Raw genomic sequence first — 72,089 nt, 5'->3', positions numbered from 1 at the left:
TTAATTTTTCTCATTTGAGAAATTACAACTTTTGCCACATTCTGTCCTTTAGACAAATGTAAAAAAAAAAGGTGTGAAGAGCTGTCTTTGCTGAAGTATTTTCACCCTGACTGAAATGCAGGAGACTGGTGTCTGCATAAATGAGTTTATTTGAATTGTTTCATGCTTCCTGAGGCTGAATCAGACTTTATGGTTTTGATAAAATATACATCATTAGGTTGACTGAAGATATTTTCTGGCTAAATTACCTACCTGACATTATTGTTGGGCTTCACATCTCCAGGAAAAATGTTCTTTGAGAGTTGAAGATGATGCTCTAGTATGCCTAAGACAATATAAATTGTTATAAGGACAAATGATTTTTTTTAATTTTACATAAGCAGTGAGGAATTGGAGGTGAGGGAACTGCGTGGCTTTAAGTACTTTATGTTTACAATTAAACAATAAATCAATCAGTGGTGTTTTTGAGCCCTTACTGTGTACAGAACATATTGTTCAAAAAAGATAATGTCAAAGGTTATGAGCTATTAGCAAGAGGATAGTGATGATGCTGTCTCCAGTGATGGGAAAGTCTGCAGGACAACAACATTTGGATGGCAAGATGAGGAGTTCATTTTTGAACAAGTTTGAGATATCAACAGAACATCCAAGTTGGAGTTATTGATGGAAAACCCATTTGCCCAGTGTTCTATCATACTCTCCCAAGCACTTAGTACAGTGTTTTGAACACAGTAAGCACTCATTAAATATGATTGAATGAATGAATGAATCCAAGTAGAGATGTCCTGAAAGCAGGAGGACATGCAATGCTGCAGAAAAAGAGAGAGGTTGAGGCAGGAGAGGCAGATTTGGGAATCATCTTGAGATGATAGCTCCAGATATCATCTAGAGATGATAGCTGAAGCTATGGGAATGAATTCATTCTCCAAGAGAGTGGTTGTAGGTGGAGAGTAGAAGGGGACCCAGAACTGAGCCTTGACATACCCTCTTCAGCTCGCTGGGGGCAAGGAACATGTATTACTGCCACTACCACTAATAATAATAATAATCATGGTATTTGCTAAGCACTTACTATGTGCAGAGCACTGTTCTAAGTGCTGGGGAGGTTACAAGGTGATCAGGTTGTCCCACGGGGGGCTCACAGTTTTAATCCCCATTTTATAGATGAGGTAACTGAGGCCCAGAGAAGTTAAGTGAAGTGACTTGCCCAAAGTCACACAGCTGACAGTTGGCGGAGCCGGGATTTGAACCTATGACCTCTGACTCCACAGCCCGTGATCTTTACACTGAGCCACGCTGCTTCTCCATACTACTACTACTATTACTACTACTACTACTACTACTACTACTACTAATAATAATAATAATAATAATAATAAAGATCTTAATGATAATAATATTCACTTCTTAACTTGAAGAAGTAAACTAAGATACGATGAAGTCAGCATGCATCACACTGACACTGAAATCTCTGATTGAATATTGGATAAAGCACAAACCTGGGAGTCAGAAGGTCATGGGTTCTAATTATGGCTCCACAAGTTGTGTTGTGTTGTGTTTTGCAGTGACTTTAGGCAAGTCACTGCACTTCTCTGGGCCTCAGTTACCTCATCTGGCCTCAGTTACCTCATCTGAAAAATGAGGATTGAGACTGTGAGCCCCATGTGGGACAGGGGCTGTGTCCAACCTGATTTGCTTGTATCCACCCCAGTACTTTGTACAGTGACTGGCATATAGTAAGCACTTAACAAATACCATAATAATTGTTATTATTACATTAATTATAGTGTTTGTGTTCATGCATTTTCATTCTTTTAATGAATTACTCACCACAAACATAAGACTCATACAGAGCTAAGCAGATTCCTATCTGATTATTTCTCAGTAAACTGAGAAGGCTGTCATCACATTTCATATTCTAGCCAATCCAATCAATCAATCATATTTATAGAGCACTTAGTGTGTGCAGAACCCTGTAGTAAGCACTGGGAGAGTATAATTAATGTATCAGACCTGGTAGACAAGTTCCCTACCCACAGTATTTTCACATTTCTAATGCTAATAGGTTTAGGTTTTTCTCTGAAAGTGCTGCATAGTCACAGGCAGGGGTAGACTCAGAGGAAGTACATTCTTGAAACTGAAAATTATTAGGGATAAAGAGAGCCAATGCTAGGAGGATAGAAAGAGACGAAAGAGAGGCCAGGACTGACAGAAAAAATAATCATCATTATCACACCCTGCACTTAAATCTGGCCCATTTTTGCATTTAATATTCACCCCACCCTTATCTCCACAGCACATATCTACATATTTATGAATCACTTATTTACATTAATGTCCGTCTCTCCCTCTAGATTGTGAAATTGTTGTGGGCAGGGAACATGTGTACTAACTCTGTTGTACTGTCACAAGTGCTTAGGATAGTACTCTGCACACAGTAAGCACTCAGTGCAATTTTGTATGGCATTTGTTAAGCAATTACCATATTCCAGGCACTGTACTAAGTGCTGGGGTAGCTATGAGCCTAACAAGTTGGACACAGTCCATGTCCCTTCTGGGGCTCACCATCAAACTCACTTTACAGGTGAGGTAACTGAGGCACATAGAATTCATGTATATATGTTTGTACAGATTTATTGCTCTATTTATTTTACTTGTACATATTTACTATTCTATTTATTTTATTAATGATGTGTATACAGCTATAATTCTATTTATTCTGATGATATTGACACTTGTCTACTTGTTTTGTTGTTTGTCTCCCCCTTCTAGACTGTGAGCCCATTGTTGGGTAGGGACTGTCTCTATATGTTGCCAATTTGTACTTCTCAAGCGCTTAGTACGGTGCTCTGCACACAGTAAGCGCTCAATAAATATGATTGAATGAATGAATGAATGAATGAATGAATGAATGAATGAATGAATGTAAGTTGCCCAAGGTTACACAGCAGAGAAGTGGCAGAGTCAGGATTAAAACCCAGGTCCTTCTGACTCCCAAGGCCATGCTCTTTCCACTAGGCCTTGATGCTTTTCCTTACTGCATATAAAGTGAGGAATTTGCAGAGCCTAAATAAATAGTATTGATGAACTGATTCACTGATTTAATTGAGTACCTACCATGTGTAGAGCACAGTACTGGGTAACTAATGCATGCAGAGCTCTGTACTAACACGCTGGAAACCCCAGTAAGAAGAGAAGATATGATCCTGCCTTGTGAGGAGTTTAATTAAATTGATTTTTTAAGGTATTTGTTAAGCAATTACTATATGTCAAGTACTGTTCTAAGCACTGGGGTACCTATAAGTTTAACAGGTGGGACACAGTACCTGTCCCACATGGAGATCACAGTCTAAGTAGTAATAATAAGGTCATCAGGTTGTCCCATGTGGGGCTCACAGTCTTCATCCCCCATTTTGCAGATGAGGGAACTGAGGCCCAGAGAAGTGAAGTATAAAAATATATAAATAAGTATATAAATCCCAGTATATATCCACCTGTATATATGTTTGTACGTATTTATTACTCTATTTATTTTACTTGTACATATCTATTCTATTTATTTTCTTTTGTTAGTATGTTTGGTTTTGTTCTCTGTCTCCCCCTTCTAGACTGTGAGCCCACTGTTGGGTAGGGACTGTCTCTATATGTTTCCAACTTGTACTTCCCAAGCGCATAGTACAGTGCTCTGCACACAGTAAGTGCTCAATAAATACGATTGATTGATTGATTAATAATAATAATGGCATTTGTTAAGCACTTAGTATGGGGGGGGTACACGGTGATCAGGTTGTCCCACGTGGGGCTCACAGTCTTAATCCCTATTTTACAGATGAGGTAACTGAGGTTCAGAGAAGTTAAGTAACTTGCCCAAGGTCACACAGCAGACGTGACGGAGCTGGGATTAGAACCCGTGACCTCTGACTTCTAAGCCCATGCTCTTTCCACTGAGCTACACTGCTTCTCCTAGTAGAGAGTAGGATTTGTTCTCCATTTGACAGATGAGTGAGTTGTCCAAGGTTACACAGCAAAAAATTAGCAGGGACGGGATTGGAATCCAGGCCTGTGCTCTTTCCATTAGGCCATGCTGCTTCTCCTTACTGCATGTAAAATAAGGAGTGTGTCTCAAAGCCATTGGTTTCAGGGGCAGCAATGAAGTAGAGAAATTCAACAACTTTAAGAAACAAATAAGGACAATCAGAACAGGTTCAGTAACTTTCCAGCTCTACAGAGATGTGAGCTCTGAGATTTACTCCTACAGGGAATTAGGGTTAAATATCCAGTTTTACTTTCATTTCAGGGAAAATTGGTGTGTTTTGATCTGGTGCTGAATCTGAGGTTTTCTAAATTAAAATCTATCGAGACTTTATTTCATGAGAGAGTATTTATTGTTCCTTGCGTTATCATTGAGCTGTTTTTGAGGATAAGGTATGAAAGAATTCGATGCTATCTTATCACATGACACTTTGATTACAAGTTGTAAAGCATTAGATGGATGAGGGCGCCACCTTCTAATTTTCTATTTCAAACATTTAATGTGTCTGCTAACATCAGAGGTCTGATATTGCTGCATCTCATCAGCTTTCTTCTTCTTTGCAGTAAAATATTGAAGTTTTTTCCCCAAAGAAGCCACATTTTGCTATAACTAATATATAGATACTTTACAAATACATCAGTCAGTTTTCTATCAGGTAAATTCAACAGATTCCTTATTATTTATCTTTATTTCATCATTTAAGGTATTATCATTCTGCAGCAGTAACTGAAAGCACAGGTCTGGGAGTAAGATGATGTGGGTTTTAATCCAGTTCTACTGCTGGCCTGCTCTGGACACTGGGCAAATCTGTTTCTTTCACTTTGCAACAATTTCCTCACCTCTAAAATGGGGATAGTTAGACTGGCCTCTTCGAACCTCTTAGGCATTTTGTGACATATACAAAATTAAGTATGAACTCAATAAACATGAAAGTGCTTTGGAAAACAAAAGTTCAATGTATTATTAATTTTTACTGGCTTAACAATCAATCAATCAATCAATCACATTGAGCATGTGATTGAGTAAGTTGAGCATTTACTGCATGCAGGGCACTGCACTAAGTGCTTGAGAGAGTACAAGCATGGCTCAGTGTAAAGAGCCTGGGCTTTGGAGTCAGAGGTGATGGGTTCTAATCCTGGCTCTGCTACTTGTCAGCCGTGTGACTTTGGGCAAGTCACTTAACTTCTCTGTGCCTCAGTTACCTCATCTGTAAAATGGGGGTTAATTTTCCCCAGCACTTAGAACAGTGATTTGCACATAGTAAGCGCTTAATAAATGCCATTATTATTTTCATTACAACACAAAAATGTAACAGACACATTTCCTGCCCACAATGAGCTTACATTCTAGAGGAGGAGACCAACAGTAATATAAATAAATAAATTATATATAAATACTTAAGTGTTGTGGGACTGGGGGTGGAGGTGGTGAATAAAGGGAGCAAGTCAGGGTAATGCAGAAGGGTGTGGCAAAAGAGGAAATGAGGGCTTAGTAAGGGAAGGCCTCTTGGAGGAAATGTGCTTCAATAAGGCTTTGAGGGAGGGGAGAGTAATTGTCTGTCAGATATGAAAAGCGAGAGTGTTTGAGGCCAGAGTCAGGATGTGGGCGAGTGATCAGTGGTGAGATAGAAGAGACTGTGGTACCGTGAGTAGGTTGACATTAGAGGAATGAAGTATGCAGGATGGGTTGTAGTAGGAGAGAAGCAAGGTGAATAGGAGGGGATAAGATGATTAAGTGCTTCCAAGCTGATGGAAATTAGTTTCTGTTTGATGTGTTGGTGACTGGAAAAACACTGGAGGCTCTTGATGAGTGGGAAACATGGACTTGAACATTTCTGTAGAAAAATGATGGACTGTATGGTATGGACTGGAATGGAGAGAGAGGAGGGAGAGAGGTCAGCATGGAGGCTGCTATAGTAATCAAGGAGGGATAGGATAGGGGCTTGGATTAACATGATAGTAGTTTGGACGGAGAGGAAAGGGCAGATTTTAGCCCTGCTGCGAAAGTTGAACTGACAAGATTTAGTGATGTATTGAATATGTGGGTTGAATGAAAGAAAGGAGTCCAGGATAACACCAAGGTTATGGGCTTGTGAGACAGGAAGGATGGTGTTGCCGTCTACAATGATGGGAAAGTCTGGGGGAGGTCAGGATTTGGGTAGGAAGATAAGAAGCTCTGTTTTAGATATATCAAGTTTAAGGGGATGGGAGGACATCCGAGTAGAGATATCTTGAAGGCAGGAGTAAATGTGAGACTGCAGAGAAGGAGATAGATAAGGGCTGGAGATGTATATTTGGGAATCAGCTGCTTAGAGGAAGTTGAATCTATGGCAAGCAATGAATTCGCCAAGGGAATGGGTGTAGATAGAGAATAGAAGGGGACCCAGAACTGAACTCTGAGGGACACCCACAGCTGGTGAGAGGCAGAGGAGGAGCCTGTGAAAGGGACAGAGAATATGAGGTCAAGAGATGGGAGGAGAACTAGGAGAGGACAGTGTCAGTGAAACCGACATTGGATAATGTTTCCAGGAGAAGGCGGTAGTCAACAGTGTCAGAGGCAGCTGGAGAGGTTGAAGAGGATTAGGATGGATTAGAGATTATTGTATTTGGCATGAAGTAGATAATTTGTGACCTTTGATTGGGTGGTTTCTGTGGAGTGAATGCACCCTCTTCAGGAACCCACAATGTACCCTCAATGTACACTTCAAAGAAACCTTACTTTCACCATGTAGCAATTTGAGTGGATCCCTGGAATTCTTAAGTCTGACTTTCAAATTTTTATATAGAAAAATAAAATGTTGTGATATGCCCTGCACTTGCTTAGAATTCTTTGACTTGCATATTGTTTTACATTTGTGTATTGTTGCTACAAGAACTGATAAAGGCAAATAACAGAATAATTTCAACTAGCACATATATGTACCGTCTTTTAAACGTTTCAAGTCTAGGTGTGGTTTTGGTATCCACACTGTTTTGTATTTTTCCTTCATCTTATCCCCTTGGACTGCTGGAAAATGAAAAGGTGTAATGCTTGTGTCTTCAGAACTGCAATTCTCTTTTACAAAGGTGTTGTATTATATTCAATATAGTGAATTTTCCTATAACTATACTTTCACATAGTATATCATACAAATGGGGAATTAAGGGATGTTCTTCTGACAACATGCATCTGTCTGGATAGACCACAATGCAGTGTTGGAAGAAATTATTGTGTGCATCTGATAGGCATCAGTCACACAGTGAAAATTCAAACGGTGTCTTCCTATCACAGAGTTATTCAAGAATGTCACCACTGCATTGGAGGATAACTGATTGTATGCCCCAACTGGTTTTGCTGAATTCACTGATCACAAACATTTGAATAACTGGGACAGTCTTTCAGTTCCCCATTGGCACCAGGACAAATCTGAACACAAAACACACAGATCGGTGGTTTGGAGAAGGAATATATTTGTGAAGGAGGGCAGTGTGGCCTATGAGAAGCAGCATGGTATAGTGGAAAGAGCACACAATGTTGGTATTTCTTAAGCGCTTATTATGTGTCAAGCACTGTTTTAAGCGCTGGGGTAGATAGAAGGTAATCAGGTTGTCCGACGTGGGGCTCAATCCCTATTTTACAGATGAGGGAACTGAGGCACCGTGAAGTTAAGTGACTTGCTCAAGGTCACACAGCAGAGAAGTTGCGGAGCCAGGATTAGAACCCACGACCTCTGACTCCCAACCCCGGGCTCTTTTCATTGAGCCACGCTGCTTCACAAGCCTACAAGTCAAAGGACCTGGGTTCTAAACCCAGCTCTGCCAACGTTGCCTGCTTTGTGACCACGGGCAAGTCACATAACTTCTCTGTGCCCCCATTTCCTCATCTGTAAAATTGGGATTAAATATGAGTTGTGCTTTCTATTTCGACTATGAACGCTTTATGGGACGGGGGCTGTGTAAAAGTGATTATACTGTATGTACTCCAATGCTTAGTACAGTGCTTGACACCTAGAAAGTGCTTAACTAATACCAGAGTTAAATTTGGGCTGCCTACGGCACACCAGTTTATTTTCCACCAATCTGTTCTCCCTTCCTCTTCAACTGTGAGCCCCATGTGGAACAAATACAGTTTCAATCTGATTGCGTTGTAACATGCCCCATACAAAATAAGCACTTCAATAAAAGCCAAAATTAATGATTCCAAATCTTTACTCCATATCCATCCATCTCTCTCTTCATGCCTGAGTAAACAAAATCAGCGATGCAATCCCTGTTTCAGATGAGAGAGGGAAATGGGAAAGGGAGCAGAAGGGTGGTTGAGAAGGGAGATTTTAGAGAGAGTTTAGGATATTTTAGTTTTCTGGTCTGAAGACACAAGCTTTTATTAAGGCAGATCTTTTTTTTTCTTTCCTAAAATTATGCCGTGTATTTGACTTGCATCCTGTTTCAAAGCAAAAGTATCATTTCACTTCTTTCACGGGAACAATCTGTATTTTCCATGTAAAGATGCACAATTTTACTGAATGTACAGTAAATGGAAACTGCTACACTATTAAAATTAGATCACTGGGCCAGGAGGAAATTAGAAAAAAGGCCCAGAAAAACCATTATTAACAAGTTTAAAAGATAAAGAATTAAGAAATAGTATTGAATCAGAAAATATTTCAAGTCAGTATAATGGGTTTGGTAGACATTCTCAGGAAACAGAAACTAATAAAGGCAATTGGTCCATGAAAACATTGTAGTGGAAATTGGATATGGAGGATAAGAAAATTGTGGATTTATTAAACAATTATTCTGCTTTTCTACAAGGCAAAGAGAATTAACTTAAGTCACACAATTTAAGTCAATTCTCTTAGCACAAGCATGCATAAAGCCTATAGAGACATCATGGCAGAGAGGAATTTTAGAATTTAAACCGGAAAAAATAGTTTCAATGTGATTTGTGTTACCTAGGCCAATTGAAATCATAAATCTGGCATTACTCATCTTTAAAATGAACAGGAATTAGGGGAATAATTGGCCTTTGATTATGCAGATTCTGTAGGATAAAGTAGATTAGAAATTTGAAGATTAGTTTTTACCTCATTATTCCTGTGGGTTAACAAGGAGACAATTGATTTAGTTTGAAATCTGTACTCACCTGTAATTTGTTCCATATGTGGGATTTTGAATTGTTTTAATTATTTATATAATTTCTGCTTTTGAAAGCATCAGATTCTCATAATGCACCTAAGCAGGCAAAAATTATATCTTGCAAGGTTTTCTGTGGACGATGAACACTTTCAGATAACCTTGTTTCTTTTAACATTCATTCATTTAACAGTATTTATTTAGCAATATGCTAGATGCATAGAGAGTCAAAAAGAGAAGAAAATATATAGTCTGCCTTTTTAACATGCAGGACCATTTATGGCTAGAATGACCTAGACAGTGCTAATATTCTGCTTAGGGCAGTAAGCTAACAGGGAGTAGCCTGGGTTGCTGCTGTGGTTTTTGCTCCAGTTAACTACTTTTCAGGGTCCCTGATGTCCTGCCCAACTCACAGAAGATTTTAGTGATTTTTGTTTGGTTTTATTTTTTGATATGGTATTTGTTAAGTGCTTACTATATGCTGGGCACTCAGGGTTGGACACAGTCCATGTCTCTCACAGAGCTCACTCTCTTAATTCCCATTTTACAGATGAGGCAATTTAGGCACAGAGAAGTTAAGTGACTTGCCCATGGTCACACAGCAGAAAAGTGGCAGAGCCAGGACTAGAAACCAGGTCCTTCTGATTCCCAGGCCTGTGCTCTATCCAGTAAGGCTCCTAAGAACCTCCTCTGGTTCTTCTGTCAGAAACCTTCACTATAATGACAAAATACCTAAAGCAGAACTAGGACTAGAACCCAAGTCTCCTGATTTCCAGCATAGCACTCTTTCACCAATCAATCAATCAATCAATCGTATTTATTGAGCGCTTACTGTGTGCAGAGCACTGTACTAAGTGCTTGGGAAGTACAAGTTGGCAACATATAGAGACAGTCCCTACCCAACAGTGGGCTCAGGTCAACTGCAGCATGGATATGGGGATCTTTCGGGTAGACTAAATTAAAGCCTTTGGCCAGACAAAGTATTCGCACTTTACTTTCTATCAGTTTGCTATGCTCAGCCTTAAGTTATTCATTCATTCATTCATTCATTCAATCGTATTTATTGAGTGCTTACTGTGTGCAGAGCACTGTACTAAGCAATTGGGAAGTACAAATCGGCAATATATACAGACGGTCACTACCCAACAACGGGCTCACAGTCTAGAAGGGGGATACAGACAAAAACAAAAAAAACAAAAAAACCCACAAATAGGCAGGTATCAATACCATCAGAATAAATAGAATTATAGCTATGTACACATCATTAATAAAATAGAGTAATAAATATGTACCAATATACATAAGTGTTGTCTGGAGGGAAAAGGGGAAAGGCAGATGGAGGGAGGGGGGTGTGGGGAGGGGAGGAGGAGGGGGGGTTCAGTCTGGGAAGGCCTTCTGGAGGAGATGAGCTCTCAGTAGGGCTTTGAAGGGAAGAAGAGAGCGGGTTTGGTGAATGTGTGGAGGGAGGGCATTCCAGGCCAGGGGTAGGACGTGGTCCAGGGGTCGACGGCGAGACAGGTGAGAACGAGGCACAGTGTGGACGTTAGTGGCAGAGGGGCAGAGTGTGCAGACTGGACTGTAGAAGGAGACAAAGTAGGTGAGGTAGGAGTGGGTGAGGTGATGGAGAGCTTTGAAGCCAAAAATGAGGAGTTTTTGCTTGATTCGAAGGTTGATAGGCAATCACTGGAGATTTTTGAGGAGGGGAGTGACATGCCCAGGGTGTTTCTGTACAAAGATAATCTGGGCAGCAGAGTGAAGTATAGACTGACGTGGGGAGAGGTAAGAGGATGGGAGATCAGAAAGGAGGCTGATGCAGTAATCCAGTTGGGATAGGATGAGAGATTTAACGAGCAAGGTAGAGGTTTGGATGGAAAGGAAAGAGCGGATCTTGGTGATATTTTGGAGGTGAGACCGGCAGGTTTTGGTGACGGATTGGATGTGTGGGCTGAATGACAGAGCAGTCAAGAATGACATCAAGGTTAACCTTTAATATTTGCTGAAGTTCATTTGCTAGATTGCAAGTTCTGATAGGGCAGGGTTTCTTTATGTTAATTTTACTGTATTCTCTCAAGCAGTTAGTACTGTGCTCTTGGTAAATGCTATTTACTGGGTAGACTAGGACAGAGTAGCAGTACCAATATCCCATTCTTCCTCCAACATAGCCCTTTGGCACCTCTGTGGTTGGATGGAGAGGAGCTGCAGCACCATAGGTTGATATCAGCCTGATCCCTGATTCCAGAGGGGACAGTCAAATGTTTCAGTCCTGGATCAATCATTGATGATATTTACTGAGCACTTACTATGTGCACAGCACTTGGGAGAGTACAATACATTGTTCCCTGCCCATACACTACATAAGGCAATTTTCAGCAAGTCAGTAAGTCAATGGTTCCCTTAGAGCCACTTCTGAAAAGAGGAAAAAAGAAAAAAAAAAGAAGAAATTCTGGAAAATGCTTTCAGAACTGTGAAATGTGGGTGGCAGAGTGTGGCTGATGGGATGGTTTCATACAGGACTGTTGATATCACCCATAAATCTGGGTAAAATCTGAAGTTTTTTCTGCTATAATGTTCTACTTAAGTAGCTTTAGCACAAAGAAGGTGAATAAAAGCACTGATTATTGTGGGTTTTTTTAAAAAGAATGATGTAGGGAAGTAGTGTGGCCTGATAGAATGAGGATGGGGCCAGAAATTCAGAAGAATGGGGTTCAAATTCCTGTCTTCTACTGGTCTACTGTTAGAGCAATGAGCCAATTGCCCTCTTTGGGACTCAGCGGCCTCATCTGTAAGGTGGTCATAATCATACCTGCCTCTTATTACCTCACAGAGATGATTGGTGGGGAAATCAGTTCGGAAAAATGAGAGGGCTCCTGAAAGTAAGACATTACTGAAATTTTCCAGGATTAAGAGTAGAGGAAACACTAAACTAGAATGTTCAAGAAGCCTGTTCCCTTCCCATAATGTGTTCTCATCCTGAGAAGAATGATACTTGAGGTTAAATCAATAAAGTAGATAAATGTAGCTTGGTTAATTTTATAAGGGAATAAATGCACTTCCTTATGAATTCAATTATTTTTTATATTTATTATGGAAGTATTGTGTTATTTCATTTTACATTTGATTTACTTTGGTAACTACTGAAGCTTAGCCAGAAAGGAACAATATGTAAGATTGGGAAACTAAATGAAATTTTTGAATTAAGTATGATTTTGATGAATAAGAAGCTACTGAAGAAAATTAAATTCATTGTATATGAAACAGAATATATAATGATATATATCCGGGAAATTAAGTCAAATGTAGATTTATTATTGATTTTATTTTTGATGTCACCCTACACATCTGGTGAAATGCTCATTCTGCCTTTGATGGTCTTTGTCTTTAAACTTATATTATATATTATAAATTACTTATTTACTCATATTTATGTCTGTCTCCCCATCTAGACTGCAAGCTCTTTGTGGGCAGGGGATCTGTCTAATTAATTTTGTTGTATTGTGCTCTCCCAAGCGCTTAGGGCAGTGTTCAGCACCTAGTAAGCATTCAATAAATACAATTGATTGATGGATTTGTCTTGCTTTTAGCCCCCAGATAATCTGATCTGAACTAAGCTCCCTGTTCAGAATTCTGGATCCTTATTCTGAGTTTATGATGGAGCCGTCTGGGCATTTTAAAATGTCCCATATCATTCATTCATTCATTCAATCGTATTCATTGAGCGCTTACTGTGTGCAGAGCACTGTACTAACTGCTTAGGAAGTACAAGTTGGCGACATATAGAGACGGTCCCTACCCAACAATGGGCTCACAGTCTAGAAGGGAGAGACAGACAACAAAACAAAACATGTGCACAGGTGTCAAGTCATCAGAATAAATTGAATTAAAGCTAAATGCACATCATTAACAAAATAAATAGAATAGTAAATATGTACAAGTAAAATAAATAGAGTAATAAATCTGTACAAACTTATATACAGGTGCTGTGGGGAGGGGAAGGAGGTAGGGCGGCGGGGGATGGGGAGGAGGAGAGGAAAAAGGGGGCTTAGTCTGGGCCAGAATAACAGAATTGCCTGCAAACTAATTTAAACAATGGCCATGCTGGGAAATATCATTCTGCCAGGAATATGTTCAATAGATTGCTAAAATGAATTTTCCCTCAGTCACTGGCATTAAAGATTATGTACATCCAGATGGCAATGGATCCAAAGTTACAAATAGTCAGGTATTTCACAGAAAAGAACATTCCTCACGAGGACACCTTACACTATTAAATCACAGCACCCCTACTCCTGTCTTCAGAGAACTTCATCTTTGGCTGGAAATTACACAATGATACATTTGTCTCTCTCCCAAAGCAAGGGTTTAAAGTCTCACCTAATGAGGCCATTAGTGGGAAGAAGAAAGTACTCCATTTTACATTCTAAATCATCCTAAAATGCAAGGAATAAACTCCTCCCATAACATTGTTTTCAGTAATTCAGAGATCTGATTGATACTGAGAATTTCCCAGAAATTAATCTGGTATATGCCCTGTGGCCTCTCAGAAACTATGTCAAGATCCTTAGACTTCTTCACAATGATAGAATTGGCTGCATCCAAACCATAGGGCCTCTTTTGATCATTTCACTCTCACTATTGGAATAAAGCACAATAGTGTACTAGGTCAAACCTGGCTCTAGTTAATCAATTCATTAAGTCTGTGGTGGCTGCCAAAAATTTGGAAGACAGTATCTGAATAAAATTACAGTTCTCTGGAAAGCACTACCAACTCAACAAGTTATCCACCTAGACCTTGAGCCCTCCTAGACACTTCTAGACTGTGAGCCCCTTGTTGGGTAGGGATTGCCTCTGTTGTTGCTGAATTGTACTTTCCAAGTGCTTAGTACAATGCACACAGTAAGTGCTCAATAAATACGATTGAATGAATATATAAAGAAGATCCTATTTTCGGAAGTGTACTCCAGTAATACAAATCTATAAAGGCATGTAATGATGATAATAATAATAATTGTGGTATTTGTTAAGCACCTACTTGGTGTCAACCACTATTTTAAGCACTGGGGATGATGCAAGGTAAGCAGTTCAAATGATTATGAACTCCTATCCAACATCAGAAAAGTCCTGTGGACTGATCATAAGCCTGAATTCTGAAGCTATATACCAACCCATAAACTTGACCAGATCAACAGAAGTCAAGGTCGGAAGCTAGCTTGTCTTGCTAGGCCCCACAATATGATGGGAGACAAAGATGCTGTATGAAGAGCAACATAGCAACACCATCACATAGGTTCATGCTTCTACAGCCTTCTCCCTTTCCTTATTTCTATTCCTAAACCCTTTCCTCTCTTCCTCCTATTCTCTGCCTTTCACTTCATCTTACTCCCAAACTTCAACTCTTGGCAAAAAGGAAGGCTTTGGCATATGCTCATATGAGCTGGGAAAGAGAAGGCATCCTGTCAATTATCTATCACTAGGGTTCCTTGATATTCCACTTTCAAACCTGAATCTGAGTAGGGGTTGAGTAGGGATAGTCTCTATCTGTTGAAGGATTGTAGTTTCCCAGTGCTTAGTACAGTGCTCTGCCAACAGGAAGTGCTCAATAAATATGACTGACTGAATGAATGGAACTGGAAAGGTGAATACAAGTTGTTGGCTTCAGTTTTCATGGTCCAGTGGAAAGAGTGCATGACTAGGAGTCAGGAGACAAGACTTCTAATCCTGGGTCTTTCAATTGTCTTCTGTGTGACTTTGAGAAAGGTATTTAACTTATCTGTGCCTCATTTGCCTCACACATAAAATGAGAATTTAATTTCTGCTCTCCATCCCTCATAGAGTGTGAGCCCCACACGGGACAGGGACTGTGCCTGGTCTGATTATCCTATACCTTCCGCAGATCTCAGCACAGTGTTTGGCATATAGTAGACACTTAACAAATGCCACAATTATTATTATGAGGAACTGGGAACAGTACAGTACAGTACTCTGCACATAGTAAGTGCTCAATAAATACGATTGATTGATTGATTGATTGATTGGGAAGGAGAAGCTTTGTCAGAGCTAATGGTCGGGTAGTAGCACTAAACAATGTAAGAGGAAGCAGCGGTGGTAAGGGTTTAAAGTGTCACCACACTACTCCAGCACTCAGGTTTCACAATGCCAGGGCAGCAAAACTCCACATGGCACCACTAGGAACATAGCGTGGCTAGGGTCTGAGGGAGGGGCCACTGGTACAAGTCGGGAGATGGCCACTTTCCCCAAGCCCATCCAGCCAGGGGTTCTGGTGCCAGCTTCTGCAGAAGCAGTGGCCCTGTGGCTGCTACTGTTGCGGAACCTGTTCCCATTCCCCACCCATCTAAAAGCCTTCCCTCCTCCCGGACAGATTTTTTAATAGGCCTGGAGTTTGGCGGGTTGGGGGAAACATAGGGGAATCCCACAGTGTGCTGGATCCTAAGCATACAGAACTAGAAAATGAATAAGTTCTTGTTCTCACCTGTCCTTGTTCTCGCCTGTCCCACCTTCGACCCCCGGCCCACGTCCTCCCCCTGGCCTGGAATGCCCTCCCTCCGCACATCTGCCAAGCTAGCTCTCTTCCTCCCTTCAAAGCCCTACTGAGAGCTTACCTCCTCCAGGAGGCCTTCCCAGACTGAGCCCCCTTTTTCCTCTCCCTCCCGCCCTACCTCCTTCCCCTCCCCACAGCATCTGTATATAGGTTGATACAGACTTTTAGACTGTGAGCCCACTGTTGGGTAGGGACTGTCTCTATGTGTTGCCAATTTGTACTTCCCAAGCGCTTAGTACAGTGCTCTGCACATAGTAAGCGCTCAATAAATACGATTGATTGATTGATTGATTACTCTATTTATTTTACTTGTACAAATTTACTATTCTACTTATTTTGTGAATGATGTGCATCTACCTTTATTTATATTTATTCTTATGACTTGACACCTGTCCACATGTTTTGTTTTGTTGTCTGTTTCCCCCTTCTAGACTGTGAGCCTGTTGTTGGGTAGGGACCGTCTCTGTATGTTGCCAACTTGTACTTCCCAAGCACTTAGTACAGTGCTCTGCACACAGTAAGCACTCAATAAATATGACTGAATGAATGAATAAGTAGTATAAGAGCTATAGAACCTTGTGCAACTTGTGTCCCTTCCAACCTGGCTGCCACTTAGGACATAGCCCATCTTATGATGGCTGTCACTCATGCACTGTGCTCTCAGGTTGTCTATTCCCTTGCCTGCTCTGAGCTGGGATGAGTCACTTAAAGGCTGTGTCCCCTTTCAATCAAACAGTCACTCATATTTATTGAGTGCTTACTGTGTGAAGAGCACTGCATTAATGGCTTGGGAGAGCAGTAATAATAAGAATGATGGTATTTGTTAAGTGCTGACTACACTTAGGACAGTGCTCTGCACACAGTAAGCGCTCAATAAATATGATTGAATGAATGAATGAATGTGTCAGGTTTGGAACTCACATCCTCTGACTTCCAAGCCCGTGCTCTTGCCACTAAACCACACTGAGAGTACAATATAACATCGTAACAGAGTTAGTTGGTAGACACACTCACTGTCCACAGTGAGCTTAGAGTCAAGAGGGGGAGAAACACATTAATATAAATAAATATATTATGGATATGTCATTTATATTAATGTATATTATAAGTGATAAAAAGTATAAGTGCTGTGGATCTGAGAGAGAGGTGAATAAAGGGATCAAATCTGTGTGGCCCAAAAGGGAGTGGGAGAAGAGGAAATGAGGGCTTAGTCAAGGGAAGACTTCTTAGAGGAGATGTGATTTCATTAAGGCTCTGAAGGTGGGGAGAGTGATCGTCTGTCAGATATGAAGAAGGAGGCATTCCGGGCCAGAGGCAGGACATAAATAATAATAATAATGATGTCATTTATTAATCGCTTACTATGTGTGAAGCACTGTTCTAAGTGCTGGGGGGGATAGAAGGTGATCAGGTTGTCCCACATGGGGCTCACAGTCTCAATCCCCATTTTACAGATGAGGTCATTGAGGCTCAGAGAAGTTAAGTGATTTGGTCAAGGTCACATAGCAGACATGTGGCAGATCCTGGATCTGCCCATCCCATGACCAATGACTCCCAAGCCCATGCTCCTTCTACTGAGTCATGCTGCTTCTCATAATTATGGTATTTGTTAAGCACTTACTATGTGTCAAGCACTGTTATAAGTGCTGGGGTAGATACAGGATAATCAAGTTGTCCCACATAGGGCTCACACTTTTAATCCCCATTCTACAGATGAGGTAACTGAGGCACTATGAAGTTAAGTGACTTGCTCAAGGTCACACAGCAGATAAGTGGCGGAGGCAGAATTAGAACCCACGTCCTATGACTCCCAAGCCTGTGCTCTTTCCACTAAGCCATGTAAGAGGTCAGCAGTGAGAGAGATGAGATCAAAGTCCAGTGGAATGGGTTGGAATTGGAGGAGTGACCCATGCTGGTCCTCAGGCAGATAGTGGGCAAGTGCGGGATGCCTCTTCCTTGGAGCTCTGATCACCTGGTTGGACATGGAGGGGTGGCTACAGAGCACTGACATTTGTGCATTCATTCAGTCAACTGTATTTATTGAGCACTTACTGTGTGCGGAGCACTGTACTAAGTGTTTGGGACAGAACAATACAGCAATAAACAGACACATTCCCTGTCCACAGTCAGCTTACAGTCTAGAGGGGGAGGCAGGCATTAATAAAAATAAATCACAGGTATGTACATAAGTGCTGTGGGACTGGGAAATGGAATGAATAAAAGGTGCAAGTCAGGGCTATGCAGAAGGGAGTGGGAGAAGAGGAAAGAAGGACTAAATCAGGGAAGGCCTCTTGGAGGAGATATTTGAAGCGGGGGAGAGCAATTGTCTGTTGGATTTGAGGAGGAAGGGCATTCCAGGCCAGAGACAGAATGTGGGCAAGGGGCTGGTGGCGAGATAGACAAGATGGAGGCACAGTGAAAAAGTTTGCACTAGAGAAGCAAAGTGTGTGGGCTGGGTTGTAGTAGGAGAGTAGTGAGGTGAGGTAGCACCTGGAGGGCCAGAGCTGAGCTCCAAGGAATTAATTCCACAAATACTCTCAACTTGGAAAGGGATTCTGCAGATGCACAACACCAGAGGGCTGGGAAAGAGAACCCATTATCCCTACCACCTAACCCTCCCACTCCCTCCAATGATCTGGCTACAGTGGCCATCATAAAATGTTCTATTTCAGGTGCTATCTTGAAAATTTACCAAGAAGCAACCAAGGATTGGTTTGCTTGTGAGTGAAGATATGCAGTTCTATAGGTAAGTGAAATCACATGACCTGTCACGAGTCATTCATTCAATTGTATTTATTGAGCACTTACTGTACTAAACACTTGGGAGAATACAGTAATCCCAGATACTCTGCTCCAGGAGGCTTGGCCTGATTTGGGGGGATTTTCTTAGTCTTCCAAACAGAGGTAATCCATCCTCTGTATGATACATCTATTTCTGGTTAAAGAGAATTCCAGGTAATTTCATAGGAACTAATTAAAAAGCATAAAGCTATACAAGTCTCTCCCTTAGTTTTTTAAAAATTCATAAGTAGAAATTGATTCGCTGGTGAAATTTACAAAAGAGGGCCAGTAAAATAGAGATGGAAGTAAAAGCAAAAGGAAAGCCTAAATACGGAGATTTCTGAAAGAATTAGATTTTGGTGGCCTGCTTAGAGGGTGCAGTTTCCTTTTTCCTTCTAACTCCAAATTACTTAGTGTCTCTCTCTCCCACAAGACTGTAAGTCATCCAGGCCAGGAATTGGGTCTATTAATTCTATAGTCCATAGTACTTAGAACTATGCTCTGAAAACAGTAGGCACTCAATAAATGCTATTGATCACCTAGCTGATCGAACAGAAATTACTTTCTCAAATTCAGTGTAAGCATGCCTCTAAACCTAAAAAAAATTAAAAAACCACAAAAATGCATTTCCTCAATCACAAATTTGAAAACAAGAACTCAACCCAAAAAGCAAAATGAGAAAAGTCTGATTTCTGCATGGTCCACTGCCCATCTGAGCTCTATATAATTGCCTAAACCACCCAACTGGCCCCGGGTCGCCCATGATAGTCAAAAGACTATCATGGCCCAAGGGAACCAAGCATTTCCAACAAAACGATAAGTACAAGTTTCCCACTGGAGGAGAATGAAGAGAGCAAAACTTTGTACTTAAAACTTGAGTAAATTCAAGTGAACATCTTCAAGAAATACTGTCTCCCTCACTTACCATTTGAAGCCCTGAACCCTAAGTGCCCTCCTGGCACATCCCATTATATCCCCATTCAGAGGCAAGCAGTCCCTCGAGGTGCATCACCCAAGCAGAACAACATAGTCTGGCAGAATTTACTCCTTCTTTTCCTACATATACAGAAAGACAACTGGAAAATGATTCTTAATCCAAAGGAACTTTAGACTAAAATATGATAAAAGCTAATTGATCTGCATCCCAACTCACCTATAATTTGTGATAGGTTGTGCTTTCTCATTTTACTTCCCTTTTCCACTGCTAAAAGAAGGCAGGGCTTGTCCCACATAGATCCTTATATATTATACAAGGCTTCAAAGATGCAAGAGGATATGCAGAGGCAGCAAGGACATGGTGCGAGAAAAAATAAAGTCTGTCTCTCAGACAGTTATGAAAACAGAGTCGGATGAAGAGGCGAGAGCAGTAGAGATATCAAGAAGGTAGCAGCCATACACATACACATCCTTACAGACACACACACATGCACACACAAACATATACACATAAATACAACACTTGTTACACGGAGACGCCATCCACAATTAAAACTACTTCTACAATTTGTAGTTTTTCCAATTCAGACTGGGCTTTTTATTTTTAGGGTTTACCAGTACATTTTATTTCCTTTAAATATAAAGGACCACATAAATACAGATGGGCCAAATTCAATTGCACTTTACTACTTTTATTTCACTAAACACTGATGTAAACTATTAGTATGCCAGTCATCCTTTGGCAAAAAAAAAAAAGAAAATATTCTGGAATAAAATGATAGAATAGGAAAACATTTGTGTGGTTCAGGTGTATCCTTTCCAAGAGACTGTGAGACTATTGGATTCTGGATCAATGCATATGGATCATGTGACTTACCAGAAAGAGCAATTTACCTGCCTGTGTGACCTTGGACAAGTCACTTAACTTCTTTGGGTTTCAGTTTTCTCATTTTTAAAATGGAGATAAAATTATTGTTTTCTTTTGGTTTTTTCCTCTCCCTTTTTTTGTGAACTTTGAGTATCTTCCCCAGTGCTTGGCTTATAGTTAAATGCTATAATTTTATGTGTATTTACATGTTCAACATCATTATAATAATTAATTCATTCATTCAATCGTATTTATTGAGTGCTAACTGTGTGCAGAGCACTGTACTAAGTGCTTGGGAAGTACAAGTCAGCAACATATAGAGACGGTCCCTACCCAACAACGGGCTCACAGTCAAGAAGGGGGAGACAGACAACAAAACAAAACATGTAGATAGGTGTCAAAATCGTCAGGACAAATAGAATTAAAGCTATATGCACAACATTAACAAAATAAATAGACTAGTAAATATGTACAAGTAAAATAGAGTAATAAATCTGTACAAATATATATATATATAGATAGATAGATAGATAGATAGATAGATATACAAGTGCTGTGGGGTGGGGAAGGAGGTAGGGTGAGGAGATGGAGAGGAGGAGAGTAAAAAGGGGGTTCAGTCTGGGAAGGCCTTCTGGAGGAGGTGAGCTCTCAGTAGGGCCTTGAAGGGAGGAAGAGAGCTGGCTTGGCAGATGTGCAGAGTGAGGGCATTCCAGGCCAGGGGAAGGATGCGGGCTGGGCGTCGACGGCGGAACAGGTGAGAAGGAGGTACATTTAGGAGGTTAGCAGAGGAGCGGAGGGTGTGGGCTGGGCGGGAGAAGGAGAGGAGGGAAGTGAGGTAGGAGGGGGCGAGGGGATGGAGAGCCTTGAAGCCCAGGGTGAGGAGTTTTTGCTTGATTTGTAGGTTGACAGGCAGCCATTGGAGATTTTTGAGGAGGGGAGTGACATGCCCAGAGCATTTCTGCATAGTGATAATCAGGACAACAGAGTGAAGTATAGACTGAAGCAGGGAGAGACAAGAGGATGGGAGATCAGAGAGGAAGCTGATACAGTAATCAAGTAGGGATAAAATGAGAGATTGAACCAGCAAGGTAGCGGTTTGGATGGAGAGGAAAGGGCAAATCTTGGCGAAATTGTGGAGATGAGACCGGCAGGTTTTGGAGACAGATTAGATGTGTGGGGTGAACGAGAGGGCGGATTCAAGGAAGACACCAAGTCTGTGGGCTTTAGAGACAGGAAGGATTGTAGTGCCATCTACAGTGACGGGAAAGTCAGGGATTGGGCAAGGTTTGGGAGGGAAGATAAGTAGTTCAGTCTTGGACATACTGAGTTTTAGATGGTGGGCAGACATCCAGATGGAGATGTCCTGAAGGCAAGAGGAGACACGAGCATGGAGGGAGGGAGAGAGAGCTGGGGCAGAGATGTAGGTTTGGGTGTCATCAGCGTAGAGATGATAGTTGAAGCTGTGGGAGCGAATGAGTTCAACAAGGGAGTGAGTGTAGCTAGAGAACAGAAGGGGACCAATAACTGTAGTATTTGATAACCATTTACTATGTGCCAAGCACCGTGGTAGATGTGAGTTAATTAAATGGCACACAATCTCTGTCTCATATGGGGTTCATGGTCTAATGGGAAGGAGAACAGTTATTTAATCCCCATTTTACAGATGAATAAATTGTGAAACACAGTTGTTCTGTGGTTTGCCTAAGCAGGCAAATGGTGGGGCTGGGATTAGAAATTAGGTCTCCTGATTCCCAGTCCTGTGCTCCTTCAACTAGTCCTCCCTGTTTTCCAGCCTTTTACCACTTCTCTCATTCCTGGATTGATTTGGACAATGCTTTAATTTTTATAAATAAAATAGACTTGAAATACTTTTTATAATTAGATTAACTACCCAGAGTATAGTTTTCTGCCCCAACATGCATAATATTCATTACTGCATCTTTGCAGGCAGTTCTTGGCACTATATGAGAACAGGTTCCAGGAAACTTTGTAAATTGAAACTTATTTTCTCAAAGAAGCGATGTTAACAAATGTGGTTCTGGCTCCTGAGCCAAGGTTTCTGAGATGCAAGAGGTATTTTTAGGAAAATTACCTATAATTCTATACTTGATCAGGTATAGATGAAGAATACAGGTACATTAACGTATTTTGTACTGAGTCATTAGAAGTCAGTATCCCCAGATGTATTTACTGAGCTCCTACTAAGTGTGAAGCTCTGTTTTAAATGTGTGGGAGAGTTCAGCAGAAGTCAGATACCTGACACGACTCTCTGGGAGTTGCAATCTAATGTGGGGGATGGAGAGACAAAATGCATTGACAAACAGTGGGAGGAGGACAGAGAATAAAGATATGATAGCTCCACAAAAATATGAGTTTGAAACAGCTGAATAAACAATTGATTATGCAAATTAAATTACAGCTAGTCAGTGCTGAAGATGGGAATAAATGATGAAAATAGCATTGGGTAGACACTTTTGGGTGGTGTGAAGAAATCAGGGCTCTCCTTCTTCCTCCCACCCAGACTGCCCTGGGTAAAAATTGTTTAACTTTTTTTCTGGATCACCCAGAAAAATGAATTCCCACCACCAGTTGAGCCAGTGACTGGGACAGGACATCCAGAGAAGGACGTTTACAGAATCAGCATTCCTTAGTGGATAGTTCTTAGGGCTAGGAATCTAAAGGACCTGCTTTCTAATACTGGCTCCACCACTTTTCATTCATTCATTCAATTGTATTTATTGAGTGCTTACTGGGCACAAAGCACTGTATTAAGCACTTGTCTGCTGTGTGACCTTGGGTAAGTCACGCAACTTCTCTGTGCCTCAGTTGTCTCATCTGTAAAATGGGGATTAAGACTGTGAGCTCTCATGTGGAACATGGACTGTGTCCAACCTGATTAGTTTCTATCTACCCCAGAGCTTATTTCAGTACCTGGCATTGAGTAAGTGCTTCACGAACACCATTTAAAGAAAAAATCCAGGGTAGGAGAGAAAAGGAAAGTGAGGTGTGAAGTAAGAGGAAGTAGTAGGGAAGAAGGAAGTAGCTTAGTATCAGTGCAATGCAATATCACCATAAATAATTAGACATTTGCGAAGATAGCTACCTTGGCAACTATCCACATTAGCCCACTCTTTTCAGGATTCCTTCTGTGTCTGACTACTAGTTGAGATGATGGTCCTTCAATTAGTAACCTTCGTCATTAATGACATAATCCCAGGAGGAATTTCCCTAGTTCTTACTGTTACATCTCCTCACAGCATGGTGAGATGTGGGTAGGACTTTAACGGTGCATTTGTCCACAAGCTCAAAATCACCATGAGAAGCTGCCTTGATAGCACGCAGCTAATGACTGCTTGAATTGTTGTCACATTTTTTTTCATTAAAATTCAGTTCTGTTTGCAAAGCTTCAGGAAATGTCCTTTCTCCCCACCCCATCCCCAATCCCTATTGTTAGAAAAAAATAACAGAGAAGGGCAAAAATATGAAAAACATTTTTCACATAAGCTGTTTATCTGCAATCCATACTAATATAAATAATTCAAAGAAAACTGAATTTGAAAACACAGCCCTTTTTTAATGTTTAAGGCATTACTGAAAGATAAATCATTTCTTAGCAATCACAAAGCCAAAGGGAAAAAATACACAATGTTCCTTCTTAATTGAGACAGAGGAGGAGATTGATGACACTATGGCCCACAGCTCTTTGTTTATGAGTGCATCCTTTCAGTGATTTATGGCTTCTATGGTGAACGTAGGTGTCACTGCTAATATACTAATACATTACAGGTGTCAGATGAACTGAAATACAGTCTAGCTGAAGGAAAATAACAGGACATCATTAATGAGAAAGGTTAAGTAGTGAGCAATGCATAGTTTTCATGTCTCTCTCTCAGAAAACCATCTCTAAGTGATTGTGTTATTTAGTGGGGAGTTATATCTGTAAGAGCATCTGCTCGCCATAGTGTACTTTCAACAATGTAGGTTGTTTCCTCCTCTATAAAATATCCTGAGTAAAGAAACAAGCATTTAAAAACACATAGAGTCAATTCTCCACTGATTAGAGGAAGATTAACTTTGTTTAAGGGTCAGAGTGCTTACGGGGTGGTATACTGTATTCCCAAAATTTGACTCTGCTGGAGTAAACTCATTGCAGTCAGGAATCATGCAATGCTATTATTTTGCCAAATGTTCACTACAGTGCATTCAGTGGGAATGCCATAAAGCTCATTACCATTACTACTACTACCATTATTACTACTACTACCCTACTACTATTATAGCTACTACTTCTAGTACTACTTTTACTAAGACACTGACTACAAATATGCCTGTGTGTTTGGGGTCTCGAAAGCACAGATGAGAGGAGATATATAGCTGAGACAATGAGGTAGAAAATATGTAGATGTCACATTTTCCAGGCTATGATGTGCTCTTGTCCGCAAAAGTGTACTTTTGTACACTTACAGAATGTGTGGAAAAAGAACCTGCCAGCAGAAATAATATGGGGCTGGGAATGAGGAGACTGAGTTCCAGTCTCAGCTGTGTTTTTGTCCTTCCACAAGTCATTTAATTCTCAGTTGGTTTATTTTGTTTGTTTGGGGGTTGTTTTTTGGCATTTGTTAAGCACTTACTACGTGCCATGCCCTGTACTAAGTGCTGGGGTAGACACAATTTAATCAGGTTGGACAAAGTCCAGGTCCCACATAGGATCCCAATCTTCAACCCCATTTTACAGATGAGGTAACTGAGGCACAGAAGCTAAGTGACTTGCCCAAGGTCACACAGCAGACAGGTTCTAGGGTCAGGATTAGAACCCAGGTCCTTCTGACTTGCATGCCCGTGCTCTACGTACTAGGGCATGCTACTACACTTAAAATGGGGAAGCAATTCCTCTTCTGCTTATTTTCTAACTAGTGATCTCTGTGTGGAAGGGGGATTGTCTGATCTGATTATCTTTAATTTGCCTCAGTGCTTAGCACAGTTCTTTGGCACCTAGTATTTCAGTTAATGCACTTATTTTTAATAATACTTTTATTATTTATTTAACCACTCACCTAATCTAAAATCCTTCTTGCCTCCAGGACATCTCCAGTTAGCCGTTTCAGTGGCACATCAGGCATCACATGTCCATAACATGTCCTCCAATTTAATAAAGTCATCATAGCCCATATGGTCTCCATAAACAACCTACATTTTCTTGACACACAAATTCACTCCCTCAAATCTACCATCTTAGCTGAACTCCCTCAATTCCCTCCCATCTCTGTCCTGCAGATCTTGAACCACCAACCCTCAGAAGGTGCTACTAGTTGGCACCGGGGCGACAGCCAGCAAACCCAACTCCGCCAATTGTCAGCTGTGTGACTTTGGGCAAGTCACTTAACTTCTCTGTGCCTCAGTTACCTTATCTGTAAAATAGGGATGAAGACTGTGAGCCCCCCGTGGGACAACCTGATCACCTTGTAATTTCCCCAGTGCTTAGAACAGTGCTTTGCACACAGTAAGCACTTAACAAATGCCATCATTATTATTATTATTAAAATGGGGATTAAGACTGTGAGCCCCCTGTGGGACAACCTGATGACCATGTAACCTCCCCAGCGCTTAGAATAGTGCTTTGCACATAGTAAGCGCTTAACAAACGCCATCATTATTATTATTGTTAAAATAGGGATGAAGACTGTGAGCCCCCCGGGGGACAACCTGATGACACTGTAACCTCCCCAGTGCTTAGAACAGTGCCTTGCACATAGTAAGTGCTTAACAAATGCCATCATTATTATTATTATTAAAATGGGGATTAAGACTGTGTGCCCCCTGTGGGACAACCTGATGACCTGTATATATGTATATATGTTTGTACGTATTTATTACTCTATTTTATTTGTACATATTTATTCTATTTATTTTATTTTGTTAACATGTTTTGTTTTGTTGTCTGTCTCCCCTTCTAGACTGTGAGCCCGCTGTTGGGTAGGGACCGTCTCTATATGTTGCCAACTTGTACTTCCCAAGCGCTTAGTACAGTGCTCTGCACACAGTAAGTGCTCAATAAAATACGATTGAATGAATGATTGAGTGAATGAATGAATGAAGGACAGACGCAATACACATTGTCTGCTTTGCTCCCTTGGTGAGAAGGAAATTAACAATCCCTTCCAAATCACGGGCATTCAGTGATTGCACTTAGAAAAACAAAAATGGCACCAGCACGGTGCATAACTGGTGAGCAGAAAACACCCCATCAAATTGTCATAAATATGGACTTCAGTTTTCCATTGGTTTCATAGGATATTGGCTATGTAGGAGTATAATTCATGTGGTAGATCCATCCATTTTCAATCAAGCATTCCACTTCTGATGTGATTTGACAAATGCCATCATCATCATCATTCATATGCACCGTATGTATTTTACATCCAGGTTTCCCTTCCTGGTATGCCTAAGGTTCCCTGTTTTCCTTCCCTAAAGGTGTCCCTCTGTCTGGTCCCCCTTCTGCTTCAAATAGCATGATGGCATCTATTGCAGAGACAGCCTAATTAGCGCTTGTGATGTTTTCCTGGTGCTTCCTACTTCCCTCCTTTTCTCTCTCCCAGACACCCATGATTTCAGTTTAAATTCATGTCTGAAACTACCATTCCCATATTACTTCATTTCCTATCTCTCTCAGCAGTCCATCAAATGATTAAAACAACTTCAAGAGCTGAGGTTAGAATCAAGTATGCCCAGAAGCCACAGACATGCTTTTATTGCAAAATGCAGTGGTGGGAATATTCAATTCCAGTTTCTTCTTTATACCATTATGAAGAAGTTCCTTTGAACATGTCTTTACTGGGATTAAACAGTCAGGTTTCCTCTGCACGTTAAACTAAATCACGTTTTTTTTTTGTTTGTTTGCAAATGGTAATTATTAAGCACTTACTATGTGGCAATCACTGTAGTAGGTAAAGGTCGGCGTAGATACAAGAAAATCAGGTTTGACACATCTCTGGCCCACATAGGACTCACAATCTAAGAAGGAGAGAGTAGGATTTAATCCCTATTCTACAGATGAAGCACAGAGAAATTAAGTTATTCATCCAAAGTCACTCAGCAGACAGTTGACAGAACCAGGAGTAGAACCCAATTCCTTTGACAGGCAAAATGAACTCCACTTTCAGTAACCACAATTCTATCCACCACTCTTTTGCTCAAAAATATGGAATATTATTTACATATATATGCATTTTAAGCAGCCTTACCTAAGAATAGGAATAGAAATTTTCAGTAATAAAATAATTATTGTTTTCTTAGATGGCCGATCAATCAATCAATACTATTTATTGATTGCATACTGTGTGCAGAGCATTGGACTAAGTGCTTGGGATAATACAACACATTTGAAAGACAAAATGCCTGCCCATAAGGAGACAAAAATTTAGTGGAGTGGGAAGACAGTTGTTGAAATAAATTTTAGATAGGAAACGGCAGAGTTTAAGCATATCAATCAATCAATCGTATTTATTGAGCGCTTACTATGTGCAGAGCACTGTACTAAGCGCTTGGGAAGTACAAATTGGCATCACATAGAGACAGTCCCTACCCGATAGTGGGCTCACAGTCTAAAAGGGGGAGACAGAGAACAGAACCAAACATACCAACAAAATAAAATAAGTAGGATAGAAATGTACAAGTAAAATAAATAAATAAATAAATAAACAGAGTAATAAATATGTACAACCATATATACATATATACAGGTGCTGTGGGGAGGGGAAGGCGGTAAGGCGGGGGGATGGAGAGGGGGACGAGGGGGAGAGGAAAGAAGGGGCTCAATCTGGGAAGGCCTCCTGGAGGAGGTGAGCTCTCAGCAGGGCCTTGAAGGGAGGAAGAGAGCTAGCTTGGCGGATGGGCAGAGGGAGGGCATTCCAGGCCCGGGGGATGACGTGGGCCGGGGGTCGATGGCGGGACAGGCGAGAGCGAGGTACAGTGAGGAGATTAGTGGTGGAGGAGCGGAGGGTGCGGGCTGGGCAGTAGAAGGAGAGAAGGGAGGTGAGGTAGGAGGGGGCGAGGTGATGGAGAGCCTTGAAGCCCAGGGTGAGGAGTTTCTGCCTGATGCGCAGATTGATCGGTAGCCATTGGAGGTTTTTGAGGAGGGGAGTGATATGTCCAGAGCGTTTCTGGACAAAGATAATCCGGGCAGCAGCATGAAGTATGGATTGAAGTGGAGAGAGACACGAGGATGGGAGATCAGAGAGAAGGCTAGTGCAGTAGTCCAGACGGGATAGGATGAGAGCTTGAATTAGCAGGGTAGCGGTTTGGATGGAGAGGAAAGGGCGGATCTTGGCAATGTTGCGGAGCTGAGACCGGCAGGTTTTGGTGACGGCTTGGATGTGAGGCGTGAATGAGAGAGCGGAGTCGAGGATGACACCAAGGTTGCGGGCTTGTGAGACGGGAAGGATGGTAGTGCCGTCAACAGAGATGGGAAAGTCAGGGAGAGGACAAGGTTTGGGAGGGAAGACAAGGAGCTCAGTCTTCGACATGTTGAGCTTTAGGTGGCGGGCGGACATCCAGATGGAGATGTCCTGAAGGCAGGAGGAGATGCGAGCCTGGAGGGAGGGGGAGAGAGCAGGGGCAGAGATGTAGATCTGGGTGTCATCAGCGTAGAGGTGATAGTTGAAGCCGTGGGAGCGAATGAGGTCACCAAGGGAGTGAGTGTAGATGGAGAACAGAAGGGGACCAAGCACTGAACCTTGGGGAACTCCCACAGTAAGAGGATGGGAGGGGGAGGAGGAGCCTGCAAAAGAGACTGAGAAAGAACGACCGGAGAGATAAGAGGAGAACCAGGAGAGGACGGAGTCTGTGAAGCCAAGGTCAGATAACGTGTTGAGGAGAAGGGGGTGGTCCACAGTGTCAAAGGCAGCTGAGAGGTCGAGGAGGATTAGGACAGAGTATGAGCCGTTGGATTTGGCAAGCAGGAGGTCATTGGTGACCTTTGAGAGCGCAGTTTCCGTGGAATGAAGGGGACGGAAGCCAGACTGGAGGGGGTCGAGGAGAGAGTTGTGTCTAAATGAGTGCTGGAGGTAGTAAGTGGGATGATATCAAAGTGCCCTTGGGGTACAGATATAAGTGTATATATAACTAACTACTTCTCTAGACTGTAAGCTCCTGGTGAGCAGGGAACTTGTCTGACAACTCTGTTGTATCATAGTCTCCTAGGTGCTTAGTACAGTGCTCTGCACATAATAAGCACTCAGTAAATACCATTAGTGGAATAATTGATGGAGCAGAAGGGAGAATAGGCTCCAACAATAATAAAATCTAGACTCTTCTCAATACTACAATATTGAGGTTTTTGTAAACAGAATACAAACTGTTGACTTCCTTTTCAATCAGATGTATTCCAAATTCGACAATACTTTCTAGCTCAATTTGGCAAAAATGAAACACATATATTACAATTTAATATTTTCTCCCTCTAGATCGTTCTTCTTAAACAATCTTCTGCTCACAATTTCCCACTCCTCACAAATCTCAAATAGTTACTTGTTCCTCTCCACATCAAGCCAAAATTCCTGACATTTGAGTTTGACACTCGATCAGCTCTTTCCCCTACACTCTCTTTTCCCACTACACCCCAGTTTGAATTCTTCTTTCCTCTCCAGATCATCTGTTCACTGTATCTCATTCTCTTTTCACCTGCTGCTGAACTGGAATTCCTTTCTCCTTAGATTCCAATAGACTACCATTCTCACTATCTTCAAAACCCTTCTGAAATTGCATCTCTTCCAGAAGGTGTTGCCTGACTAATTTCCATTTTCCTCATTTTATATCACTCAACTGTTGAACTTCTGCACCACCTAAGTACCTGAAACCTCCCGTAGCACTTAAATATATATTTTATCTTTTCTATATTATAATTGTGACATTTGTAAAGTGCTTACTATATGCCAAGAACTGTGTTAATATAAGCAGAATGGACACAATCCCTCGTCCCATACAGGGCTCAGATTTCTGAACGGAAGGGAGAACAGTTATTTAATTTTCATTATGAGTCATGGAAAAGTTAAGTGACTTGCCCAACATGACACAATAAGCAAATGTTGGAGCCAAGATTAGAACACAGGTCTCCTGAGTCCCGAGTATGTACTCTTTCCACTAGGGCATGCCATTTCTCTAGACTATGCTATTAAGTACATGCATGTACAAATCACCTTTTCCATCTTCATTTTAGTGTCTGACTCCCCACTAGACTGTAAACACCTTGAGAGTTGGGATCATTTCAGCTAATTCTACTGTACGTCTCCTTCCAGTTAGCTGAGTAATCCAAGCAAAATATCTGCTTAATAAATTATTACTTGATTGACTGATTGACTGACTGATTGTCATTTTCCAAATTCATTCCCAAACTGCATTTCTTGACTCTTTGCTAAGCCAACATAAAGTCAATTAGTTGAACCAATCTCTTCCATGGACATGCCAAACTTTTACAAATCACCAAACCTCATTATAGCTTTACTTATGATCTCTAATTTAGCAAACAGGAGCTTATTAGTAATGTTTTCAGAAGACAACAGTCATAATGATTGTAACTGTTTTCTTTCCAAATCTGATAATCATTAAATATGATATTTTACACACCTTAATCCAAATATTCCCCTCTGTGGGTCATACCTGGAGAGTTTCCAATACCCTACCAGTCTCGACTATGGGAGGGAGAGGCAAGCAGAGGCATATCCATTCTATTCCTAGCTTGGGCAGTGGTTAGCACTCAGCTACAAGTCAAAACTCACCCGTACTGGGCAGCAGCGGCTTGGGAGAGAGTTGAGGGTGGAGACTCAAGTTTACTGCACAGAAGGAGACAACAGTAAACCACTTCCATATTTTTACCAAGAAAACTCTATGGATACATAACTAGAATAACTGTAGATGGACATGGAACATTCTGGGAGAGGTGTGGCCATGGTATTGCTATGGGTAGAGATGACTTGGCAGCATAAGTAAAGACAAGACAATCCAAATATATATGAAGTGCCAACCCGGGATATCCAAAGTACCAACCTGGGTCTGAACAAACTGCCAAAGACTACAAGATTGTTTCTCTGGCAGTGGCAGCATACTAGAAAATGCTTTGGAAAGCAGTGTAATAGTAACCCAGGCTCCTGTGACCCCTACTTCAAGACAGTGCCTCATAATATTTAATTACAATCAAATGTTTATCAGTTGTCAATGGCTGGCAAATGACTGTGGAGGAATCTTTGATAAACAAGGATTTAATTCCTTTTTCCATAATTTTCCATTTGTTTCCTATTCTGTCTCAAATAATCTCCTTTTTTATTCCCCTTCACATACCACAGAAAGTTTTTACCATTTTCTCTTACAGAGACACCAGTATATTATGGACAAAGGGCAGTTCTTCGCAACATTAACCAATAGATTTAGATCTGAATCTACTTATGGTTAGCTTTATACATATTACAAAAACAATCACAAAATAAATGTTCTAATTTTTAAGATAGATCTATTTAGAACTGTCTGTGAAAAGTGGCCTCTAGTTACGTTAGTCCCTGGATTTAAAAGCTACCTTGGAATCCCCTTAACTTTCACCAGAATGGAACAGGGAACACCATCAGTTACAGAAGCTAGCCTGTGTTTTTCTTCTTTAGAGAGGTTACCTGCACCACAAAATGAGAGTCATCATCTCCAAGCCAATGATCCCTCATCCCTGTCTCTGCTGCCTTTTCAACTGTGAATTATGGGCTAAAAAACCCTAACCTCCTAACAGCTGATTCCTTCTCAACATAAAGGAGAAAATTAGATTTGGTTCCTAATAGAAAGTGACATAATTTCTATTAATTGTACTCTCCCAAGTACTTTCCACAGGGTCTGAACACAGTAAGTGCTCAATAAATACTATTGCTGATTTATTGAATTGTACATGAAATTACTGAAAAGTGCATTATCCAATTTAGTGTCCAATTTAGTGTTTCGTATGAGAAACTCACTCCAGGCAGCTGTGTTTCCTCCAAACTATTAATGTATGAAATACAACCAATAGTTGTTGTTTTCATTTTTTTTTCAAAGAGACATGTCTTCTCCAGGTCAAGAGATATTTTGGGGGTTACTCTCTTGGATCAAAATAATGTCAGTACATTACTTTGTATATTTTTAGAGATGGAGAAACTGAGGTAGAAACTGAAGAACAAGGCCTGAAACCTTTGAAACTACATATCCATTAAAACTATAGGGCCAATTACAGATGGAGAAACTGAGGTAGAAACTGAAGAACAAGTCCTGAAACCTTTGAAACCACATATCCATTAAAACTATAGGGCCAATTAGTCACAAAGCTGTACCTTCTAATATACTAACATCAGAAATTGTAAAAGTCTCAAAATTATTGACTTGCTTGTGAAAATTATTTATGCCTCCTTTCTGTTAAAATTGAGGCATTTGAGACATTTTAAAAAATGTTTAAAAAATGTCCCAAAACTGATTTTACAGATTATTTAAAGCTTGCTCTTGCCCAGTTTCTGAAACATTTAATAGTAACTTCAGTGTAGTCATATACATTGCTTATATCTGACATGTTCATTGTTTGCAAAAGTTAACAAACTGAAATAAACCAAAAGGTTAAGATAAGAAGGTCATACTGTATTTATACAGCCTACCTGAGAGATTTGTTTTAAGAGTCCTAGCTACTCCTGTTTTTAGAAACAACACAAGACAAAAATATGGAAAACTCCAAACACAAAAATGACAAGTCCTCTTCCTAAAACAGAACCTCATATCTCACAATTTGGTATTATATGAAGCAGCGTGCCCTAGTAGATGGATCACAGACCTGGGTTTCAGAAGAACCTGTGTTCTAAACCCATGTCCACCACTTTGCTGTGCGATCTTGGGCAAGTCACTTAACTTCTGCCCATCTAGACTGTAAGCTTGTTGTGGGCAAGGAATGTGTCTGTTTATCATTGTATTTTACTCCCCCAAGTGCTTAGTACAGTGCTCTGCCCACAGTGTTATCAATAAAAATGATTGATTGATGGAATTACCCCATCTTTAAAATGGAAATTACGCCTGTGAGCCCTATGTGGGACAGGGACTGCATGTGACCTGATTATCTTGTCTCTACCCCAGCACTTAGTACCGTGACTGGCACAAAGTAAGCAGTTAACAAATACCATGAAAAGTGAAGTTATACTTTGGAAAGTACAAGTACAATAGAGTTGTCGTACGATTCCTTCCCTCAAGAATTTTATAATTTAGTGGGAGACATAAAACCAAAAATAAATTTCAGATAGGAGGAAGTAATAAAGCTATCACATATACATAACATACCGAGAGCAATAAAAAGTATTTTATTTGTAAAAATCAGATTTTCTCCAAATCCATTTCATAAGATGTATGATAATATCCTATCATCAGCCATGTGATATTGTTTTTAATTTTCATTCATTTTCTAGTGCCTATAATATTTAAAGCTTTCTGTATACTAGGATGAGATATTTCTAGTTTAGATGTGCTGTGAAAAGCGAGTTTCTTTTTTTAATAATCTTTCAGGTAATTAAGCTCTTCCTTCTCTACATTTGTTTTCTCCACTTCTAGTAACTTAGATTACATGGGTCCAAACAAATTTATGTGGACCAGTTTTTCCATAGATAACTACTCTGTTGGAGAAAAACTGCCCATGTTAATCATGAACTGGGGGACAAAAGGGAGGTGGGAGGAGATGTAAAAACTGAGAGGAGACCCCTGGGGAGACATGCTCAGTTAGCTCGAATAGCAACTCTAAAACGTATTTCTAAAATTTCACTGGTTAATGAAACACTTATAGAGCAATGAATGGGTATTCTTTCTGCCATGGGCATTATTAAGACGGTCTTTTAAAGAAGTGAACTGCTCTGAAGGATTTGTGGCTATGCTTTTCATTTGGTTTGAATTTCTTTTCTAGGGAGTACATCCGTTGCTTTGTGAGTTAACATTAACTTCCCTTAGATTTGCTCTAGGTGTAGGCAGGGGGTTAATTGGAGAAGTAAGACTGCAAGCCAGAGTACAAGGGCCCAGGTATAAATTCACCATGGTGAGGAGGAAATGGAAGGATGAAGCCAGGTCTGGTTTAAGGCTAAAGCAGACCTGGGACAAAGAAAACAGAGTGGGTAAGGTGGATCTCTTGAAAAACGGAAAGGGAATGAAGGGGGAGAAGGTTAGGAAACTTGGGTGTAGGAAGAGGAAAAGGGAGAGTATCTGGAGTGTAAGCTCCTTGAGGACAGGGTTTGCATCTATCAACTCTATTTAATGGTACTCTCCAGGGTACTTAATACAGTACTCTACCACAGTAAGTGATCAGTATATGCCATTGATCGATTGTAATAAAGTGGATTAGAGTGTATGTATCTGATTGGTAGAGAGGAGTGAGGTTAAATATATATATATCTATATATATATAGATATATATATATATATATTTACAGGCATGGCAAGCGGGTATTGCCTGAGAAGAGAAGGTGAGGCAAGATGGATGGACAGGAAGGTGGGATATGTACCAGGCTGCTTCAAGTTGTTCCAGGTCATACTACTGCCCAATAAGGATGAAAAGAACCCTACAGGTACCCAGCTATGCTGACGGCCAAACCAATCAGTGGTATTTATTGAGCCCTTACTGTGTGCAGATTACTGTACTAAGCACTTAATTCCCACCCACTGGAAGGAGTGAAGCAGCAGGAGTGTCCCGTGCTCTCCCTGCATGCTCTCTGCCCTCACCAGGAGCCATGCCTGGATCACTCACTGCAGGAGCCAAGAGTGCGGGCAGGTGCCCACGAGGCTGCTAGCACAATGCCATTTGCATCCCACTCTGGGACCTCAGACAGGGAAACCACCATGTTAGGGTTTGCAAAGAAAACTGTTTAGCAAAGGAGAGCCTAACCCTGGTACAGAACTGCCGTTCAGTAGCTTGGCCCCTAAAAGGGTCAGAGTTCACCAATTACCACCTTCTTGACAAATCCAATGATGTCTCCTACTCTATCCTAATCCTCCTCAACCTCTTGGCTGCCTTTGACACTGTTGACCATCCCCTTCTCCTCAATGGGTTATCCAACCTTGGCTTCACGAACTCCGTCCTCTCCTGGTTCTCCTCTTATCTCTCTGGGTGTTCATTCTCAGTCTCCTTCATGGGCTCCTCTTCCCTCTCCCACTCCTAACTGTAGGGGTTTCTCAAGGGTCAGTTCTTAGTCCACTTCTGTTCTCCATTTATACTTACTTCCTTGGTGAACTCATTTGCTCCCATGGTTTCAATTATCATTTCTATGCAGATGACACCCAAATCTACTTCTCCTCCCCTGTTCTCTCTCCCTCCCTCCAAGCTCGCATCTCCTCCTGCCTTCAGGACCTCTCCACCGGGATGTCCGCCTGCCATCTCAAACTCAACATGTCTATGACAGAGCTCCTTATCTTCCCTCCCAAACCCTGTCCTCTCCTTGACTTTCCCATTACTGTGGACGGCACTACCATCCTTCCCATCTCACAAGCCTGCAACCTTGGTGTCATCCTTGACTCTGCTCTCTCATTCACCCCACACATCCAATCCGTCACCAAAACCTGTCGGTCTCTCCTTCACAATATCGCCAAGATCCGCCCTTTCCTCTCCATCCAAACTGCTACCTTGTTGGTTCAATCTCTCATCCTATCCCGACTGGATTACGAGCATCAGCCTCCTTTCTGATCTCCCATCCTCCTGTCTTTCTTCACTTCAGTCTATATGTCACTTTGCTGCTTTCTACAGAAACGTTCTGGGCATGTGAGTCCCCTCCTCAAAAATCTCCAGTGGTTGCCTATCAACCTTTGCATGAAGAAAAACTCCTCACTATTGGCTTCAATGCTCTCCATCAACTTGCCCCCTCCTACCTCACCTCCCTTCTCTTCTACAGCCCAGCCCGCACACTCTGCTCCTCTGTCGCTAAGCTCCTCACTGGACCTCGTTCTTGCCTGTCCCACCATCAACCCCTGGCCCATGTCAACACCTGGCCTGGAATGCCCTCCCTCCTCACATCCTCCACACTAGCTTTCTTCCCCTCTTCAAAGCCTCCTCCAGGAGGCCTTCCCAGACTTAGCCCCCCCTTTTCTTGTGCTCCTCCTCCCCTCCCCATCGCCTCTACTCCCTCCCTCTGCTCTACCCCCTTCCCCTCCCCACAGCATTTGTGTATATCTGTACATATTTATTACTCTATTTTATTAATGATGTGCATATGTCTATAATTCTATTTATCTATTTTGATGATATTGATGCCTGTCTACTTGTTTTTGTTATATCGTCTGTCTCCCCTTTCTAGACTGTGAGCCCATTGTTGGGTAGGGATTGTCCCTATCTGTTGCCAAATTGTACTTTCCAAGCACTTTGCACACAGTAAGTGCTCAATAAATATGACTGAATGAATGAATGAATTAAAAAAATTAAAATTGGCCTTGAAATCATTCTCACCATGTGTCCACACTGGACGTTTTTGTTTTTCCAGGGTGCTATTCTGGAGGTTTCCATGTTGCTTCCAGTGATGCTTTGAAGAAGGGCTAGGACTCTTCCTTCTGTCCCCTCCTTCAGTCAGTGGTATTTATAGAGCACTTATTGCATTCAAAATGCTGCACTAAGTGTTTAGGAGATTACAATGCAATAGAGTAGGTAGACACTATCCCTAGCTACCTTTGAGCCAATTGCAGAGCTAGAAAGAGACAACAATTTCTCATTTCCATCTGGAATTATACTTTTATTTTCATGTAAAACCCAACGAGCACACTGTTGGGTAGGGACCGTCTCTATATGTTGCCAACTTGTACTTCTCAAGTGCTTAGTACAGTGCTCTGCACACAGTAAGCGCTCAATAAATATGATTGAATGAATGAATGAATGAATGAATGAACAAGCTTTAAAAAAAAGACAGTGGGTAAAGTGAGGCTGCGTAATAAAGCATATCATGGCAAGACCTCTGTAAATTGGTGACATAATTGTGACCTCCTTCGAGAACAAGGATGGGCCAGTTCAGAGATTCTGTTGTGCACAATGACCCCAGGAAAAGTGGAAAAAATGCATCTGTTCCCATAGTCTACTGAGCAAATGTCTTTAGGACAGCCCAATCCTGTTTGGGCTAGAGTTTGCTCTCCCTGCTGTGATAGTGGACATTTGTTGAGGTCTCACAAATTCTGCCCAGCAAAGATGTACTGTGATGAAGACTGGTCCAGTACCTGTGGATTAACTACATTCGAGGGCCTCATCGTTTCTGAATGCATCCTACTCACTAACGGATTAAAGCAGATCATTCCAACAGCTGTTCTCTGATAGAACTGATTTCGGGTCACCCAACTGGACAGAAAAAAAGGCTTTAAAGACAAGATGAATGAAACCTCTATTGAGGTGGCTTGAAGTTGATGGCTGGGAGACAGCACCAGAAAATAGACCAAGAAATCAGTAGTTGTTATTTAATGTCTTAGTGTGAGAAGCACTGTTTGTTAGCAGAAAGTGCTCAAGTACTTGGAGTCAGGATATCTGGATTCTAATCCCAACTCTGTCACTTGCCTGCTTTCTTCTCCTTAACTACCTTATCTGTAAAATGGGGATTAAATTCCCCCTTGTATGGTGAGCCTCATGGCATGCAAAGACTGGGTCTGATCTGATTATAGTCCCTTGTAGACTGTAAACCCACTGTTGGGTAGGGACCGTCTCTATGTGTTGTCAACCTGTGCTTCCCAAGCGCTTAGTACAGTGCTCTGCACACAGTAAGCTCTCAATAAATTTGATTGATTGATTATATTATATCTTCCCCAGTGCTTAGTACACAGTAAATGCTGAACAAACACCACAATTATAAAAAACCATACTATGCCCTTGGGAATAGAAGAGTAATAATAATAATAATGATTATGATGTTTCTTAAGTGCTTACTGTGTACCAGGAGATGAGCAGCATGGTCTAGTGGCAAGAGCACGGGCTTGGGAATCAGAGGTCATGGATTCTAATCCCGGCCCCACCACTTGTCTGCTGTATGACCTTGGGCAAGTCATTTAACTTCTCTGTGCCTCAGTTACCTCATCTGTAAAATGGGGATTGAGACTGTAAGCCCCACGCGGGACAACCTGATTACCTTGTATTTACCCCAGCACTTAGAACAGTGCATAGCACATAGTAAACGCTTAACAAATACCATTATAATTATAATTATTATTATTATTACTAAGCGCTGGGGTCTATCAGTTAGGACACAGTCCCTGTCCCACCTGGAGCTCACAGCCTCAATCCCCATTTTACAGACGAGATAACTGAGGCACAGAGAAGTGAAGTGGCTTGACCAAGGGCACACAGCATACAAGTGGTGGAGCAGGATTAGAACCCATAACCTTCTGACTCCCATGCCTGTGCTTTATCCACTACGTCATGCTGCTTTTTCATGTTTCCTGGGATCAGAAAGAATAAGTAAATGAGGATCAGCCTTAACTGCAGCAATTAGAAATGGGATGGCTGATTTCGAACAGCGGCTTTGGGAAGATCATTATCCAAAGTGGGAGAAAAGTCTTTTCATGCACTTAGTAAAGAAGGTGTTTTCTGTTAGTCATTGGACTTTTGGCCAAACTAATTCTTACCAATCAATGGGGCACCATTGGCAGCATTACCTGCAAACCTACACAAGAACTAGTTCATCCTCAACCTTAAAAGTTTATTTTTCACTTTTCTCGTTTACAGTGGAATCACAACCCATTTCCTGTACATTCCTTTCAGCACAACACTAGCTGCAGCAATTCTGTGATACATTGTATGCTTTACTGGAAGTTTATTGCAGTGGGGGTACTTTAGTCTGAACATAGGCATGTGAGGGAAACTGCTTCTTATGAAGAAACAATAGTTCTAATACAGTTTGATGCTCATGACACTAATATAGCTTGATTGAGTGGATTCTTCCTAGTTGTCCTAAACTTCATTTTTATCCCAACTAGACTTGTGGTTAAGATTATTCATTCACAATGGGTCTAATATTCAACTTAAACATTTGATAGCTGATTTTACCAGCTACTTTACTGACAAAAGAAATCACCAGGAGTGAGTTTGGTTCTTGCCTTCCGGGAACATATTCTTCCCTTGGTTTTACTGACACAGTAACCTCCTGGTTCTCCTTCTACCTCTCTGGCCATTCCTTCTCTGTCTCTTCAACTGGCTCTTCCTCTGCTTCTCACACCCAAAATGTGGCATCCTTCAGTATTTTTGTTCAGGGTCCCTTTCCCTTTTCACTTTACACACAATCCTTAGGGGAGCAAATTCACTCGAATGGCTTCAACTACAACCTCTATGTAGGTGACTCCATGTCTACTTCTGAAATTCCTATTTCTCTGCAACCTAAAATCTCCTCCTGCCTCCAAGACATATCCACACGGATGTCCCACTGGCAACTCAAAGTTCAATGTTCCTCTTTTTCCCTTCCAAATTTACTCCTCTATCTGACTTATACATGATAACTGACAGCAAGATCATCTTTCCCATCTATGAAGTGAGCAATTCATTCATTCATTCAATCATATTTATTGAGCAAATACTGTGTGCAGAGCACTGTACTAAGCGCTTGAGCAATCTTCATATTACTCTGTCTGTAGACTGTCCTGTCTATCCCCCAACCATCGTTCTTGCTGCAGAGCTACGATTAGAATTCTGGTCTTCTTAGACTTGTACTTGGCACATAATATACACTTAACAAATACCATTATTATTATTATTATTACTATTAACACAATCATCAGCCCAAAGGGGTTTATCTTTTTGAGAAGGCTGTGGGAGTGAAAAGCATCTAAGTTGTTTTTGCACAAATGCCACATGAACTTGTACCAGTCAGAATTAATCAAATGAAGAATCAAATTTGGGAAACCGGAGACTAACACCACTAAAAGTCAGAGTGTTTAGAAAAAAAGTTGTGGGCTCTGATGAAAAGAGCAAGTGTATGGGATACAGGAAATCTAGGTTCTGGTTCCAGCTATGTAATTTCCACAGAACTGTAACTCACTTTTAAAAAGTATACTATTCATGTGCTTATTATAGATCCACTGTAAGTGAATTATTGAGTATTCAATAATAACTTGGAATTTTCTAAAGGCGGCTTTGAAAGCAGTATGAAGTAAAGTATCTCACACCAATTTGAACATTGAATTCAATTTATTAGAGATTGTGGTTGGGGAAAGCCATTATTGGATTTTGATCACATTTTACAATGAATATCAATGCCACAGGTAGTTATAAAAATGTGATTCTGTCCACTAGAAAGCTAATTCAGCTTGTATGGGTATTATTTTCAGGACCTCTTAAAAACTTTGATGAAACTCCACTATAACATAGGTTTCTTAGCCAGGTTTCTATTTCTAGGTGAACACAGCAGTTAAATCCACTTATTTGCTAGAATAACTTTCTATAATAATTAAATCTTTAAAATTTTTGATCTCCCCAAAAATGAGCTAAACTGGGATGTATGTGAGGTCTAGTCTTGTTTAGCAGTTTCTATTAAGTCATTCTGGAAAATCAACATGGAATCTAGAAGTGGATATTGGAAAACAATCACTATTTTTGATGAACTTTTAATAATTGTCATCATTCTTTGTTAAGTGCTGTGTGCCAAGCACTGTACTAAGCACTGATAGATACAAGACAATCAGGTCAGATAAATTCCCTTCACACATAGAGCTCCCAGTCCAAGGGAGAGGGAAAACAGTTGCTGAATTCTCATTTTACAGATGAGGAAACTGCGGCACAGATAACTTCAGTGGCTCGCTCTAGGTTACAAATCAGGTGGTGCTAGGATTAGAACCCAGATTCTCTGATTCCAAGGCTACAGCTCTTTCTACTAGGTCTCACTGCTTTCAAATCTATCAGACTAATGAAGTCTTACTTCTGGAATAATAGATGCATCTTAGTTCTGAGATTTCAGAACTATGACCTTGTGCAGCTAAATGCAAGATCTAAAATGGAAAATCCTTGAATCAAGCCTAAAGAATCCCTTATATACCAATGACTGTACTCCAAATCTCCAGCACTAGGAAACAGGAGGAAAGTTTTAAACTACTTTTCAAATCCTGTAGACTGCCAGGGACTGCAGACAATTAGAATTAATAAAACTAAGAATGTATACTAGGCCTTCAGTAGCCAAACTCAACCCTCAAACAAGGTCTTTTACTAATGACACAGGCATAGATGAATGAGAAGAAGCATGGCCTGGTGGAAAGAACACAGGCTTGGGAGCCAGAGGACCTGGTTTCTAGGCTCTGTTCTTCTTTGGCCTTCCCCATCAGGAGCACCCAAAAGCATTGTTATTTGAGGACTGCATGTAAACTGGCACTCCATGAACCCAGATGGGAGAAGAGGTGTGGGCTAAAAAGCATAACCATTTGCCATGGAAGATGTTTAGCTTCATACACTGGCCCCATCTGGATCAAGCGTGGGAGACTTTGGTTCTTCGGTTCAACGCAAAAAGTTCTGCCTGGCCTAGTGGAAAGAGCAGCCGCCTCAGAATCAGAGGACTTGGATTCTGGTCTCTGCTAGACCACTTGACTGTTAAGTGACCTTTTGCAAGTCTCACAATTTCTCTGTGCCTTAGTTTTCTCATCTATAAAATGGGAATTTGATACCTTGTCTCCCTCCTGTTTTGAGTATTTGATCCCAAGTGAGAAATAATAATAATAATGATGGCATTTGTTAAGTGCTTACTATGTGCAAAGCACTGTTCTAAGCACTGGGGAGTTCACAAGGTGATCAGGTTGTCCCGGGGAGGGGGGGGGGGGGGCGTTCACAGTCTTAATCCCCATTTTACAGATGAGGGAACTGAGGCCCAGAGAAGTGAAGTGACTTGCCCAAAGTCACACAGCTGACAAGTGGCAGAGCCGGGATTTGAACCCCTGACCTCTGACTCCAAAAGCCCAGGCTCTTTCCACTGAGCCACGCCACTTCTGACCTGATTCTCATATCTACCTCAGCACTTATTACAGTGCTGGGCACATGGTAAGGGCTTGCAGAAGCCACAATTATTATTATTATTATCATTATTATTTCAATGGAAGATGGTTAGTTCTTTGAGGGTAGGGATCATGCATACTAATTCTACTGTGCTTCATGCTCCCCCAAGGGCTTACTAATGAGCTCTACAAACAGGGGACACACTAAGACTGATTAATTGAATGACTGATTGATTTTGAGTTTTCTTTTCCATCACCAGACTCCCTGTTGTCACTCAAGATCCTGATGTGATGGTTTGCCTGGGGTTTCCCAACCTATTATGCTGGCTTTTGGTGATGGAGAGCAGCTAATTGATTAGCAATGAAGCAATGCTCACCCTAGTACATCGAAAGAAAATCTAAGGAGAATAGGGTGACTAGATCATGGCAGAATATCCCAACAACCATTTACATCTCTTTTATTTTTAAACTGAAGAGAAACAGTTAAAAAAGTAGGGTAGAAGGATCAATTGAAGGACATTATTTAGCAAAAAAAAAACCCAACACCAAATTACGTGGCAAAACTCTATGATGTCTTAGAATCAGCAGTAGATCCCCTGTTATTTTGAGAAGCAACGTGGCTCAGTGGAATATTACCGGGCTTGGGAGTCAGAGGTCATGGGTTCAAATCCTGGCTCTGCCAACTGTCAGCTGTGTGACTTTGGGCAAGTCACTTAACTTCTCTGTGCCTCAGTTACCTCATCTGTAAAGTGGGGATTAACACTGTGAGCCCACCGTGAGACAACCTAGTCACCTTGTAACCTCCCCAGCGTTTAGAACAGTGCTTTGCACATAGTAAGCACTTAATAAATGCCATTTTTATTATTATTATTATTATGGGTTCTAATTCCGGCTCCACCACTTGTCAGCTGCGTGACTTTAGGCAAGTCACTTAACTTCTCTGGGCCTCAGTTACCTCATCTGTAAAATGGGGATTAAGGCTCTGAGCCCCATATGAGACAACCTGATCACCTTGTATCCCCCCAGCGCTTAGAACAGTGCTTTGCACATAGTAAGCACTTAACAAATGCCATTATTATTATTATTATTATTATTATTATTATTATTATTAGAGAAGCAGTGTGGCTCAGTGGAAAGAGTCCGGGCTTTGGAGTCAGAGGTCATGGGTTTGAATCTCAGCTCTGCCACTTGTCCGCTGTGTGACTTTGGGCAAGTCACTTCACTTCTCTGGGCCTCAGTTCCCTCATCTGTAAAATGGGGATGAAGACTGTGAGCCCACGTGGGACAACCTGATCATCTTGTATTCCCCCCCAGAGCTTAGAACAGTGCTGCACACATAGTAAGCACTTAATAAATGCCATTATTATTATTATTATTATTAATCAGAAACAGGGTGCTCAGAGTAGAGACTTAAAAAATTGTGACACCAAGAGGCAGAATCAAAAACAGCTTCAAGCACTGAAAAAAGCAAATGCAATAACTGAACAAGTGATCCATTGATGCATATGATGAGGAAAGGATTGCTTTTCATGTATTGCTTATTCAACCATGCATACACATATATGAATAAAATCTCATTGCCCATGGTAACTTCCAGTCCTGCAGGAGCCTTAAGTCAGGATTAAGTTACTTATGTTAAGGTCTTTCCAGGAGAACCAAAAATATTTCTATAAACGGCTTACCAGTGATGCAGTAATTAGGGAAATGCCTTCTTTTCATGGTATTTGCTAAGTGTTTACTATATGTCTGGCACTGTAGTAAGTGCTGGAGTAGATAAAAGCTTAGCAGGTTGGACAGAGTCCATGTCCCGCATAGGGCTTACAATCTTAATCCTCATTTTACAGAAGAGGTAACTGAGGCACAGAGACATTAAGTGACTTGCCCAAGGTTACACAGCAGACAACTGGCAGAGCCAGGATTAGAACTCAGGTCCTTCTGATTCCCAGGCCTATTCTCTATCCATTAGACCATGCTGCCTTATTCATGAAAAATTTGTCAATGTAAATACTGTGTGAAAACCAATATCATTCAAAATTTCTTTTATTTGATTATGGAGAAGATACAGATTTCAGCACCAAAATGTATTTTTTTTAGATATGATTTGTAGTTTGCATATTCTCCAGAAAACAAGATGATTTAACCACCATGATTCACATTGCTTTGACTGAAACCACAATGTATTATTACTCTATGGATTCTTTATTTGTCCACTAGCAAATATCTTTCTGCTTAAACATTGTTTCTCTCCTTGAAAATATGTGAACAAAAGTACTAGATCCTGTTAGTGATTGTTCTTGCACTTCTCACATACTTTTATGTAAATTATTTTAATTTTGGAGTGAAGCGACCTAAAGTATAGAACATCAACTAAGAAACTGAATAGTGTATTTGGTCTAGTAAAATGCTTATCAGTGAGTGCCAGATTTATACAGTCAAATTGTCTGGATTATGTAGGCAAAATAGTACACTTTGGCTTCATTTTATCAGGCTATTTCAACCAAGAGAGTAGTAGATTGGACCTCACCAAATTGGAGGTGATTTGCTAACATAAAAAGGCTGAAAGAATAATGATTATGCCAAAGATGATATAACCTGATATGGGCAAAATAGCCTTGAAATTCTTTTATCTTCAGCCACCGTTTCTGGGCATTTGCCAATTTTTTTTTTCAAATCCTCACTGTGGCAAGCAAGAGTATTTAGAAGAAGGAGTTGGGGACTAGGTCAGAGAATGATGGGGAACTATGTGTTGGAAGTATTTATGAGAATTCTTACAAATTGCATTAGATAGAGCCCCTTTACTTCTTATCTCAGGTGAAAAACTATCTAAGGCCAATAATAAAGAAAGCTAGAGTTCATTGATTTTTTTTTCTCTTACAAGGTAGCTTTACTAAGAATTATGTGTACTTGTATTATATTGTACTAATTTGCAGTGCTTTCAAAAAACATTTTGAGAATCTCAGAAGAAAAGCAATAATAGCAAGCTTTTACCCGATACCTTTTATATCTAATCATATTGTAAAACTTCGTCACTGGACAATCTCAAATTTTGTTTCCAGCTGCTTAGCAATTTGTGATTAAATTTTGAAATTGGGTAGACTTCCTAAATTTCCTTTTAACAACAGAGTAAGTGTTGACAGTATGCAATTTTTAATGCAGACTAAACTTCAGAGAGTTGAACTTTCAAATAGAAAAGGACTGAAATACCACAAATGTTTAATTTTAAAATTTTGTTTTTGTCTTACATTGCATCTAGATGACAGGAAAAGAGCCCTTTCTTCAGAATAGGTATGATTTTTCAGGGCCTGCAGCTGTGATAAGTTATATCTAAACTGTAAGGTCGCTGTGGGGGAACGTTTCTGTTGTATTGTGATATTGTACTCTCCCAAGCACTTAGTACAGTACTCTGCACAAGGTAAGTGCTCAGTAAACCCAATCGATTGACTGACTGATTGAATAGCAATTCATCTGCCCCATAGACACCCTCTTGAGGAATTTCATGGTTGGGATTGCACTTCTACCTCTGTCTACGCATAAGTGGGGAGAGAAATATCTAGGCTCTCGTCCCCACACTAACAAATGAACCTGGAGGCAAGCTAAGGTATTTCCAAAGGCTTATGAAAGCCTTCTTCTCTTCCTTGGATAAATTATTGGGTTGAATAAATTGATTAAATAGCATTGGGTTGAATAGCAAAAATATTACACAGTGCTAAATTAAGGTTTGACAACTGAAGTACAGTGGAAAAGCGAGAAAGAATAAGAATGCAATGGATTTTAGCTTCAGAAAAGATAGGTAAGAGCATGGCTTTACTTCTAATACAGTAGTTTATCAATCAATCTTATTAAGCACTGACTGTATACTAAGCACTGTATTAGGTTCTTGGGTGAGTACAATTAGTGCAGTGCTCTGCACACAGTAAGCTTTCAATAAATATGATTGAATAAATGAATATAAGAACATTGGTTGAAATGTTCTCTGTCCTCAGCGAGCTTCCAGTCTAGAAGGTGGGGACAGACATTAGTAAGCTATTTTGTGTCTGTCTTCCCTGCTAGATTGTAAGCTCCTTATGGGTAGGGATCATGTCTTCTTTTTTCATACTCTTCAAATGATTAGAACATTGCTCTGCCCTAAAGCACTCAATCACCTTACCCCCTCCTACGTCACCCAATGTTCATTCATTCAACCAATGTTCTTATATCGTACTAACCCAAGAACTTTATACTTTCTTACCAAAACCAAGCCACACACTTCACTCCTCTAATGCTAACCTTCTCACTGTAGCTCAATCTTGTCTACCTTGCCGCCAAACTAGTCCTCCCTTTTCAACTTGCCAACTTGTACTTCCCAAGCACTTAGTACAGTGCTCTGCACACAGTAAGCGCTCAATAAATATGATTGATTGATTGATATCCAACAGAGTATTAGTCTGCCAACTTTCAAAGCCTTATTGAAGGCAAATCTCCTCCAAGAGACCTTCCCTCACTAAGCCTTTCTTTCCTCTTCTCTCAATCCCTTATGTGCTGCCTTGACTTGCTCCCTTTATTATGTGCTCCACGGCACTTATGTACATATTGGTAATTTATTTATTTATATTAATGTCTGTATGTTATCATTTCTGTTGTATTCTTTCATTGTACTCTCCCAAATGCTTAGTACACTGCTTTGCACACAGTAAGCACTCAATAAATACTATTGGCTGAATGACTGATTGACTAATAATAATAATAATAACAATAGTACTTAAGTGATTACTATGTGCCAAGCACTGTTCAAAGAGTTGAAGTAGATAAGGTTAAGCAGGTTGGACACAGTCCCCGTCCCACATGGAACTCACAATCTTAATTCCCATTTGTTTGTTTGTTTCCTTGAGTAAATTGATAGTTACTTTGTCTTGTGTAGGCCTGTGTCTACATTTCCGTCAAAATTAAACTCATTTCAGAACTCCCATTTTGAGGAATGTCTTAATTTATTACAGGTCGAATAAGAATCCTCCTTTGTGGTAGCTAACTTCCATTAGGAAAAAAGATCGAGTGATCTCATGAATCTGTTTTCTTTCATCTCATTACATAATCTTTGAATTCATGGATGAGGTTGTTTGGAAGTACCATAATGTGCTATGTCTTAAGTGGCTGACTTTGTGGTAATCAGCTCTAAGGCACCCGATCAGATCGCTCCCCTCTACTCATCCTAACTCCTCTCCACTAAAACCAAGTTTGCACACTTCACCTTTCTAATACCAACCTATTCACTGTGTCTCACTCTTGTCTCTCTTTTCTTGGGCCTTATGATTATGTCTTTCCCCTTGCCAGGAGCTCCCTTCCTCTTCATATCCAACTACTTTCCCAATCTTCAAGGCCTTACTAAAATATCATTTCCTCCAGGAAGACTTCTCTAATCATCTCTCATTTGCCATTCTATTTTTCCTACCTATTGAATTACCTGTGCAATTGAATTTATACCCCATGACTCTTAGGCATTCATCACCCTCCTGCTTCCCCACACAAAGCATTTACGTACATTATCTTTATACTGGGCAATTTATTCCCTTTACAGAAGTCACTAGACGATTGAATGTTTTTATGTAAACATAAAAGTTTATTCAAAGTTATCGAGATAAATTACCTATTACTATGATCTACGATTTAGAAGGCACACAAATGTGGCCCTAGATGTTGAAAAAGAATTTGCGCTGGACTATCAATCAAGCTATTCACAAACTTGGCAACAATTCTAACATTGATGCTGTCTTTGTTTCATGGGAATTTGGTTTTATTCAAATAATTAAAATATGGTATTTTTTTTAAAAAAAACTGTCATTTGACAAAAAGGTAGTTTGCTTTTCTGAAGCAAATAAAAACTTCTAATCAGATGCCATATGAAGAAATATTAATGTATTGATCCCTGTGTGCATTCCAAAGGACACCTTTGAGACTGGGTAATCTCACTGTAAGGACTCATAAAACATCATTGTAAATTCACTACCACCTTGAGTTCCATTATGTTGAAACTGAAAAGCAAACATTCTTTCTACTTTTCTTACTACTGTCACATGGGGAACACCATGTGTCCTGCTTTTTTTATGTGTCAGGGTTGTGGAAGAGGGTTCCCAGAACTCTGGAACTATAGCCATATCATAGGATCAGGGTGTATTTTTTTTTATATGGAATTTGTTTAAATGCTTACTATGTGCCAGAAACTGTAATAAGCTCTGGGTACATGTCCCACATGGAATTCACAGTCTTAATCCATTTTATAGTTGAGTTAACTGAGGCACAGAGAAGTGATTTTCCCCAGGTCTCATAGAGAAAGTAGCAGAGGCAGAATTAGAACCCAGATCATTCATTCACTCAATTGTATTAACTGAGTGCTTACTGTGTGCAGATCACTGTACTAAGTGCTTGGGACAGTACCCTTTAACAATAAACAGACACTTTCTCTGCCCACTAGGAGCTTACAGTCTAGCAGTCCTTTACCCTTTTGACCAGGGTGTCTCATATTGCCACTTTAACATTGGAAATTGTCCTTTGTTTGGGTATTTGTTGAGCACTTACTTTGTGCTAGGCACTGAACTAAGCACTGGAGTAGGTACAAGATAGTCAGGTTGGACACAGTCCCTATCCTACATGGGGCTCATCACCAGTTCCCACTCAAAGTACTGTTTGCAACATTTTTGGCAATAATTGAAATTAATGCATAGTCTACAGGGAAAGGCCTGAGCCTGGAGTCAGATGACCTGCTCTGTGACCTTGGGCAACTTAAGTCACTTACCTTCTCTGTTCCCCAATTCCCTCATCTGCAGAATGTGGATTCAATATCTGCTCTCCCTTCTATTTACACTGGGAGCAATATGTGGAACCAGATTATTTTGTATCTACCCCAAAGCTTAACAAAAATAATTCTTATCATAATAATAATAATTATTATTTAATAAGCTTCTATTTTGAGGGATGAACATTTTCTTGAAGTTGCATTCATGTTTTCTGGAAACATCTTCCTGTGTCCCTGCTGACTTTGCTATTAGCAGAGTCAGTGAATAATTATGCATTCACCTACTGTAAAGACTTTTGACAATATGACCATGAAAATACCAGTGATGGAACATTTTGGCCTTTTTTTTTGGCTAGATTGGCGATGTAGGCTGATTTCACTTCTCTCTTTTCTTCTGAATGCACAAAGACACTGTGCCTTCCTGGACCTGGAGAGAAGATGGGGCTTTTCCTTTCAGGCTGGACATCTTGAACACCTAAATGCTGATAATCTGTACTCAATCTTGAATTTGTGGAAAGAAGGCAATTAGCCTACCAAATCTCAAGGGGGAAGTATGGGTAGTTTTGATGGTTGTCCTTCAACAGCATAAACAGGTATTAATTACTGTAATCATCAATCGTATTTATTGAGCGCTTACTATGTGCAGAGCACTGTACAGATAAACCTAGCAAGACTGGAAGCCACCTCAGTGCCTGGATCTTGATTAGCTTATTTTAAAGCTTTTAAATAAATCTAAAAACGACCAGTGTCATAAGTGAGAAAAAGCAGTATTGCCTAGTGGAAAGAGCACTGGCCTGGTACTCATAGGATGTGGTTTCTAAACCTGGCTCTGCCACATGTTTGCTGTGTAACCTTGGGCAAATCACTTCACTTATCTGTGCCTCAGTTTCCTCATCTGTAAAATGGGGATTAAGACTGAGCGCCCCACGTGGGACTGGGACTGTGTCCAAACCTATTTGCTTGTATCCACCCCAGCGCTTAGTACACTTCCTGGTACATAGTAAGTGCTTAACAAATACCACAGTTATTACTAGTATTATTATAGCGTCAAATCACATAATCAACAATATTACCCATTATCAAAGGCATAGATGAGAGGCAGTGTAGTCTAGTGGAGACAGCATGGGCCTGGGGGTTAGAAGACCTGGGTGCTAATCCTAGCTCCACCAATCGTCTGCTCTGTGATATTAGGCAAGTTTTCTAACTTCTCAGGGCCTCTGTTTCCTTATCTGTAAAATGGGGAAAAAGTATCTTTTCTCCCTCCTACTTCGCTTATGAGCCCTGTAGGACAAGGTTTGACTTGCTTATATGTTTTCTAGAAGCAGCGTGGCTCAGTGGAAAGAGCCTGGGCTTTGGAGTCAGAGGTCATGGGTTCAAATCCTGGCTCCCCCACTTGGCTGTGTGACTTTGGGCAAGCCACTTAACTTCTCTGTGCCTCAGTTCCCTCATCTGTCAAATGGAGATTAAGACTGTGAGCCCCCCGTGGGACAACCTGATCACCTTGTAACCTCCCCAGTGCTTAGCACAGTTCTTTGCACATAGTAAGCACTTAATAAATGCTATCATTATTATTATTACCCTAGGGTTTAGTATAGTGCTTGGCACACAGTAAGTGCTTAACAAAGCACAGTTATTATTATCATTAACCACGCAAAACTGTTTGTAATTTTATCAGTTGTACATGACATATACCTTTAATACTGAGTAAATTGTTTTTTAAACCCCATCATAAATTATCTTCTATCATTAATTTTTTATGTATTTGTTAAACACTCCCAATGTGCCAGACACTGTACTAAGCACTGGGGTAGATACAAGATAATCAGGTTGGACACAGTCCCTGTCCCACATAGCGCTCACAGTCTTAATCTCCATATTACAGATGAGATCACTGAGGCACAGAGAAGTTAAGTGACTTGTCCAAGTTCACACAGCAGACCAGGGGCAGACAGAGGGTTAGAACTCAGGTGTTTTGGCTCCCAGGCCCAGTCATTTCCACTAGGCCATGGTGCTTTTATTTGCCTGGGGACCAAGGTTTATTTGCATAGATAATAAGCCAAGGACAAACTAGAATTTTTCAGGATCATTTCAAGAGTTTGAGACAGTTTAATCCTTGTTAAAACTCCACACTTGATCTAGAAAATATTCGTACTTAAAGGTGGAATGGCAAACTGACAGTCCACATGTAATCTGACACGGTAATTATTTTAAATGTCATTTAAGTTTTATCATGGCAACTGCATTCCTACTTAAATTTGTGTTTGACAACTTGGTATAAAGTAATGAGAATTCAAAAATATGTAGGTTGAATTAAATAAAGAAAACGGATGTCTATGAAACTCTGTTGGCTTTGCTTGTAATAATTCTGCCTCCTTTGTACCATTCAAGCCTGGTGACCCAAATACTTCAAATTCATTCTTCCTCCTAATAAAAATTTTTTTAGTTCTGGTGGTTTTCTTTGTTAATACAAGGCTACATCATCTCTGACAGAGAGAACATATCTGAATTAAGAAGTGCACTTTTTAGATGACATTTTAGTGAACAGCAGTAAAGTCTAGCTTCTGTAGTCATCATTCCATTTGAGGGGTGGAGATCAGAGCCCTCACCCACTATGCTCCCCCTCTCCATCCCCACCATCTTACCTCCTTCACTTCCGACAGCACCTGTATATATGTATATATGTTTGTACATATTTATTACTCTATTTATTTATTTATTTTACTTGTACATATCTATTCTATTTATTTTATTTTGTTAATATGTTTGGTCTTGTTCTCTGTCTCCCCCTTCTAGACTGTGAGCCCACTGTTGGGTAGGGATTGTCTCTATATGTTGCCAACTTGTACTTCCCAAGCACTTAGTACAGTGCTCTGCACACAGTAAGCACTCAATAAATACGATTGATTGATTGATTGATTATTGAATGCTTCCTGTATACAGACCACTATAATAGTTGCAGTATTTGTTAAGCATTTATTATGTACTAAGTACTGTAACAAGCCCTGAGGTAGATACAAGATAGTTAGATCCCACCTGGGGCCCACAGTCTAACTAGGAAGGGGAATAGGTATTGATTCCCCATTTTGCGGATGAAGGGACTGAGGTACAAAGAAGTTAAGTGACTTGACCAAGGTCATACAGCAGACAAGTGGCAGAGCTGGGATTAGAACCCAGGTCCTCTGACACCCAGGCCTGTGCCCTTTCCACTAGACCACACCACTTCTGTTTTTTGAAACCCCCATGACAAGCATTTGAGAGAGTACAATATAATACTTATTCTTTGTTGCTGGAACTAGTACTCACTGCCGAGGTCCAGGCTCGCCCAATCCCAAATGAAAAGTACCAACTGCATCTCAGCAATATCCACAGAGAGGTGACAAATAGGAAATGCAGCAGTTGCTGCAGTCTGGAGTGAGCAACAATAATGACCATAATTGGGCTATTTGTTAAGCACTTACTAGAGAAGGAGCGTGGTTTAGTGGAAAGAGCCCGGGCTTGGGAGTTAGAGGTCATGGGTTCTAATCCTGGCTCCATCACTTATCTGCTGTGTGACCTTGGGCATACCACTTAACTTCTCTGTGCCTCAGTTACCTCATCTGTAAAATGAGGATGAAGGCTGTGAGCCCCATGTGGGACAACCTGATTAACTTGTATCTACCCCATTGCTTAGCACAGTGCTTAGCACATAGTAAGCACTTAGCAGATACTATAATTATTACTATAGTCCAAGCACTGTGCTAAGCAATGGGGTAGATACAAGTTAATCAGTTCCCACAAGGGACCCACAGCCTAAATAGGAGGGAGAACAAGATGTTGAATCCCCATTTTGCAGACAGTAAACTGAGGCAAAGAGAAGTGAAGTTTCTTGCCCAAGGTCACAAAGCAGTAATGTGACTGTAAGCCTGTCATTAGCAGGGAACCTGTCTACCAACTCTGTTAGATTTGTACTTTTCCAAGGGCTCAGCATAGTGCTTTGCATAGAATAACCACTCAATAACTTACTTAGAGAAGCAGCATGGCTCAGTGGAAAGAGCCTGGGCTTTGGAGTCAGAGGTCATGGGTTCAAATCCAAACTCCTCCAATTGTCAACTGTGTGACTTTGGACAAGTCACTTAACTTCTCTGTGCCTCAGTTACCTTATCTGTAAAATGGGGATGAAGACTGTGAGCCCCATATGAGACAAACTGATCACCTTGTAACCTCCCCAGTGCTTAGAACAGTGCTTTGCACATAATAAGTGCTTAATAAATGCCACCATTATTATTATTAAGAAATACAACTGAATTATTGATTAATGTAGAAGATCCAGGATTAGAACCTCTCCAAATTCCTTGAGGCATTTGTCTGCACCCGCTATCTCAAGTTCCTCTCCTCCAATTCTCTCCTTTACCCTCTCCAATCTGGCTTCCGTCCCCTTCAATCCTCCTCAAGTTCCTCTCCTCCAATTCTCTCCTTTCCCCTCTCCAATCTGGCTTCCATCCCCTTCAATCCATGTAAACCTCCCTCTCCAAATTCCTTGAGGCATTTGTCTGCACCCGCTGTCTCAAGTTCCTCTTCTCCAATTCTCTCCTTTACCCTCTCCAATCTGGCTTCCGTCCCCTTCAATCCATGTAAACCTCCCTCTCAAAAGACACCAATGATCTTCTTCTTGCCAATTCCAATAGATTCTACTCCATTCTAATCCTCCTTGACCTCTCAGTTACCTTCAACACTGTCAGCCACCCCTTCCTCCTGGAAACATTATCCAACCTCAGCTTCACTGAGGTTCCTCTCCTGGTTCTCCTCCTATCTCTCTGGCCACTCATTCTCAGTTTCTGTCACAAGCTCCCCACCTGGCTCCCACCCACTAGCTGTAGGGATCCTTCAAGGTTCAATTTTGAGGCCCCTGCTATTCTCCATCTACATCCACTCCCTTGGGGAACTCATTCACTCACATAGCTTCAACTACCACCTCTATGCAGATGATACCCCATTCCTCATCTCCAACCCTGATATTCATTCATTCAATCATATTTATTGAGCGCTTACTGTGTGCAGAGCACTGTACTAAGTGCTTGGGAAGTACAACATATAGAGGCGGTCCCTACCCAACAATGGGCTCACAATCTAGAAGGGGTTGACAGACAACAAAACAAAACATGTAGACAGGTGTCAAAACCATCAGAATAAATAGAACTATATCTCTCCCTCTCTGCAGTCTCGCACTTCCTCCTGCCGTCGAGAGCTCTACTATATGTTCTCCCATCATCTCAAACTTGTTTTGTTCAAAATGGAACTTCTTATTCTTCCTACCTAAACCCTGTCCCCTTCTGACTTTCCCATCACTGTAGATGGCAACACCATCCTTCCTGTCTCACAAGTAAATAAACCTGGCACTGTCCTTGACTATCTCTCTGATGTGAGCCTGTTGCTGGGTAAGGACCATCTTTTTATGTTGCCGATTTGTACTTCCCAAGCGCTTAGTAATAATAATAATAATGATGGCATTTAAGTGCTTACTATGTGCAAAGCACTGTTCTAAGGGCTGGGGAGGTTACAAGGTGATCAGGTTGTCCCACGGGGGGCTCACAGTCTTAGTACAGTGCTCTGCACACAGAAAGTGCTCAATAAATATGAATGAATGAATTCATCCTACATATACAATCCTTCACTATATCCTGTCGGTTCCACCTTCAAAACATAGCCAAAATTTGCCCTTTTCTCTCCATTTAAACTGCTACCATGTCAATCCAAGTACTTATCCTATCCCACTTCATTACTGTATCAGCCTTCTTGATGACCTCCCAGCTTTCTGTCTATCCCCACTCCAGTCCATACTTCACTCTGCTGTCAGGATAATTTTTTCTACTAAAATATTCAGGCCATGTTTCCCCTCTCCTAAAGAACCTCCAGATCCTCCATCTCTACGTCAAACAAAAACTCCTCACCAGTGGCTTTAAAGCACTCAATCACCTTGCCCTCTCCTACTACAATCCAGCCTACACACATCAATCCTGTAATACCAACCTTTTCACTGAACCTTGAAGTAGTCTAGCTGACTCACATTCTGCCTTTGGACTGCAATGCCCTCACTCCTCAAATGTGATAAACAATTACTCTCCCCTCTTTCAAAATCTTGCTGAAGGCACATCTCCTCCAAGAGGCCTTTCCTGACTAAGCCCTCCTTTCCTCTTATCCCACTCTATTTACTCATCTCCCTTTCCAGCCCCACAGCACTTATGTACACATCAGTAATGTATTTATTTGTATTAATCTCTGTTTCCCCCTCTAGACTTTAAGCTTGTGCGCAGGGAATATATTTGTTCACTGTTGCATTTTACTCCCCCATGCACTTAGTACAGGTCTCTGCACACAATAAGCACTCAATAAATTAAAATGAATGAATAGAATCTAGGTCCTCTGACTCCCAAACTATACACCAAGTTATACTTTTTACACCAGACTATACTGCTTCTCAAACCTCAAGAATTGCCCTGAAGATCATTATCAATGGAGAGCAACCGCATTTTCAAAAATAGTATTTACTGAGTACTTACTGTATTCAGAACACTGTACTAAGCACTTGGGAGAGTAAAATACAAGAGAGTTTTTAAACATATTTCTGCCTCAGTGAGATTCCAGTCTACAGTTTATCCAGCTAGGATGTTGACAAATCATCAACAGAGCATGATGATCATCATTGGATCAACTATCCAAACATAGGGAAATTCTGGTCTCTGACCCTGAAATCATTAAGACCCTATTTTGAAAGTAAAATGTATTCCATCTATTGCTCTTCAACAAGTCACCTCAAATACTGTGGACTTCAAATCTTTAATTTATTTTGACTGGCTACTTTCTATATAGACTTTTATGGACAGTTTAGTATCTCTTCTCAGATCTGTTACAATATCTTTCTAACGGTTTACCGTCAGTTTATCAGTAAACATCTGACCTTGAAAAAGGCATGGAGATGGCCTTACTTTTTTCTAATTTTCAAGAATTTCATTCAACATTTTGTTTTTCCGATGAAGAGTTCATCATGGATCATGTACTAAGCTGAAAACATAAAATTTGGGCACATAATGTAAAACAAAGAATAGCAAAAAAATTGAAAAATTAATCAAATGTTATTCCGAACCAGGTAGCGTGGCCTAGTGGAAAGAGCACAGGCCTGGGAGTTTGAAGATCTGGCTTTTAATCCCAACCCTGCCTCGTGTCTCCTGTGTGGCCTTAGGCAAATCAGTTAACTTCTCTGTGCCACTGTTACCTCATTGTGAAACAGGGATTAAATTCTTCCTACTTGGGCTTTGAGTCCCATGTGGGACAGGGACTGTGTCCAGCCTGATTAACTTGAAATCTACCCCAGTGTTTAGAACAGTGCTTGGCACAAAGTAAGTGCTTAATAAGTATTATGATGATATATTGATGATAATTACTCAGCTATCAGGAGGAGAATCTGAGGGTGATTGTGGAGAAGAAGAGAAATTCAAGAAATACTCAGTGCTTATAGAAATAGCATACAAATATATGAAACTTCACTATAGTGTTTTTCTCAGCAATTTGAAATTTGGGCTGTATATAACCACAAAGAAGGACTGAAATCAGCTATCCTACTGTGAATGCTACTAAAGGAAGAGGTGGAATTAGAAACTTCATGTGGGATCCGATTGAGATTTCTACTGTGGCCCTAGCAGCCATGACTAAACCAGACTCCCAAAATTAGGATTCTGCAACACCTGTTGGGAAAAATCAGAACTAATGACAAGGTTTGCAAAGTAATAGTTAAAGTCATTGAGGTTTAAGACTATCAGGTCCAAACTGAAGACTTAACACAGGTCAGATGCCATATGCTAGCCCTTAAGTTTCGTTTGGGGAAAAAAGACTGGAAAATGTGATCCTGAAATTACACCTACAGAGAAAGAAGTCTTCCCCAGTTGATTTCTACTCTCTCCACTTTATTTCTTATAACTACCATTTCTGTACTTCTATGCCACCTAAATTCTTGAGTAGTAACAACCCATAGCATATCTGTGTTTATAATTTTGCACTCTAATCATCTTTTGCATCATTTGTTCTAGTATATGTCTCTCCCTCATCCCCAAATATTATAAGATCCTTGAGGGCTGGGATCACATATACTAATTGTATTGTACACTCCCAAGACCTTCTATAGTGCTCTGTACATAGTAGGTTCAACAAATAATAAATTAATTGAAAGAGGATTAAGTCTTAGATGACGGCCAAATTAATGGACTCTAGCTTTCTTTTCACTCCAGGATTTATTTACGAAGAGAAAAATGAATTTACTGCTTTAAGGTCTCTGCAGGCTGCGTACTGGGGAACTGACAAGCCTCACACAGCATAAGCAACAGAATATTGCCAACTCTGTAAATTCCCTTTGCTTTATTGTCGGAACAACTTGCCTCCATCCCCAGGGAAAGTAGAGTAGAGTGGAAGCCAGCCTCCACTGAGAACGATTCTCTGGGGACAGGGCTGGCCCTCTGCCATCTCTGTAACCTAGTTGTCTAGAATCATTGAGATAATAGCCTCATAAATTATTGGACACATGAATGTCATATTTTAGGATCTGAAATGAGGAAGTACAGAAATAACAAGGCAACATCTAAACAGTTATTCATTTTGTGCTTGGGAAGATATTATTCTATAATTATGAACTGTATTTGGTTTGCATTGATTTTATTGTGTCACAACTGAATTATCTGTGGTTATAATCCAGTCAATGATAGCATGTTACAGAGTGGATTTTGTTGTCTGTACTGTCTTCCTACGTATCTCTTTATACTTCTTATACAGACCTCTCAGCTGCCTTTGACACTGTGGACCACCCCCTTCTCCTCAACACGTTATCTGACCTTGGCTTCACAGACTCCGTCCTCTCCTGGTTCTCCTCTTATCTCTCCGGTCGTTCTTTCTCAGTCTCTTTTGCAGGCTCCTCCTCCCCCTCCCATCCTCTTACTGTGGGGGTTCCCCAAGGTTCAGTGCTTGGTCCCCTTCTGTTCTCAATCTACACTCACTCCCTTGGTGACCTCATTCGCTCCCACGGCTTCAACTATCATCTCTACGCTGATGACACCCAGATCTACATCTCTGCCCCTGCTCTCTCCCCCTCCCTCCAGGCTCGCATCTCCTCCTGCCTTCAGGACATCTCCATCTGGATGTCCGCCCGCCACCTAAAGCTCAACATGTCGAAGACTGAGCTCCTTGTCTTCCCTCCCAAACCTTGTCCTCTCCCTGACTTTCCCATCTCTGTTGACGGCACTACCATCCTTCCCGTCTCACAAGCCCGCAACCTTGGTGTCATCCTCGACTCCGCTCTCTCATTCACCCCTCACATCCAAGCCGTCACCAAAACCTGCCGGTCTCAGCTCCGCAACATTGCCAAGATCCGCCCTTTCCTCTCCATCCAAACCGCTACCCTGCTAATTCAAGCTCTCATCCTATCCCGTCTGGACTACTGCACTAGCCTTCTCTCTGATCTCCCATCCTCGTGTCTCTCTCCACTTCAATCCATACTTCATGCTGCTGCCCGGATTATCTTTGTCCAGAAACGCTCTGGACATATCACTCCCCTCCTCAAAAACCTCCAATGGCTACCGATCAATCTGCGCATCAGGCAGAAACTCCTCACCCTGGGCTTCAAGGCTCTCCATCACCTCGCCCCCTCCTACCTCACCTCCCTTCTCTCCTTCTACTGCCCAGCCCGCACCCTCCGCTCCTCCACCACTAATCTCCTCACTGTACCTCGCTCTCGCCTGTCCCGCCATCGACCCCCGGCCCACGTCATCCCCCGGGCCTGGAATGCCCTCCCTCTGCCCATCCGCCAAGCTAGCTCTCTTCCTCCCTTCAAGGCCCTGCTGAGAGCTCACCTCCTCCAGGAGGCCTTCCCAGATTGAGCCCCTTCTTTCCTCTCCCCCTCGTCCCCCTCTCCATCCCCCCGCCTTACCGCCTTCCCCTCCCCACAGCACCTGTATATATGTATATATGGTTGTACATATTTATTACTCTGTTTATTTATTTATTTATTTATTTTACTTGTACATTTCTATCCTACTTATTTTATTTTGTTGGTATGTTTGGTTCTGTTCTCTGTCTCCCCCTTTTAGACTGTGAGCCCACTATCGGGTAGGGACTGTCTCTATGTGATGCCAATTTGTACTTCCCAAGCGCTTAGTACAGTGCTCTGCACATAGTAAGCGCTCAATAAATACGATTGATTGATTGATTGATAAGTATCTTCTTATACCTAGAAGACCAATGTTGCTTAGTGGGTAGAGCACAGAACTGAGAGTCAGAAGGACCTGGGTACTAATCCCAGCTTTGCCACTTGTCTGCTGTGTGACCTTTGCTAATTTATTTAACCTCTCTGTGTCTCAGTTACCTCATCTGTAAATGAGGATTAGGACTGCAAGCCCCATGTGGCACAGGGACTGTTAAAACTGATTAGCCTAGATCTACCCCAGCACTTAGTATAGTGCCTAGCATACAGTATGTGCTTAACAAACATCATTTTTTAAAAAAGTATGTAATACTTGTCTATTTTTATGTTAGGTGATGTTTGGTTATTTTTTGGTAGAAATTAAACTACCTAGTATATGTGATTTTTTATTTCCTGTACTTACTGCTACTCTTTTCCCTCAACCACTATGACCAAATCCACACAATACCAACATATGAACTTCTGGTGAGCCCACAACAAGCTACATTGTTAGTGACCATTTGTGATCCCACAAACAACAACAAGGGAGAGAATTTGAGAAAGCACTAATGGGCTCTAGTTGAGACAGGTGATTGCTGGCCTGTGAGGGCGGAACATGGAGGGAGGCGGGGCTTTCCCTCCCCATTCTCCCCAGTAACCAAACTGGACCAATTAATGACTGCTACATAGAACCACAGCTTCCATGCCTAAAGAAGATAAAAGGCTGTTGCTTTGCTCATTCGGAGGTGGTATAGAGGGAAGTATTTACAGCAGCAGAAGCAGGCAAGCAGCACTTGAAAGAGGAAGCATTGGCAGAATTGGCTCCTTTGACCACATACTGGTACTGGACCCTTGGTAGAGTTGCGTGAGTGAAAGTGTGTATGTGTCACTCAATTGCATGTTGGTAAAACTAAGTAAAAAACTTTACATATTAACCTTGGTGATCAAAAGTGTGATTTGACTTTTACTATGTGTCGCTGAAGCTCCCCTGGTTGAGGAAGGTTCTGGTCCTGGCTGGGGGGCTTTTGACAGAACTTAATAACCTACAATCACCTGTTCATTGAAACATCAGACCTTAGACTCAGTGGCACTTGATTAAGAAGCACTGGTCATTTTACAGGCTTATTGGTGGACAAAGGGTTCAAGAGAAATTATCTGGTTGGCTGATAGTAACTGTAAAGCACTCAGGGCCGAGGAGGTGAGACACAAGTAGGGATCCATTTTCTTTTCTCAGCACTTAGTACAGATTTCCAAAAGTGATCTGAAATCAGCAATTATAGTTGGGCTATTTAAGTATGGGAAGAAGCAAAGCCTGGTGGAAGTAGCATGGCCTGCTGGAAAGAGCATGGGTCTGGGACTCAGCAGACCTGGGTTTTAATCATGACTCCATCACATGCCTGCTGTGTGACTCTGGACAAGTCACTTAACTTCTGTGTGCTTAAGTTTCCTTGACTGTAAGATGAGTTTCAATACCATTCTCCCTCCTACTTTGACTGTGAACCTCATGTGGCATAGGGACTGTGTCAGACACGGTTAACTTTTCCCTACCCCAACACTTAGAATAGTGCTTACCACACAGTAAGTGCTCAACAAATGCCATTTAAAAAGTACTATGGTCCAAGCAAACAGTATTTCAGTTGAGATAATGCAAATCAGATCAGACACTATGCCTGTCCTAAGTAGAGAAAGAACTGAGGCCCAGAGAAGGTGAGCTCCTCAAGGTCACACAAGCAGGCAAGTTGTGGAAATTAAGATAACAATACAGGTCTCCTAACTCTTAGGGATCTTTCCATTAGGTCCCATTCACTGTAATATTGCCTCAAGAGTGGAAGTATCAGTAGTTTAGGACAGTCAAGAAAGCGGAGTAGAGACCCTCCACTGAGTTTCTTCACTAGGGAATGTCCCCTAGGCATATTTGCAGGATTGTAGAAAATAAAGCTGGGCAAGAAGTCACAAATTTGAGAGAGTAGCAATTTAGAAAAAATACCATAGGGAATGAAAATCAAACTAGAGACTGATAATGAACACCATTTGTTTTTATGCCAGTACCTTGATGCTCAAAATAACAGGGAATTTTGTTCCTCTAAACTGTAAACTAACTGTGGGCAGGGAAACCTGTCTGCTAACTCTGTTATACTGTACTCTTACAAGTGCTTAATACAATGCTCTGCTCACAGTAGGTGCTTAGTAAATACCATTGAATGACTGATTTCAGCTCCCTCTAGACTGTAAGCTCATGGTGTGTAGTGAACATGTTCACTACCTCTGTTATATCGTACTTTCCCAAGAGCTTAGTACAGTGCTCTGCACATGGTAGGTTCTCAATAAATAAGATGGATTGATTGATTTTTATCGAGATCATGACAATTTGCAACTTCTTCCCTCAATTGCATAGGTGAAAAGCACACTAGGTTTGATTTATAGCTCTTCATTTATTCATTTATGCAATTTCTGGGAAAATTTGTATATGCCACTTTAAAACCTTGGCTCAAATGTGTATAAAAATGGACTAACTTACACTTCTAAGCCTGTATCTTGCAAATGGTAATAAAATTGCTCATGGCAGTACATTTCCATTTCAAGCATGGAACAGGGATGTTATTCTCAGTCCAACTGGAAAGAAATGGTAGAACAAACACCTCTTATCAATGGATGGATGGTTTCAAGGGAAAACAAATCTTACCTTTAAGATGAATCTTTTACCTCTGGGCTCACAGAAGCATGGGAATGTTTTCTGGAGTTAAAGCTTAATCTCTAGAATTCCATGCCCAGTCTAGTTCTAAAATAATTTGGTTTTCTGTCTTTCAGGACACTGTATATAACCTAGCTTTTATAATTGGTCTACTCCAAAGCATTGGGATACTTGGCTAGAATTTAATGTTACAGTACCCCAGGTTACTGTAATACTCCACTTGATGACCAGCATGGGGATGCAACTGACATTGTTTAATGTTTTATAGCACACACTTCTAACTGGTCCCAACATTCTGGCCAACCAAGAGATTAAAAAAAAAATCTCTCCTCTAGATCTCCTCTCTTTCCTCCAATCAACAATGAATGGCTCATCAATAAGTTGTCTTCACTAAACACGTACTGAGTGAAAAACACTCTACTAAGGGCTTGAGAGGATACAACAGAATTAGTAGACCTGATTCCAGGCCTCAAGGAGCTTATACAATCTTGTTGGGGAGACAGGCACTAAAATGAATTATTGAGAGTAGAAAGAAAGAGAGAATAGAGATTTACAGATAGAATCTATTGGAGGAAGGTGGTTTGGTGGCACCGAAGTGCTGAAGTTGCTTAGTGGAAAGAACACAGGCCTTTGAGTTAGAGGACCTAAATTCAAACCACATGTCTACTATGTGGCCTTGGACAAGTCATTTAACTTCTCTGGGCCTCCATTTTCTCATCTGTAAAATGGGGATGAAATACTTATTCTCCCTCTCCTTTAAACTATGAGCCCCATATGGGAAAGGGATTCTCAATCTAGTCTTTCAGTCTGTCACCTAATCTTGTAATTTCTACCTTCATAATAACTCTAGATTCCATCTCTTCTCCTTTCAAAATATCCTACTGATCCAAGTGCTCATAATGTCCCACCAAGACTCCTGCATCAGCCTCCTCACTGACCTCCTGCCTCCAGTCATTCCCCTCTCCAGTCCACACTTCACTTTGCTGCCTGAATCATTTTTCTCCCTAAAATGTTCAGCCCGTGTCTCCCCATTCCTCAGAAACCTCAACTGATTGTTCAAACACCTCTGTATTGAACAGAAACACCTAACCGTGGGATTTAAGGCACTCAATTAGCTCTTCCCATCCTACTTTACTTTAACCCAGCCTACACACTTCATTCTTCTCATGTCAACCTACTTACGTTACCTTGATCTAGTCTCTCTCACCATCGATCCCTTGATCACATCCTCGTTCTTGCCTGGAACTACTTCCCCGTTCATATGCAACAGACCATCACTCTTATCATTTTCAAAGCCCCACTAAATCACATCCCCCCAAGAAGCCTTCCCTGCCTAAAACATCATCTCCCCCCCCCATTCTCCTTCCCTTCTGCATTGAATCTATAACACTTAAGCAGTTTGATACTAACCCCACACTCAGCCCCACAGCACTTCAGTAAGTAATCTTATATTCTGTCACCTCACCTATCTGTAACCATTTTAATGTCTATGCCCCTTGACTCTCCTATGAATCAACAACCTTATCATGGCAGGAGAGTTTGCATACTCTGCTGAACCATAGAGTTAAGCCATATAGGGTTACCCATAATGAGAAGCAGCTTGGTTTAGTGTAAAAAGCATGGGCTTGGAAGTCAGAGGTCGTGGGTTCTGATCCTGGCTCTGCCACTTATCAGCTGTGTGACTTTGGGCAAGTCACTTAACTTCTCTGTGCCTCAGTTACCACATCTGTAAAATGGGGATTAAGACCGTGAGCTCCACGTGGGACAACCTGATTACCTTGTATCTACCCCAGTGCTTAGAACAGTACTTGGCACATAGTAAGTAACCATTTAACAAACACCATCATCATTATTATTATTATAAGGAAAGATTTAACCAAAGTGTCAGACAAAGTCAATTCAGCTGTGCTGGGCAGCAAAGGTGGATGATCACTTGGTCAAAGACAACAGCAGTGACTCAAGTTTTTACTGTGTGGAAGAAAGCAGTGGTAAATCACTTCAGTCTCTTTGCCAAGAAAACTCTTACCAGAAAGACTTTATGACAGGAGGTGGGACATTCTAAAGAGGGTGTATTCATGGAGTCACTATGGGTTGGAAGCAACTCAACTGTATTTGATGAAGAAGCTCCTTAAGAGCATGCATCATGCCTACCAACTCTATTGCATTGTACTCTCCCAAGCACTAACCTCAGGGCTCTGCATACAGTAAGCACTTAATGGATACCATTCATTGATTGATTGTTAGGGACTGTGTCTAACCTGATTATCTTGACACTACCCAGCACAGAGTAGTAGTAATAATAATAATAATAGCATTTGTTAAGCACTTACTAAGGGCCAAGCACTGTACTAAACGTTGGGGTAGATATACAAGGTAATCAGGTTGTCCCACGTGGGGCTCACAGTCTTAATCCCCATTTTATAGATGAGGTAACTGAGGCTCAGAAAAGTCAAGTGACTTGCCCAAAGTCACAGTACAGCACTTGGAACATAATAAGTGTATAATCAAACCACAATTATTATTAAGTGAATTTTTGCAGGATAAAGAATGGGGAGATGAAGTCCATTGTGGGCAGAGATTATCTCTTTATTGCCGTATTGTTCTTTCTAAGCCCTTAGAACAGTGATCTGCATACAGTAAGAGCTCAATAAATACGATTGAATGAATGAGAAATGAATCCAGGATTTGAAGGATTTGAAGGAAGCATATCCTTCAGAGACAAAGTACTGGGTCCCTTTCCACTCCATTAGCATCCACTCACTTAATGAATTCAATTGCTCCCATGGCTTAAACTACTGTCCTTATGTGGATGATTTCCAAATCTCCCTTTTCAGCACTGGCCTCTCTCCTTCTTTTCAGTCTCTCACTTTCTCCGGCCTTCAGCACACAACACTTCAAATTTAATATGCCCAAAACATAACTCTTCATCTTCCCATCCAAACCCTGCCTCTCTCACCCTTCTTCCCCACCATCTCTTCCCCTCTGTTTTATTCAACCTACATATTTAGTCTGTCACCAAACCCTGTTAGTTCAGTCTTCACGACATTGCTATAGTCTGCCTTTCTATCCAAACTGCTACTATGCTAGTATAATCACTTAATAATGCTACTAATAACCGTGGTGTTTGTTAAGCACTTATGTGCCAGGCATTGTACTAAACTCTGGGCTAAACTAAACTCTGTACTAAAAATTGTACTAAACTCTGGATACAAGCAAATCAAGTTGGATACAGTCCTTGTCCCCTCTGGGGCCCACAGTCTCAAACCCCATTTTACAGATGAGGTAACTGAGGCACAGAGAAGTAAAGTGAATTGCCCAAGGTCACACAGCAGACAAATGGAGGAGCCGGGTTTAGAACCCATGACCTTCTGACATCTTGGCCTGTGCTCCATCCACTTCACCATGCTGTTTCTCTAAGACTTACGCCCAATGTGGGGCACGAACCCATGACCCTGAGATTAAGAGTCTCATGCTCTAATCATTGCAAGAGGCTGAAACAAAAGGAGAAGTCAGAATTTTATTCACCCATAACTAAAGTTTGGGGATTGAACTGTCTTCCACAAATTTCCCCTAAATCAGATGAATGTATATATTTGATTAGGAGAACACCATATGGCAGAGCAGAGTTCAAAGATGCATGGAGGTATTCAGAAGGTGTTAGCCCCTTACAAAGTGCTTTATGATGAAACCAAGAAGACTGTCATTTTAACCTAAATTTGGGCAAACTCTTCAGAGAAGTTGAGACACCACTACCAGGATCAGCAAAACAAGCTGAAGAGACTCAATTGTATTTCAATTCCTCATTTATTCAAAATTGTGATGCAGTTCTTTGAATTAATTTCATTAAGATGATAATAATAATAATAATAATGGCATTTATTAAGCACTTACTATGTGTAAAGCCCTATTCTAAGCGCTGGGGTGATTACAAGGTGATCAGGTTGTCCCAAGGGTGTTCACAGTCTTAATCCCCATTTTACAGATGAGGTACCTGAGGCCCAGAGACGTTAAGTGACTTGCCCAAAGTCACACAGCTGACAAGTGTCAGAGTCGGAATTTGAACCCATGACCTCTGACTCCAAAGCCCGTGCTTTTTCCATTGAGCCACGCTGCTTCTCATGATCCAACAGTAGTTTAGTAATATTTGTTATTACAGTATGTAGGAGGGAGAGAATAGCATGAGGCACTTGATACTGTTCCCCTTAGTTCTATTGCATTCTCCCATGTGCTGCATAAAATAGTCATTCAAAGCATTAATTTTCCTAAAACCTGCTGTGTGGGTTATTTTCCCACTTCTCTTCTCCTTCTACTTCTGAGCCCCAAGCACATTTAATGAATTGATACTCTGAACCTTGTTCCCACTCTTCTGTTCCTTCTCCTTCCCTCAAGTATTATCATGGTTTGCAATAAATATTTAATCTGTAATCTTAAATGTTTGCAATATTTTCTTTTCTCCTCAAAAATCAGAGTGGGGCAACCACTCAAGTAAATATGATATAACCTTTTTGTATCATAGGAACTGCCTATGTTATGCTGTTTGATTAATCTTTCACTGTTCTTTCTTTATTTCCAGTGAATGTTCTTTGTCTTTGAATCAGTGTTTGGCACTCGCATTACTTGTTCATGAGGTGGAGTATATGAATAGGGAATTTTTAAAATGAGAATGAGAATTTGTCCTGGAATTTTTAAAATGAGAATGAGAATTTGTCCTGAAAATATGAAAACAGTGTTCTAAGGAAAATATATTAAAACAAATGCCCAGGATATATAATAATGTCCTCTATAAAACTTAAGGAAAATTTAAAAATCACCTGAGTTTCTGAAATTTTGAAATTTCAAAAATAAAACTTGGGTTCCATAAAAAAAAAAAAAGAAAACTGGGTAAATTGAACTATTCATTTGATGACTTTTAAAAGACATTCTGGTTGTACTTGGAGTTTTGAATAAAGAATTTTGTTTTTAGTTGGTCTGGGAATACTTTTTACTTGTGATGTTTTCCTCTTGCTGGGAAACAGATTAAGAACCTCTCTTTCTGGCAACTTCTACCTCTTTTTGGATCTAACTATTTAATTCACTTAAAGAAACACCCTTGTTTATCCTGGCTGTTCAAATCCATCTTGGTAGAAGTGTTGTAGGTTTTGAAAGTGAAAAACAGGGATTCCAGAGAACATCTGCAAATAGATTGTTAATAAAAATGAGAGAAAAAGAAAAAATAGCAATCTTTTAACCAGGAGATCTGTTTTGTAGATTATTCATAACATTTCTATATATATTTCACTGCTAGAAATCCATGTTCTTTTGGAAATACTGTGTGTAAGTCATTAAAGGCTTGGTCATCCTGGCTTCCTAAGCCAATTTTGAATTATTTGAAGGCGTCAACTTCAATAATCTCTCACTTTGGGGCTATTTTTCATCGTTAGAAAAAGAAAACCATGAAGCTCTTTCTTCAACTATAGCTGTGTGCTATGAACACACAGAACTAAAAATCCTTTTAAACTGGAGCCATTTGAAACAATTAAGTGGAAAAGAAACACGTAGTCACTTTACACTGTGCTGTGTTTGAAACTTTCATTTTGGGAAAAAAACATCTTTCTATCAACTTCTGGAAATGACATTTGAAAATCCCATAAACTGTTTAACTGAAATGGGCATTTCCCAGTGTCTTTCTGGCAAGCAAAACTTTGGAGGACTCGCATACTTTCTCTCAAGAGAAAAATGAACTAAATTTATAAGAAACATCTTTGCTGAAGGATTTTCTGAGCTCATTCTGACCAAAGGGACAGGTAGTCTCATCATGGAAGCATGAAAAAGAAAATGCTCTTTTTGTTTGAGCTGAAAAATCTGACTATAAAACTCTCCAAAATATACTTCAACCATAGTATCCTGAGAAAGCATTTAAAATTCTCCTTCTTGGCTTAATTTCCCAACTGTGCAGTAGGTTGAAAAGTTCCATTGTTTTTTTTGACTCAGAACCAAAGAAGATTGATCAAACATGCACAGAATCAATCACTACTAATTGAAACTAATGTTCAAAAGCCATATTTCAATGAATTCATGACATTATTCTTGGAAATGGGGAAAAAGTACCCAAAGGATTCAGTCCCAGTTGGGGGCAAAAAACAAAAAGCCCTTTCGTCTTTAATTCTAAAAATAACAACAAAACGTATCATAAAGAAAGGTGTTTTTCTGAATACAGTGCGAACAACGGTCAGATTTTACAAAAACTTGCATATTTTTCTAAATTTCAATGGACTTCTTTGCGTTTGTGAGAAAAAGAACCTATTCATGAAACATAAAGGACAGTAGCATAAAGTAGATTTTAGTACAGAAACACATCTTAATTATGATCCAGCTGTACCCTCAAACATTTTTAATTCTATAGTTATAATAGTAGATTATCCCATAAGTGTTCTGTTTTTTTCCAATAAGTCTCCTCATTTGATTAAAAAGAAAAATCTACTGTTTCCTCTACCAAAAAAAATGAGGAACAAAATAAATCCACAGTACTGAGCTTCAACCAGACATCCATCTGGAGTTTTTTATGTTTCAATTGCTTTGTCTATATACTTTGTATAATCAACCCATTAAGGCAGGAACTCTTTCTTCTCCCACAGTCCTAAATGACACCAAGTACACTGTTATCACTCCACAGCAAATAGTTGAAAAATTCGTAATCATATAAATACTGAAACATATCTTTTTAACTCATGAAAGTTGTATTGTTCTATTATGTGACATCTTAAATTCATTCATTCAATTGTATTTATTGAGTGCTTACTTTGTGCAGAGCACTGTAATAAGCACTTGAGTTATGGAGCTATGTAAGAATTTATTAGTAACAAACCCATCCTCTTTGGGAGAAGCTCCATTTCAGATTTCTTTCTTCACTGGATATTCAACCTGGTGTTTCATTTGTCTCACCTAGCATCAGAGCCAAGAATCCCGTTTCCTGCTGCTCGATGGTTTTTGTAAATTTGGCTTGAAACCCCAGATGAGAACGTCTAATTTAGTTCCACCCAATATGTCTTCCATTAAAGCACTTCTGCTTGGGGGTTTCTTAAATGAAAGCTTTATAGTATGGACAAAAGGGCACAGATAAATATTAGTAGGGTATGTTGCCAAATTGAAAGAAGAGAAGAAATGAGAAACCAGGTTTGAGGATGGGTGTGGTGACAACCTGACTTTAGAAAGCTTAGAATGGGTTGTCTGCTGATAAATTACTTTTCAGAGACACCATCGTTATAGATTTAGAATGACCTTTCCCCTTCACTTCAGAAAGGTGCTAGCGATGCAGAGTGGCCCAATGCTCACATTTTTCCCTATGTCTGGAACTTGTGCTTGTTCCAAATCCACCAGACCATGACCCTCTCCAGACTCAAAACTCCCGATGTCACACATACTCCAGGAAGAATTCCCATCACCCATGGTCTTGTCAAATTAACAGGCCCATGGTAATTTGTCAGTCGATCAATGGCATTATTGAGCATTATGGGCAGAGCACTTACTAAGCACGTGGGAGAGTGCAATAGAGTTCATAGACATGAATCCTGTCCACAGGACCTTACAATATAAAGGAGTAGAGGGATATGTTCATAAGTGCTCTGGTGGTGTGGATGGGTGAATAACAAAGTACTTAGGGAGTATGGACACAAGTAGATTGATGACACAGTTTGGCAGGGGGGTAGTGTGGAAAAATGATAGGCTAGTCAGGGAAGACTTCCTGGAGGATACATACTTTTAATAGGGCTTTGAAGATGGGGAGAGTGGTAGTCTGTCAGATACGAAGAAGCAGGAGTTCCAGACAAGAGGGAGGATATGAGGAAGGAGTCATTGGTCAAAGAAAGAGAAACAGTGCAGCCTTGTAGAAAAAGCATGGGCCTGGGAGTAAGAAGAACCCGGTTTCTAATCCCGGTTCTGTCACTTGTTTGCTGTGTGACCTTGGGCAAGTCATTTCACTTCTCCGTACCTCAGTTAACTCATCTATACAATGGAGATTGAGACTGGGAGTACCATATGGGACAAGGACTGGGTCCAACCTGACCAGCTTGCATCTATCCCAGCGTGCTTAGTACAGTCCCTGGCATGTAGTCGGAGTTTAACAAATGCTATTAAAAAAGAACAAAAAAAAAAATACCAATGAGATCAAGCTATAGTGAGTAGATTGCTGTTAGTGGAGCTGAGTTTGTTACTGTAATAACAATAATAGTATTCATTAAGCACTTATTTTGCGTCAAACACTGTTCTAAGAACCTGGATTGATACAGGTTAATTAGGTCAGGTGCAATCTCTGACCTACATGGGATTCACAGTCTCAATCTCCTTTTCACTGGAGGAAAGGAAAGGGTAAGTACCTAAGTTCTTAGGAGGCAAAAATTCAAGATGATGCAGGAGGGAAGAAAGAATGGGTGGGTATATGGGCGATTAATCAGGGAAGGCTTCCTGGAGGAGATGGATTTTTGCTGGGCTTTGAAGATGGGGAGAACAGTCATCTATCAGATGTGAAGAAGGATGGAGTTCCAGGAAGGTGGAAAGGTGGGAGAAAATGTTAATGGTGAAAGAAGGCACTTTCCCCAAGTATGTGTCACTTGCTATTTATGGAGTGCATACTCTGTGCAGAGGTCTGTACGAAGTGCTTTGGCAGAGTAAAATGCAATAGAGTTGGTAGACACAATACCTGCCCTCAAGGAGCTTTGCCTAGTCGTTAGAGCACGGAACTGGTAATCAGAATGACCTGGGTTCTAATCCCATCTCCGCCACTTTTCTGATGTATACCTTGGGCATGTCACTTCACTGCTCTGTGCCTTAGTTACCTCATCTGTAAAATGCAGAATGAGGCTGAGCCCCATGTGGGACATGGACTGTGTCCAACCTGATTAGCTCGTATCTACCCCAGCATTTAGAACAGTTGCCTAGCACATAATGTGTTTAAATATCATTTTTTTTTAATGGTACATCCTATACCCCCTTTTTTTGTCTACCACTATAGGATGCTTCCTTATTTATTCATTTATTTATTTATTTATTTATTTATTTATGTGTATTAATTTATGTCTCACCCTATAGACTGTGAGCTCCTTGTGGGCAGGGAATGTGTCTATTGTTACATTGTACTCTCCCAAGCATTTAGTACAGTATTTTGCACACAGTAAGTGCCTAATAAATATGATTACATGAATGAATTAATGAAAGAGCAGCCTGTGTAGGGTTGAATCTGTGCCTTTGAAGCAGGCCCAAATGACCACCCATAATACTGAGAGATAAGACCACCTAGCACAGGGCATTTTTCTTGGAACCACTAGTATTTGGTCTTGAAGTATAGAAGCTTCTGTGGTTCAAATCCCACTTTTTCTCTCAAATGGCTGAATTGGTCCTTTTGACAGGACCCTTTCTTTGTCACTGTTGGCATAAACAAAGCTCTGTGGAAGGTTCATTTTTCAACCGGCTTTATAGTATTCTTCTAGATTATGCAAAGTAAGACTTGGAATGTGGTTTCAATCCAGAGAGGGACAGTTCTAAAATAAGCAGTCATTGCCGCCAGTGAAAAAGCAGTATGGATTGGGAGATGGTGGCATTTTTTCTCTGCCACAGGCAACCAAATGTCTGAAGCCAACCCTCGGAGACAGTATGGTTGTGGTTGTAGCAATTGGATTCTTCTCCTCCACTAGAGTTTTAAATGAATAATATTTTTGTTTTCCATTTAGTTAATAATTAAGATCAATGATGAAGCATGAAGCACAAGTTACTTTAAAATTTGATAGTTATGAATATGCAGAAATTTGCTGTCATTATCTGATGAAATGACTTTAAATGTAGGTCTTAAAGATGAAAAGATACATGAGGCCTCAATTACTGCAGCAACTATTTCATCAGAGTGAAGGCAAAGTAATTTCCCCCCAGCCTTTGGCTGCAAGTGTTCTATATTTTCTAAGATTGGAGATAGGAGAGGTGCAGACGATAGAGAAGGAAATTACCCAATGTGCCTTGACAGGCATGTAACTGAGCATTTGATAATTTTTCTACATTTTTTTTCATTTATTAAGCGCTTATTATGTGCAAAGCACTGTCTAAGCACTGGGGAGGTTACAAGGTGATCAGGTTGTCCCACGGGGGCTCACAGTCTTCATCCCCATTTTACAGATGAGGTAATTGAGGCACAGAGAAGTTAAGTGACTTGCCCAAAGTCACACAGCTGACAGTTGGCAG

This window comes from Tachyglossus aculeatus, chromosome 4 (genome assembly GCF_015852505.1).
Source record: "Tachyglossus aculeatus isolate mTacAcu1 chromosome 4, mTacAcu1.pri, whole genome shotgun sequence".
NCBI lineage: Eukaryota > Metazoa > Chordata > Mammalia > Monotremata > Tachyglossidae > Tachyglossus > Tachyglossus aculeatus.
The sequence above is the reverse complement of the archived record's forward strand: the minus strand, read 5'-3'. Positions refer to the sequence as shown.